General features: G+C 36.2%; 3 protein-coding genes across 6 annotated transcripts; 2 read left to right on the top strand and 1 right to left on the bottom strand.

The window, feature by feature from the left end:
- Window positions 1-19757: 19757 nt before the first annotated feature.
- LOC110894007 (homogentisate phytyltransferase 1, chloroplastic) lies at window positions 19758-24888 on the bottom strand. 2 transcript variants are annotated; one of them, XM_022141171.2, is made up of 12 exons: window positions 24661-24888; window positions 23506-23756; window positions 23330-23413; window positions 22533-22607; window positions 22374-22457; window positions 22131-22220; window positions 21396-21497; window positions 21216-21311; window positions 21059-21130; window positions 20839-20934; window positions 20123-20227; window positions 19758-19994 (listed from the first exon to the last, which is right to left on the bottom strand). In XM_022141171.2, the coding sequence occupies exons 1-12, from the start codon at window positions 24722-24724 to the stop codon at window positions 19953-19955; spliced, it is 1161 nt and encodes a 386-aa protein (XP_021996863.1). In that variant the 5' UTR covers window positions 24725-24888; the 3' UTR covers window positions 19758-19952. The 2 variants fall into 2 exon arrangements, with proteins under 2 accessions (XP_021996863.1, XP_035836649.1); XM_035980756.1 differs by having other exon boundaries at window positions 23506-23761; window positions 24660-24873.
- Window positions 24889-39884: 14996 nt separating this feature from the next.
- LOC110894006 lies at window positions 39885-41459 on the top strand. The gene is made up of 2 exons (XM_022141170.2): window positions 39885-40709; window positions 40860-41459. The coding sequence occupies exons 1-2, from the start codon at window positions 40344-40346 to the stop codon at window positions 41457-41459; spliced, it is 966 nt and encodes a 321-aa protein (XP_021996862.1). The 5' UTR covers window positions 39885-40343.
- Window positions 41460-45154: 3695 nt separating this feature from the next.
- LOC110894005 (3-hydroxyisobutyryl-CoA hydrolase 1) lies at window positions 45155-60358 on the top strand. 3 transcript variants are annotated; one of them, XM_022141167.2, is made up of 14 exons: window positions 45155-45288; window positions 45812-45892; window positions 45998-46066; window positions 56575-56638; window positions 57214-57377; window positions 57538-57622; window positions 58418-58503; window positions 58623-58756; window positions 58852-58912; window positions 58991-59089; window positions 59170-59271; window positions 59357-59398; window positions 59969-60114; window positions 60213-60358. In XM_022141167.2, exons 1-13 carry the CDS (start codon window positions 45262-45264, stop codon window positions 60110-60112), a joined length of 1158 nt encoding a protein of 385 aa, XP_021996859.1. In that variant the 5' UTR covers window positions 45155-45261; the 3' UTR covers window positions 60113-60114; window positions 60213-60358. The 3 variants fall into 3 exon arrangements, with proteins under 3 accessions (XP_021996859.1, XP_021996860.1, XP_021996861.1); XM_022141168.2 differs by having other exon boundaries at window positions 60196-60358; XM_022141169.2 differs by lacking the exons at window positions 56575-56638; window positions 57214-57377.
- The last annotated feature ends 11731 nt before the right edge of the window (window positions 60359-72089 follow it).

Genomic DNA, 72089 nt, shown 5'->3' with positions numbered 1-72089 from the left:
ATCTTACCCCTAAGATACCACTAGGCTATAAGGGTGAACGGGGCACCATGCGGGGAGTGGGGCGGTGACCCAAGTCCCCGAGCGGGAACACCGCCGCCATCCCCGCGGTGAGTGAATTCGGTGACCAAGATCGGGGAGGGTTCACCGCGTGAGAGAGGAGAGAGAGAGAGGGGGGGTGATTGGTTGTTAATGTGGGTCCACTCTTTTTCCACCAATCATATTTTTTTCTTCTTTTTTTATAAAAAAATAATTGTGTGAGTGGAGTGATGCCATCAAATTGAGGGTGTGAGGGGAGTTTAAGAGGGGAGTTAACGTGGCATAACCTGATTGGATGTGTGTAAGAGAGGGGACTCCCTTAAGAGGGGAGTGCCCCGGTCACCCTAAAGCCATGTACAACAAATAAAATAATTAATTCAGGGTTGTATAACAAAAGTTATCCCAAAAATATGTGACTCTTGACTCTTGACATCTAGCCAATGGTTGACAAAGTTACTTTTTTTATAATGAATTATTGTAGTTGACCTTTATGATGATTTGTTAGGATCGGAGGCTCTCATGATTGTGTTTGTTTGTATAAATTGAACAGTCAGATAATATTTAAACAGTGAAAAGTGCAGCGGAAATGGATACAAACTTTGTAGACACAATCAAAGAGGAAAATAGTTTGATAAACAAATGCTTTTCATTAAATTGAATGATTGAAATACAAAGCAAATGATTACAGCATGTTTACAGAACTAAGCTCCCCCTCAGCCTGATACCCCAAGGTTGGTTGCACAAGATGAAAGGATTGGACTGAAGAAGAAGAATCTACTCAGTCAATCAAATGTAACAGTACAGGGTACTGCTCCATTTATAGGCAAACCAAACCACTGACGCATCTCAACTGACGTCACCATGATAGTGACATCTAACAAACTAACAACCTATATACACTGTTCTAAACAAACTACTGACATGCAACATCTGATTAACAGTACAATACAAAACAAGAGATAACAACTGCTTCACGTTCCACTGTTGTAGCCTGAGCACTGATGTTGAACTTCAGTGCTTTCTTCAAAGGTGATCAGTCTTTGAGTGGGCAGTGCTTGTGTCTTTCAGCAGTACTTAGGGTTTCATTAGTGTTTGGTTCATCAGTTGTTGTAGTGAGCAGTACTTTAGATCCATCAGCTGTTAGATTACCACTGTCAAGGGGAAAGCAAAGTGTAAACTGCTGCTTATTGTAGTCCTCTGATGTGATCCGGTTTTGGCTTTACATTATCTGTTCCTCTGGTAGGGTTCAATCTTAAGAATCCCCCCTGGAACAGATAATGCCAAAACCCTTCATTATTCAGGACCTTTATTTCTCATCAAGAGTTCCTTAGCTTGTCTTTTAAATTCAGCTTCAAATTCCTTGGCACTCTGGTCATCTTAATCCCTACACAGTGTAAGTTCAAGGAGATCCTGCAAATCTTCAACACTCAGGCCAAGTGCTTATTTCCTTGATATGTACCTCACTTCACCATTGGTTCTGACAAGAGTCAATACGTGAGTCTTTTGATCAGACATCCACTTTAGTATTTTTAAACCAAATGGGTTTCTTGGGAGAGATTTATTCATTGATGAGTTAGGAGATGATGGCCTTGTGAACACTTGCAGACTTTCAGACATTCTTTTGAAGGCTTCTTCAATGACTTTGTTTGCTGCAGCTATGTCTTCTGCAGTTTCTTTTTCAATTTGCTCATGCCTTTTAATTTCTGTCATGTCTGTTGCAGTGTTTGGTGATGCAGGTTTGTTTAATACCTTCTTAACAAGGTTTTGAAGCTTTGTTGAGCTGTCTTCTTTTAGACCCATTTTCATGATGATGTCCTTGAAGTACTCTGCTTCCTTTTCTTTGACCTCTTCTTCAGTCAGCTGTTTACCTTCTTCTTGGTTTGACACAAGAATAGGTTTGTCTGCTGATTTGAACAATGTTCTGAGGTTTTCAATCTGCTGTTCAAGCTTCATCATCTGTTCATGTTTCTTTGAAGCACTTGAAACAGTTATCTTTCTTTTCTTTAGCCTTTCATAGGCATCATCAGTCTGCTGTTTTGACCATTTTGATATGGTTTCAGCAGTATCCATTTTTGCATCCACCAGCTCCTTTTTCTTTCTTTTGTACTCAGCAGTGAGGTCAGCAATGAGCTTTTTGAATTTGCTCCAGTTTGGAGCATTTTTCTTCTTTGTAGGATCATTCTTGATCATGTCAATCCTATCAGCCTCATGCTTTAGAGCGATTAGTGGCCATTCTTCAAACTGTTTTTCTTCAGCAGGATAGAATTTTTCTTTCATGATGTAGGCTAGGTATTGTTTTCTTAACTTTCTTCATTGTTCAGCCTTTTCTTTGTTCAGTTCTTGTGCAAACTCTTCTATATGCTTTACTTTAGTGAGGAAGAAATCCAGTCTTTTAGCAATGCCTTCTTCGCTTAGACCTTCACTTTCACTCTCAACTTTAGCTCTTAGTTTAGCTTGCCTTGCCTTGATCTTGAGGTAATCATCCATATCCTCTGGTGGCATGTAGCCTATGAGTGAGGAGAATCTTCTTTTTGAAGGATCTTCTTCTGTATAGAATTGCCTCATCTCATTTTTGATAGCTTCAAGTTCCAGTGGATATTGTGCAGCATTAGGATCATGTATACCCTCATTGGCAGAGATTGGCTTTCTTTTTCTACTGAAGAGCTTTGGTTGTGATATAGAAGAGGTGAGAGCAGTGGTGAATGGTTGACTAACAGCTGTTGAAACAACTAGTGTCTCAACCGCTGTTGTCATTACAACTACTGATGTATCAGCAGATGTCTTCTGCTTTTGAGCAGGGGTTATGATGGCAGTTGTTTGAGTGGTGATGAGTGGCTGACTAACAGTAGTTGAAACAACTGGTGTTTCAACCCCTGTTGCCATTACAACAGATGTTGTAACATCTGTTGTCTTCTGCTTTTTGGCAGGGGGTGATGAAGGTTTGGTTGTTTTTGATGGTGATGGCGGTTTTTGTGCTGTAGACACAGATGGTGGTGGAACAGTAGTTGTGGTGGTGTGTGGTGATGTGGTGTGTGTTGATACTGCAGTTTTGGTTTGGCTACTTTCTGGCTCAACATACATACCATCATCAATTCCCTTTTTCTTCCACTTGATCTTCTCCCCCTTTTTGGCATTATCCGAGAAGGGTTCGTTCATGAAGAGAACAGTGGAGGGAACCTTTCCAGAGGCACTTTGAATGTGAGCTTTTATAGCTTTTATATCCGCCTGAGTATCCTTGAATCTTGATTCCACCATATTGGTCAGCTTTTGAACATGTATGGCATGCTGCTGATCTCCCATCTGCTTTTGTCTTTCCAGCAGCGGTTGAAATAAGTTCCATAACTCATTTGCAGCAGGTGCTTGTTGAGCAGATGCTTGAGCAGGAGGAGCAGTGGATTGGGCTTTCTGAGCTTTTAATAGCTGCTGCACCATATCTTTTATTTCAGCAACTGAGGTTTCAAGGTTTTCGACCCTGCCCGTCAATTCCTAATATCTTGAATCATCACCTGAGTTAACAGGATCATCTGAATCCCCACCAGCAGTGGTTTTACCAATGAATGACTTAGGAACAGAGTCCCAAAAGTCAGCCATTGATGCCCCTTGTTCTTGGTACTGGGGACTTCTTTCTTCAGCACTTGATAACCTTTTGATGTTGCCAGTGGTTAAAACAATTTCACTGGTGGTTCTCAGTGGTGCTATTGAAGAAATTGCCTTCAAAGGAGTCTTATGAATGTAACCACTGTCCAAATGTAAACCAGTGGGTTCAACATTTGTAGTGGCTGCTCCACTTGAACTACTGACAGGAATTACTTGTAATTCCTGCAGTGTAACCTCCTCAGTTGTTGCTGGGATAACAGAAGTGTCCACATCAGACCCAGTCACTTGTTGAAGTATACTCTCAGTGATAGGTGGTTGAGAGGAACTGGTTTGTGTCTGAGTAACATCAGCTGCATGCAACAAAGGTATGGGGGATGGTGGTATTATGTGGGGTGAGGGTAAAGGAGTTGAAAGAGACATGTCCTTGGGATCAGGACTGTGGAAGATGTATCCGAGGGGGTCCAGAGCTTCATATTGTGGGGTCCCTGTGCTTACAACTTGATCCTTTTGTGAGGATGCAAGAGGAGTTTGAGGCTGGGGTTGAGATCTTTCTTCCACCTGCTGTGAGGAAGTAGCAGCAGTGGTTATTGGTGACTTTTGTGCTGTCACTGGCATTGTCTCTGGGATCTCATCTTCCAGAGATGCCTTTGTTTTGGGTATGGTGGGCTTTCTAGATATTTTCTTTTTGGTTCTTTTTGTGGTAGCAGGTGTGGGTTTCAAAGCAGTGGGTGTGCTGCGTTGATCACCTGGAGCAGTGGGCTCAGCAGCAGATACCTGAGGAGCAGTTTCATCTGCTAAATTCTGCTCAGGCACCTCTGCTTTTGTTTTTATTGGTGCCAACATTCTAGAGAATGTTTCAGGTGTTAAGCAGTTTATTTTAAAAGAGGCACCTTGTTTGGGCAAATCTGCTTCTTTCTCTACAAACTTTTGTTCAAAATAGTAGCTTAAAAATCTTGGAAAGAGCAGAAATGCCTTATTATCAACGTTTTTTGCCAAATCATCAAATATTTCCTGGGAGTAATTAAAGTTTTTATTATTTAAAATTGCATACTCCAGGCATTGAATTTTTGTTGGTATTTCATTAAAAGACGTTGTTTTATTAGAAACACACATTAACAGTGTGTGAAATAAAAATCTGGATGCAGAAGGAAAATAACCTTTTTGTAAGGTATCCCTTTTAGGTTGCTCTGCATAGCCCCTGTTTATGAAATCCTTTTTCAACTCGTCTTTAGAAAATGAAGTTTTTCCTTTCAAATCATCGAGTTTAAAGATTTCAGAAATGGATGGTGGTGTTATTTGAACCTTCTTACCCTGTATCGAGGAGTTGATGGCTGTGATGATGTCTCCTTGTTTTTCCAAGGGTCGCATTTTTCCAGAACTCTCTCTGGGTTTGAAGGTAAATGGGAGCGTCTGCTGTTATCAAAGTTTTGCACTTTGATGCAGATAAGATGTCAATGATGGAGTCGAAAGTGTTGTCAGTTGTGGGTTTTGTGAGTATACCCACATAGTTGTGTGGAGATTTGTAGCGAATCTCCGTAGTTTCAGCGGCCATTTGAGTGGCGTCTGATGGGGTAGAGGAAGAAGATGGTTTTGATTTTGACTTCGATTTTGGTTTCGTCATTTTTGATGAAGAAGATCGAAGAAGGTTTTTGTGAAGAAGAGTGGGAAACTGCTTTGAAGAGAATATTTGGAATTCAATTCGACAGTGTGAGCCCCTATTTGGGTTTTATCAGGGTTTTATTTTAGGAAAAAAGTGAATGCTGATGTGGCAGCGGTTATAATGATCTGACCACGTGCAACCCCTGATGAAATGGTAAACAATGGAGGACAATTGTTTTGACAACCACTGATGGATCAATCATCAGTAGTTACAACGGTAATGAAATGAAGCAGTGGGTGTATCAGTGGATAGAACAATGATTTTAAACATCAGTGTTTTTGAACGAGCAGGGGTTGACTATTTGCAGTGGACATTCCTTAGAGAACAGATGTTGAGGCACAACAGCATTTAAGGAACAGTAATGGTTGAAAACAATAATGAGGATCATTTATGTAACAACTGTTTGTGCAGCAGTGTTTTGACTTTTGACAAATAATTTTAGCATCTGCTTGTCCAGATGTAGGAATTGATTTTGTCTTGTGAAAGCACAATATCTTATCTAGCATCTGTTGAACACCAGAATTGCTATTCTTAACAAAATACATTTTAGATGTATATTATCAAGATTAAATTGCCAGCAGTTATCTACAGAAATTTTTGTTCAAGGTTTTGCCAAATGTCCATTATTCCAGACAGTGGTTTAGCATCCCAGATGATGAAAACTTTTCTACTAAAACAACTCATTTTGTGTCTAATTACTTGAACTAGAACATGAGTATCTCAGTACTTCAAAATCAATTTGCAATCAATTTTTGATCTGTGACAACCAAACTTGAGCTTAACATGACCTTGGTATGTGTGCCATTTCCTTTTGATCAGATTTAAGGATAGTAATTTCACACAAAAATAAGGAAATTGCATCCTGACCAGAGATGAACTTTTACTAACAAAAATGGGTAAAAGTACAAAATATATTTTACAAGAAGTAATATATATCTGGTTTTATTTGAGAAAAACCCTTAAAAAAATGAAAGGAGTTTTGAAAATTATCAAAAGGATCTGACAGCTTTTCAATAAGTCCATGATCATATCATTCTCAAGTTATTTTGACCATTGTTTGGGGTCATTTTCTTGTCAATCGATTGTAAATTCTTCTTTTAAGGTCAATCACTGGGAATGTCATTGTTACCTGAACAATTCCTGTGTTGATGAATGCACACAGTTGCATGATTCCATTGTTTAACCCAACTTTAACCTCAAGAGTGTTTTGTGCTTATACTCTTTTCTTTTGATTTCAAAAGTTTTGAGATAACCACACTTTGAGATTTGTTCATTTTCTTTTTCCCTTTTACCCTGTTTATTCACATGTTCAGAAATACTCACTGGGAGATTTTATTTTGAACACGCTTGGTCTAGAATCACTTTGAAGTAATGTTTTGAGAGATCTGGCCACATTTGTGCATGTTTTATTACCAGATCTCACATTACATATGATTAGGACTGTTTTGACACCTTATTTTCTTAATGTGTTTTGACAAAGTTGATTTGGTCCTTTTGAGGATTCTCAACCTGCCTTTGAACACATAAGAATTTTGACTAAAGCTTTATTTCCCTCTTTCTATGTCAGCAAAACACTAGTGTTTAGATGAACATAGGTTTTGCTGATCTGAGGTGCATACTTTAGTGTAAAATATGAAAACATCACAAATTTCATAACAACAGTTGAAATCAGTTTTGAATGAAGATGAACACACCATAGTTTTCAGATAAGTTTCCAGATCTGGAAACTATGAGTGATTTGTGCATGCCATCACCAGTTGTATGAGATTTGTGAATCTTATGACATCTTGGTTGTTTTACAGAGCTTTTGAGTCATCATTTTGAACATGATTTCTCGTTACTCTGTTTTTCAACTGAAATACGACCAACCTTAGTATCAATGAATTATGAGCTGAACTGTTATGTCAAATTGATTGTTAGATCGAATTTGACTGTCCAGGCTCTGATACCAATTGTTAGGATCGGAGGCTCTCATGATTGTGTTTGTTTGTATAAATTGAACAGTCAAAGAATATTTAAACAGTGAAAAGTGCAGCGGAAATGGATACAAACTTTGTAGACACAATCAAAGAGGAAAATAGTTTGATAAACAAATGCTTTTCATTAAATTGAATGATTGAAATACAAAGCAAATGATTACAGCATGTTTAAGAACTAAGCTCCCCCTCAGCCTGATACCCCAAGGTTGGTTGCACAAGATGAAAGGATTGGACTGAAGAAGAAGAATCTACTCAGTCAATCAAATGTAACAGTACAGGGTACTGCTCAATTTATAGGCAAACCAAACCACTGACGCATCTCAGCTGACGTCACCATGATAGTGACATCTAACAAACTAACAACCTATATACACTGTTCTAAACAAACTACTGACATGCAACATCTGATTAACAGTACAATACAAAACAAGAGATAACAACTGCTTCACGTTCCACTGTTGTAGCCTGAGCACTGATGTCGAACTTCAGTGCTTTCTTCAAAGGTGATCAGTATTTGAGTGGACAGTGCTTGTGTCTTTCAGCAGTACTTAGGGTTTCATCAGTGTTTGGTTCATCAGTTGTTGTAGTGAGCAGTACTTTAGATCCATCAGCTGTTAGATTACCACTGTCAAGGGGAAAGCAAAGTGTAAACTGCTGCTTATTGTAGTCCTCTGATGTGATCCGGTTTTGGCTTTACATTATCTGTTCCTCTGGTAGGGTTCAATCTCAACATGATTTCACGTATATCTGTTCCAGTTACTTGTATTTGGGTACGTTTGTCAGTTTCATTCAAAAGAATTCTTTTTGTATCATATTATCATTCACTTTTGGGCTAATTTGTCATTTTTATCCAAATGTCTAACTTTCTTTTGTCAAAATCTTCCCTGAGTTTTGAGATTTTTTTTTGCCATTTTCATCCAAATATATGCCAAAAAATAAACCAAATTAGAAGTTTGGATGAAAATGGTAAAAAATCTCAAAAGTGAAGGACGAAATGGTACAAAAATATTACTTTGAATGAAACAGGCATAAACCTCAGAGACGATTTTAGCAATTTACTCTAAAATGTATTTTAATGTCTTCACAAGTTATTTCTCTATCAAACCCAGTTGTTACGAAATACATTTGTAAAGTTTCTAGACCTCATATGTTCTATAGTTTATTTGATTTTTTAAACGGCTAACGCACGCACCCTTTATAATTTTACTCTAAAATCTATACCACTATCCACCATTCCACCACATGACTCGAACCTTCAACCTCAAAAAAGACACCATGATAACACTAGGCTAGAAACCCTTTGGTTGTAATTTATTTGATTGTAGATAATAAGTGATATTTTTTTATATATATAATGTACTCATATATTGAATGCGGTATAACCGCCAAACTTATCTCAACTTTTTAGGATGACCTCATAATTTAATGATTTTTCTCTCTTACTCTTATGACGACCCCTACCCACCCACCCCTCCTCAACATATGAAGTATGATACACGAGCCTACACACACATGCTCATATGCGAGCTCTATTGTGAATTCTTGTTGACTTGATTATCAAAGAGTGATCCGAGGTTATGGCATCGAGACCTTCGTAATGGATATCTATAATGTCTACAACTCAACCCCAAGCTCGAGATAACACGTAATGATTTAGACATCACCATCAGAATTACTTTAGGAGAACATTTTTTAAGCATTGTTACATAGCTATAACAACGTAATAGCCTTTTTAGAATGAGATGTATATCACATTTTATAACAACTTAAAATAATGACTATACAAAACTATATTAATGAATAAATACTTCATTAAATGCATATTTTCATGTGAAAGAAATAATAATGTTAACTAGTGGGATTCCTCCGCGCTACGCGACGGAAATTTGGTCGGTATCAGTTCAGTTCATTACGGTACCGGCACTCGTTATAACAACAAATAGAGAAAACTAAAAAATAAAGTCGTGAACACGTGTTTTGATTATATAGATATCGATGTTGTTGTGTTCGTCATGAAACCAGCACTCGCATAACCTACTCTACCAAAAAGAACAACTCTATTTTAAAAAGAAAAAAAAAACGTTGCTCGTTCTATATCATGAATCGAACCAAACAATTTGCTACAATTAGTTTTATAATCATCTTTGACATATTTTAACAGAATCTATTCACTTAATAGAAGTGAATTGTGGAGTGAATAATGTAAGTTAAAAATAAAAGTTTGTTGAAAATTAATATAGAGGAAGAATAAAAAAAGAAGTAATTTTTAGTTGAAGGGAGCGCAAATCTATAGCATACACTTAGGACTGAAAATGTTACAAAAAAAAAAAAGTGAAAAAGGTTAGTGGCTAAAATGTAAAACTCAAAATCAACACTATTACTCGTCATGTTGGAAATTAATATATAGGAAGAGTATATATGAAGGAGATTATTGTGTTCACTTGATCAAATATTATTATTATATATCTTAAATCAAAATGCTGGTACATTTTTCATAGCACCCCCAAGCTTTTCCTCATATTGCAATTTAAGTCCTTTGGCTTTACTAAAATTGAAGTTTCACAAATTTGCAATTTATATCCTTAGACTACTATCTCATATTACAAGTTTTACAAAACGTTTTAGCTTTACCCTTGTACCAGATATAATATATGTTTTTAACCTATGATTTTCTTCAATAATTTTTTTTCATTAATTTTTTTTAAAGAACAATTATGTCATTGACCTCCTTGAGTTTCTAAAGTTTCGAGATTACCCCTTTCGTTCATTTACTTTAAAAAACTTACTTTTTTCATACGTATTTTTATGTAGGCGTCGGTATAAATTCGAATAGGTTTACATTTAGACGTGAATTTTTTTTTGGAAACGAGTCAGCTCAAATATAATACATTTTCATGTTTATTATATGTATGTCTCCAGTTGGTCTATGTTTTGACCTTGCTTTTGTACCAAACCAAGTGTGGTTAAATATAATACATTTTCTTCGACGGTATAAATTCGCTTTACTCTACGTTTCGACCCTTAGCAATGCAAGATTAATAAAATTACAATTATATTATTATTATATACCTATACTAAAAACCATAGTCATTGATGTTTACACCTCCCGAGTTTGATCCTTTCACTTTGCAAAACACACATGGTTGCCCCTTGATGCGAATGTGTTTTTTTCCTTTTTTGATTTCTATTTTTTAAAGCTATGATAAGCCCATTTTGATTACACATGTCAATTATTTCTCTATACACGCTTTATGTTTTTAGTACGTTTTTTATAACTGAATGGTATAATTTCGATTCACTTTACGTTTTGACTCAACTGCATTGCTTATGTATGTTACATTGAGTTGAACCAAGTACATTGTAGTATGCATTCATATGGTTAACATGTGACATAATGCTTGGAAAGAAATATTACTAGTTAGGCTATAGGGTGTGGTCATGACCCTCATGGTCTTAATGATCCTTCACATCAGCACCATGTCACTCACTTTTAATCCATCATTCAAAACCACTACCCTAAGGGTGTGATCATGACCCAAGCCACTATTCTCTTATTTTAATTTATTTTTGTGAAAAAAGGAAAAGAAAATATTTAAAAAGGAAAGGAGGCCCATGGTTGTCATGGTTTAATCCATGCCAACCATGGTGGATGAGGCAAGGGGGTGATGTAGTAATTCTTTAATGGTCCTACATGGTGATTGATGACCCAACCATGTCCCCCACGGCCCACACCCTTTAGCCTTATAATTAGATTAATGATCCTAGGTGTGGCATGGTAACATTTCTTTCCTAGATCTCTTTCCTAATTTGTTTTAACTTAGAAAGAAATAAGCTTTGCTAAATTAAAGATGGAGTGAGATGGATTGAGCACTTGATTGTATGGTCTTGGAGTTGGAAACTAGAGCCTATAATTGAGAGGAAGATGCAGAAATGGGAAATACTCATAGGGTTATTTGTTACGGTCAGGGGAGTGGTAAAGGTATTTTCTCGTGGAGCTGGCTTGTATGTCCAAAAGGTATTTTCTCGGTAGCTTCAGTTAAGGAACACTTATATGTTGAGCTTGATGTTAGCAACAAGTATGTGATGGAGTGGATCAGCTCGGTCCCTGCTAAATGTAACATCTTTATGTGGCGTGCGGAAATGAATAGGATCCCTACACTAGAAGCTTTGGCGAGTAGAAGTGTGCAAGTTGACTCGAGGGACTGTTTGTTATGCGGGGATGCGACTGAATCATCTAAGCACCTTTTCCTAGTTTGTGGGGGTGTCTTCGGTTGTTTGGCAAGCGATAAGTAGATGGTTTTATATTTTTGAGTTCTCGTGTTGGAAAATCAGGTCTTTGAATGAACACACTAACACGATTTGAACAAACTTGCTCGACTATTTTATTATTTATCTGTAACCGTACCAATTACAATAGTCATAACCATTTATTTATACAAAACTCATTCTAATCTTAACACAACTCAAACTTTATTTTACATAATAAAAATAACTAACTAGATAAACCAATCTATCAAACAAACATTTATCCTTAATTTACATATAAAAGACTCAATAAATAATTCATCAAGAATTATCTATAACACGTCTTGATCTATATCATTCCAATTCAAGATTAACGCCTTTATCCCCCCTAATCTTGAATTGGACTCGTTTCTTTTACATCTGCGTTGTTATTGGCAACTCCAATTCCTTGACCAAGTTTAACATCCCTATTCCTGGGTGATCAGAACAACCCCGTTCTTGACCACCAATCAAAGAAAAAAACAAGCTCCCCGTTTCTACCGGTTTTTTTCTTTCCTTGCTAGACACGACAAGATTCAAAGCCTCCCGCTTTGACGAATCTTCTTCCGTCCGCCTATCCGCAAGTCCGACCAAATATTTTTGCCAAAAAGAACAACCTACAATGGTTACTCCGTTCTTATGCTTGGTCGGAAAGACCGGGTCTTGATCTTATCTGGATTGAAAGTTGTTAATGCGTGAAGCTCATCACCATTAAACCGAAATGAACTGATCACTGGTTTCCCCCGCCTTCCCAACGGACTCCCAATGATACCCGCCGACCCTAACAACCGTTCACTTTAGTTTAGGTACAACAGATTGAACCCTTACCACCTTGTCAGACTCCTCCTTGATACACCCTCGCTAATATCAACCACCAACAAAGACAAAAACCACCTGTTGATCCGTCCTTCAGTCGCCAACAGATTCCTTAACTCCTCACAACTGCAAAGCTCTAGTATAAATTGTTTGAAAATCAGGCTCTGAATGAACACACAAACACGATCTAAACAAACTCATTCAGTTTAGACTCATTCAAATCATAACCCACTTTCTTTTAAATAATAAAATAACTTTTTTTTGAACGGTAAGGAACAACGTGCTAACCACCGTGACACCGAGTGCTGTGACCAAGGTCGAATACTCGACCGCCGCCAGCCCCTTGGCTCTCCCAGATGCGCGGAAACCCGACCTCCACCTGCCCGAAAGCACAACAGTGGAATAATGGGTAAAACCTCGCCTCCCATCCAAGACGAACCGGCGCAACCCGTATTCGTCTTTCACATGGACGCCGCATAAAATAATGGTGAGAGTGGGAGTCGAACCTGGGTCACAAGGAACACCAAGTTTTTCCTCAACCATTCCACCACTACCTCATTGGCAAATAATAAAATAACTAACTAGATAAACCAATCTATCAAACCAACTATTATCCTTAATTTAAACATAAAATACTCAATAAATAATTCACCAAGAATTATCTATAACTTGTCTTGATTCGTATCTATTTAATTCAAAATTAACGTCTTCATCTCGATCAAGGATCAGCTGGAGTTGCATAACCATGTTAGACTTTGGAAGATGGAAAAGAAAGTGTTCCATTGTCATTATTACGTATTGGCGTATCTGAAAGTCTAGGAACAAGAGGAACTTTTCGGATAAAGCGATCAAAGTGGAAGAGATTTTTGGAGACATTAAGTCGTTCGGATACTTGTGGTTAATAGATCTAAATATAACTTGATCTCTTGGTCGGATTGGATTTCGTTTAAGGTGATATAGTCTTGTTGTGTGGCCTGCTCCTGGCTTGTGGGAGGAGCCGGTGGTTTGGTTTGTGAATAATACATACAGTTAAAAAAGTAGTTATAATCATGCAAACCAAGAAAGTCCACCGGTTTCTTACATCGATTTGGCTTTAACAATTAAATGATTTGAAACGTGAAACCAGGTATTTAACATTAATTATTAAAACTTTTCATTTATAGAGTATAACGTCAATATATGTGTATATATTATTACACTAGGTTATAACCCCGTGTATTACACGGGTTGAATAAATAAATTTTATATACTAAATAACAAAACAATATATTTTTAAAAACCTCCTTTATTTTATATATATTAAATAATAAAAAGTTATATCTATAAGAACCATATGTATTGTACGGGCTGAATAAATGTAATTTTATATACCAAATAAAAAAAATATATATCTTTAAAACCATGTGTATTACACGGGTTGAATAAATGTAATATTGTTTACCAAATAATCAAAAAGTTATATCTTAAAAAACCCTCTTGTATTACACGAGTTGAATAAATATTATTTTATATACCAAATAATAAGAAAATTATATTTAAAAAAAACTAATGGATATACTCGGTACGCCATAGATATGATGATTACATAGATGATTATTGAAAAGAATATATAGTGGTCAAACATGTTATTCAAGAAGCAAATAAGCGGCTATTTGAGTGATAAAATATAAAATACATTATATTTTAAAAAACCCCGTAATAAATCTAATTTTATATATAAAGTAATATTAAAAGTTATATACAATTTGTTTAAAAATTATGTAATAAAATCAATATAATAATATTTTTAATAATGAAAAAAAATAATATATTATCACAAAGTTTGGTTTTGTTGGTTAAACTAAATAATATTTAGTAGAGGAGTTATCTATAATTAATTAGGATATATTAAACTAAATAATAATTATCTATAAGAGATTAAACTAAATAATAATTATCCATAAGAGATTAAACTAAATAATAATTATCTATAAGACATGACCTAATATGATGACAAGTGTCCCGAAAATAGTTTATTTTATTATATAGTATAGATTATATTATATGGGTGAAGATATAATAGGAAGTTTATTTGGCTAGGAAGGATAGGAAGTGATCTTGACCATCCATTATGTTAATCAAGGGCTAAAATTAAATCAGAGAAATTGAAAGGAAGAAAAAGAGGCGCGTGAGTTTGTTCAAGGGTATTCTAGTCAATCCAAGCCAATAGTTTCTCTCTCCTCCAATTCCCCCCATTTTTTAAACGTTAATAACTCTTTCATACGACATTATTTTTTTATAAAAATTGCACCAAAAAAACGAGCGTTTTTTTATCTTTAAAACGAGTATACTATTGCTATATTTTAAAAAAAATTTAAAACCCAGTTGCGTAAAACGCAATAGAAAACCACCAGTTACGTAAAACGCAATGAAAAAAAAACCCTAAAAAATGACATTTTTCTAAAACGCAATGCACAAAAAACACAAAGAAATGACTTATTTGTAAAACGCAATGGCCAGAAAACACACAAAAATGTCTTATTTGTAAAACGCAATGGCCAGAAAACACATAAAAAATGTTTTACCTAAAACGCAATGCACCAAAAACACAAAGAAATAACTTATTTGTAAAACGCAATGGCCAGAAAACACTTAAAATGTCTGTTTTCTAAAACGCAATGGACTGAAAACACATAAAAAAGTGTTTTACCTAAAACGCAATGCACCAAAAACACAAACAAATGTCTTATATGTAAAACGCAATGGCCAGAAAACACTTAAAAATGACTCATTCTAAAACGCAATGGACTGAAAACACCTAAAAAATGTGTTTTACCTAAAACGCAATGACTAAAAACACTTAAAAATGTGTTTTTTTTCTAAAACGCAATAGCCAGAAACCACATAAAACTCTCTCATTTCTAAAACGCAATGGACACATAAAACTGTCTGAATTGTCTACGAATTATTGTCTTCGAAATGAGCCAATTTTTGGAAAATTAATTTTTCTGATGCGTTTTTAGTACAGCAATTTAATCGAAAAAAAAAATTTAGTACAGCCAGGGGTTCTGCCCCTTGGACCCCGCCAGGGGCTGCCGCCCCCGGACCCCCGCAAAGATCGTAAAACGCAATGACTAAATCAAAATCCCAGATCGTGAAAATGAAATTAAAGAATTTCTTACATGGATCGAAGCCGATTTCTTCATCAATTGACGAAATTTGAATGATAGAAACACTTATCAACGCTCGAATCGAACGAATCGAGTGATTATCTCCAAAATCACAGGAAAAAACGAGATTTTTTTATGAAATTAAACTGGGTTTTCTTCAAAAAAAAGCTGAAGAACACGTTGATCGGGTTCTTAATCATTGATTGATGATGAAAATCGCACTATAATGTAGTGATTATTGAGATAGAAAGTGAAGAAATAGTTGAAGATGGTGGGTTTTGAAAATGGTGGGTTTTTGAATTTACTGGGTTTTGAAAAAGGAAGAAGAAGGAGTTGGATTGACTAAAATACCCTTTCTCTTTATTTTAAAATTTGCCACATGTCATAATCCTATGGGTCTATGGCTTCCTATCCTTCCTAGCGAAAATTAACTTCCTATTTGATCTTTTCCCTATATTATATTTATGAATAATCTTTATCAGTATTTATTTATTTATTTATTTATGTATTTTCGTCAAAATCGACCAAGCACCATAACCAAATCTATCTTAAACACATGAAGTGGAGGGCATAAAAATGACTGAAACATTTTAAATAAATAATACGTAATGGAATCATCTTGAAATTTACAAAAGTGTCAATAATTGGAACGCATGCGGCGGTGCATGAACCATGCATTCCCCCTTACGCACTCACCCACGCTCTATGGAACAAAACTTTAAAATAATAACTCCATTTCATTGTTATCGATTATATTTTAATTGAAAGAACACAAATTTCTTTTTCTGAAGTGTGAGCAGATTTAATTTATATTAAGTTTTACTCATTAGTCAACATGATCACATAAGAAAATTTAAATGAGACAAACTGATGAGATGGTTAAAAAACAGAAATTTTAGATGAAAAATAGGGTTCAAATAAATGAGTCGGCTATCAAATTATATTTAATCACTATACTCGTTGGCTTCTTTGATGAGGGCGTTAGAGAACGTTCTATCATGTTTATTTGTTTGTTCAAGTCCACAGTCCAGTTTTAACGACTTTAAGCCTAATGCTTGACGGTTTTTAGGCAAATCGTGTGCGAAACCGTTAGTAATGATTTTTTATTATCAAGAATTGAAACTGAAACGTTGAAAATTAAAACCAAACTAAACCGTACCATTACAAACGATTTGATTCCGATTTGCTTTCATGGTTTAAGGTTTAGTCATGTTGTGCCCTTACCTAAAATGAACAAAACAATAAAAAAAATTGTTCAAAAATACATAACATATCTTTTCATATGATTCAATATGAGGCCCAATTTTATGTTTATTAAACATAGTACTATAACCTATAAAATACAAAATAATCAAATATATGCAACATAAAGTTACAAAAAATGATAAACACTTAAATATTACGAGCTAGTCCAGTTTTATACGGTTGGTTTTGGGTATAATCGTAAACCAAACCGTTCACTACGGTTTAACATTTTGAAAACGACCGAGTGAAGGTTTTGAAGAAAAAAATCAACCGCAAAACCAAACTCATGACCAGTTTGGACGGATTTACAGTTTTAAACCGAATCATGTTTCCCTACAATAATCCAAGAACTTAATTTATAACATCATGAATCACACACTAAGTCTATAAAATTAGTATCTAAAAAGCTATAACAAATCATGAAGCACACACTAAGGGTTATATATTTTATTATATCACCTAAAATAATCCTAAAAACATGAAAGTTCCTTACCATAGATCTCACCATACGCAAAAATCCTTTTAGTACCGATTTAAATTTGAACTATAAGAAAAATATTACATAACTAAAATTTAGTTTATAATATTCTTGTGAGAAGAGAGGTGATTAATTTATATACCACTAAATTCTTTCTTCATGCAATTTAACTCGCACCTCTATAACAAAAGCAATAAAATTTGCGCAATGAACACAAACCGCAAAAAGCCCAAAACCTATTTCCAAATTTGGCCCAATCAAATATCAGGTTCAGGACTACAAATGAGTTACTTTGGGTTTGTGTTTATGTGTATGTGTCCAAATGATAACACTTTAGTGCAATTAATTAGCAAAAGTTGGATATTATGGTTACTTATGCTGTGTTCCCGAGTTTTATAAACGAAAGAAAAGAAGAGAAAATAGATTAAGGAGAGAAAAGAAAGAGAGTGGAAGAAAAAAGATTTAATTAACTACCGTGTTCCCGTATTCGAAGAAAATGAAAAAAAAGTTTAAGGTTTTATGTGTTAAAAATCTTTTACTTCCAAAGCCGCTCTAATTTGGAAGGATTTAAAATGAAGGAAATAAACATAAGTTTTCGTTCCTTCAAAAAAATTCTGGAACACTATTTGTTTTTGACATCCCTCAAAATCCTTTCTTTTCCTTCGTTAAATGAAACTCGGAAACACAGCGTAAAGGTTGTCGACAAACTTCAACTTTAAAACCAATCTAGTGTATAGAAGTTTTCTAGCTCAGTGGGCCGGGCCCTCGTTTCTTTTTTCCCTTTTTGCGTAAAAATACCCCGGTAAAAAACGAACACTGAAACAAAAACCAACGACGGCCCAAGGTCCAATTGCAAAACCATAGGTCCAAAAGTCTAGGTAAATTAACGGGCATGAGGGCATAGAGTGAGAGAGTGAAAATTTTCTTTTCGTTTTTAAGCCAATCACATCAAGCCACATCACCTATTTTTTAGTTAAACCAGTTCGTCCAGGGATGAGCATTTTGTACCAGTACTTGTACCGAACCAGTATGGTATGATACTGTTTAGGGACCAGTATTTGTATTTTAGTTGATTTACCTTCGAATACCGGTAAAAACCGGTACAGGTACTGTACCAATTATTTCGGTGCCGGTTCTCATTATTGTCGTTTTTCGGTACCGGTCCGATACTGAGCTCATCCCTGCTACACACTTGTAAAGAGTAGTTTAGTTAAAGCCTCTATGCCTATGTAACAGAAGCTTTTACACTTTTTTGTTAACCCCTTATATATAATCTTAGGATAACCACTAATTCGAAGGGTCATAAGAAGGAATATAAAATTTTTAGTTTAGTTGTATATTTTGGAAATTTGGTTGCCTTATTTTAAGAAAAGTTTACCACTTTCTTTGACCGGCAATGTGGAAAGAAGAAACATGGCCTACATATATTCTCTTTGCCAGCAATTTCTTCTACCAATAATCACAATCACACCATCTTTTTCATTTTCATGGAAAACGGGCTGTCATATCCCGTTAAAAGCTATCATGACTTTTAAGATCCATTATGATTCACTAAAAGATATATGGCCCATTAAAATTCATACCGAGAAGGCGATAATGTTTTAAAGTCACACTTGATCACTCATGATCACTCATGTTCATGTACATAGTTGAAAATCGAACACATTAAGACTAAGACCTAGTAAGTCATATTTATTATAAACCATAAGAGCTACCATAACTCTTTAAGATTTAATGACTTATTAAGATATGTATGACGCATTAGAACTCGTTTCAAGCTATCCTGGTCAATCAAAGTCACTCTTTAGTTAATAAAAGCCAAACTTCGCCAGTCATTTTACATTTTACATAATTTAATTTAGCTTGTTAACACCTAACATGACTTAACAAGGCCCATGTCTCCAGTGGCGAAGCTTGACCCTGGTGGTTCAGGCCTTACTCTTTTCTCACTCAACAAACTCACACTTCCATTCAATAAAAATAAACCATATATATAGATACAGACTCACGTAGACCTCCTAAAAAAATGAGAATAAATCAAATAAAACACATGCAAAATAAACCCCACTACTTCCTTATTTTTAGCAAAACTCCAACGTTCAATTCTTCTGCATGTTCAACTACTAAAAACTCGGTCAAACTTGGACAGGTTCTCACCCATAACCCATTAGCTGATGGATGACCCGTTTACCCGCTGGCCCGTGACCTGTTAAACCAACCGATTAACCCAACAGACCCGAATGACGGGGGGTCGAAAACGTATATATACCAATGACCCGGGGGGGGGGGGGGTTGTTTAGCATTTTGAGGTCTCAATCATAGTATTCACATGTGAAATAAGTCTATAAAGTTGCAACTGATATATAACTGCTGCAGTAACTCCCACAAATGACAACCCGAGCACATTTGACCAACCCCCCTTTGACCAGTTACACGACCTGCCGCGCTTGTTTTGCTAGGCTCACGTACTTGTAACCGAATAATGAATACAACGAAACCAGAGAACACGATGGTTACTGTTTAAAAGAATCCATACTTTATTATCTTTGTTTCAAGAGTTTGAAACCAACAATATGTTGCAAATATTATGTGTCTCCACTATCTAGTACTAAACCCCTAACAACTGTCCTTCGGACCATTGAGCCAGAACGATGGCAAAACCAGAACAACAAACGCGTAGGCGGGCCCTACGTCAATATTGTTTCAAGTCACCTCACAAGCGGTATGAGCAGGTACTCAGCATAGAACAACTGCAAAAACAGCAACCACTTCTGTTTTATTACATATGAATGTAATACATTGTTACAAGTGGTAATCATGCATATGAATGAAATGACATATTTACCCTTGGAGCATTAGAGTTTTGTGAAACTGTTACCTGCCATATGAACATGTAAAATGAGGTTATTGCTGATTTGTTCTCCAGATCAGTCGACTTGGCACGCCTCCAGAGTATTAGACCGAGAATCACATGGCCAAATATCTACATCGATAAGAAAATACATTTATATTATAGTAAAATGCCATTTTCGTCCCTAGGGTTTGGCAAGTTTTGCGACTTTCGTCCAAAGGTTTGTTTTTCCGCATCTGAATCCAAAAGGTTTGAAATCTTGCCATTTTCATCTGGCTTGCTAACTCCATCCATTTTTCTCTGTTAAGTCAGGGGTATTTTCGTCTTTTTTTGTTAACTTAAAGGTCAATTTGGTCTTTTTCACTTTATCTCTTTACGTACAAGCATGTAGCATTATGTGAAAAACACCGATTTGCCCTTTAAGTTAACAAAAAAAAAAAAAAAAAAAAAAAAAACAGAAATTGACTTAACGAAGAAAATGGATGGAGCTAACGAGCCAGATGAAAATGGCAAGATTTCAAACCTTTTGGATCCAAATGCCGAAAAACAAACCGTTGGACGAAAATCGCAAAACTGGCCAAACCTCAAGGACAAAAAAGGTATTTTACTCTTTATATCAGATAGCACAAACACAAAGTTTTTGAATTAGATTTATAACAAGAAAATACATGTAGCTTTAAACTCAAAAAGTAAAAAATCTACATATAACTTCACTATAAAAAGAGCGATGAATTATTATTTACCGTTATGCATCGGCTCCAAAGAAAGGGAGACGACGCCCCAACTAAAATAGCAGCACCGTAAGCCACTTCAAGTAACAAAATACAAATCCAGAACACCTGTAAAAAGGTCAAAAATATCACTTTCACAGTTTCACTTAACTTCTTGCATTTTTTTTTATTTTCACTATCTATATTATTAAGGCGTATTTGGTAGGTAAAACCGTAAAACTGTAAAACGAACCCGCTTTTGACCCAAACGGACTGTAAATGATTGAATGCCAAATATCTTGTCTCCAACAATGTCGGGTATGTCCTGTCGGCAACATAGTGATTTGTACTTATCAAGATTACGTTAGCGAAAGTATCTTATAATTATTAACGGGCTAAAGGAGTTTTACCTTAAACAATGCTATAACAACAGAGAAGAAACTCATGAACCCGGTTGCAAATATCACGGGTTTAGGGAACACAGCGAGTCTTCTGTAAACGAAAGTCTAGAATTTTGATAAATTAGTGATCATATTAATGCAAATAATTACATGTACTAGATTAATATAAGTGAAAAGAGAGAAAAATACCTGAATGTGTAGGTAAAATGCAATTTGGACTATTACCGCTCTTACGGCTAGAATACACATTGCTGCTACGAGAGCAAATCGCTTCCATCTCAGCATCGGTATCTGAAATTCGTACATATATTAAATTCTAAAAAAATGCATAGTAATTTTATAAAATCGGAACAAACAAAAAAATCAGATTGAACATTTTAGGTGACACTAGTACCTAACTACCTATGATCCAAAATGTATACAAATATATTTGGTTATGAGTGAATTTCAAGTATTGTCCTTTATCTTTATACTCATTTTCAGGCGATGTCCTTTATGTTCAAAATTGACGAGTTTTGTCCTTTATGTTTTCATATCATACACGTTTTGTCCTTTAGGCCTAACCCAGTTAGTTTTTTCAGTTAAATTTGGTCATGTGCTTTGCACATGAGGGTATTTTTGTCAATTCAAAGGTTGCAGAAGCTTTGAGCTGTCTGCTGTTGAACTTACCTTTGAACTGACAAAAATGCCCTCATGTGCAAAGCATATGACCAAATTTAACTGAAAAAACTAACCGGGTTAGGCCTAAAGGACAAAACGTGTATCATATGAAAACATAAAGGACAAAACTCGTCAATTTTGAACATAAAGGATAGCGCCTGAAAATGGGTATATAGATAAAGGACAATCCTTGAAATTCACTCGCAGAACAATGAAAATTTTGGATTTGAAGAATGATTTATTTGACCACAAAGTCAAACTCACGTTGATTGAATATGCTGTTCCAAGAACAAAGCTTACGAAAAGTGCCCAAAATAAAGGCCACGAACCGACGATCCACCCAAGCCAGAAACTCTGCGATTTTGAATAGTAAACAATCGCGTAAGTTGAAGATATTGTGTATCTATTAGTAAATGATGATACAAATTATATAATTTTTTTATAAATGTTGAAACAAATATTAGGATATAGATAATAGTGAAGAAGTTCGGTTTTAAGCGTATTTACCATCAATGCAAATGAGGACACAATTAGTACACCGGTTTTAACAGAATATTCTCCCGACGCCAATGGAAGATACGGCTTGTTAACCTGAGGATTACGAAAATTTAATAAATAAAAAGAATTAATCTTCCAAACATATATCAACCGAAAAAGGATACATACCTTGTCTATTTCTATATCAGACAACTGATTCAAGCCAACGATATATATGTTCATAAAGAAGGAAGCAACAATAGCCTGAAAATTCAATGTAAGAAGAACGGAAATTAGCTCATTGCTTAGCAGGGTATTGGTGGGTCCCGTGAGTTTTTCGGTAACAGGTTCTCACAACTACCAAAAAATTAAATTCGTCGAAAATCCATCATCCTGACAAATTGTGATGGTTTTTTTTTTTTTTTTTTTTTTTTTTTTTTTTTTTTTTTTGCACTTTTGAAACAATGGTTTGTATGTAAAACGAATAGGGGTGCAAACGAGCCGAGCTACTCGAGCTCGGCTCGAAAAAAAGCTCGAACGAGCCGACCTTAAACGAGCTCGAGCCTAAAAACAAGCTCGTTTAGTAAACGAGCCCGAGCTTTGCTTATCGAGCTCGAGCCGGCTCGCGAGCCTAATCGAGCTTTCTATTTATATATTTTTTTATTAATATATTAAACATTTATTTATATAATGATAATTACCATTTATATAAATATAAAAAATAACTAAATTATATGTATAATAATAATTATAATTAATATAAATTAATTAAAAAATACTAAACGAGTCGAGCCCGAGCCGAGCTCGAGCTTGAAAAATTACCTTCGAGCCGAGCTCGAGCTTCAGAAATAAAGCTCGAATCGAGCCGAACTCAAGCTCGAGCTTTCATATGTTAAACCGAGCTCGAGCCTAGTCGAGCTCGGGCTCGACTCGGCTCGTTTGCACCCCTAAAAATGAACTGGAGCACATATCAAAAGTTCAAGAACCTCCATAACACCAATGAAGAATAGTGGAGAAAAATCCGAAAGCTTCTGAACTGCAAGGAGTGAAACCGAAACTATGCTCAACGCCTGCTCAAGAAGATGGAAATATTTTACATTTTTGCAATACATAGATAATGAAGTTCATAGATGCATAAAAAACAAATAAGTAAGAATCTTACAGTTCCGATAACTGTATGCGGTCTTGAAAACCTATAGAAAGCATTTAAAGCATTTGGTAAGGAACTTTGAGGACTTGTATCACCAGGGCCAACGGGTTGTTCAGAAACCGCACTTGCAACAATACTTGTGTTGTGTTTGCGAGAAAGTAGAAAAGTTCTTTTAAATCTGCCAATATTGTGTATCGCATAACTTGATTGCGATCGAATGACTTTGTTTTGCTTTAATGCTCTTAATGATGCATGATAACATCCTAGAAGTAGACAATTTCAAGAACAATAAGATGTGAATCCAAGAAATATTAGGATTTAAAATTATGTTATATCAGCCTGCCCCCCCCCCCCCCCCTCCCCCTCTCCGCTCTCACAATCCTTCGCGGACAGACGGGCTTCTCCCCTCCCTGGCGACACCCTCTCTCCTCCATATCAGACCAGCACTCTCTCGGCTGTTATTTTCTCTAACTGGTTCGGTTAACCGAACCGCCGGTTATTTTCTCATTTTTGCTTTAACAGGTTATTATTTTAACTGGTTCGGTTATTCAATTTAACAGGTTATTTTCATTTTTTAAATTTCTTTTCGGTTTTTTAGGTTAACCGGTACATCAACCGTTGATAACGATAACCGGTTATTTCTAAAAAAAATCCCTAACCGGTCTCTAACCTACGGTTAAAAAACCCACTAATCGGTTATTCCTCAATCAGTTATCAACCGGTTACAACAGATGGGGTCATATCACTGCAATGGATCAACGCAAGCTCTTACTTTTTTTAACGGCTAACTTACACACCCTCTAATTTTACTCCTACATCTACCGTATGTCCACGACTAGAACTGTCATCTACACGCAGGGGCGGATCCAACCCTGTTTTATGGGTACTCGGTTTGGGAAAAAATAGTGAGTACCGTCTATGATTTGGAAAAAAAAATAGTAAGAATCTACCAAAAGAACCCACACGCGGGCAGAAGTAAAAAATCATATATACCCAAAATGCCCACAAAGGTAAAAAAATTTACGAACATGAACAGACAGTTAAAACACAACACGTAGATAAAAAGTAATATAATAACATATTGTTTGAATTATCTCACAAGAATAATGAGAAACCACTAAAAAATTCCAAAACAAATGCAAATTAATTGAGATTATTTATTATTACCTTTTGAAGAAGATGAATATGGTAACTGTGGAGAAACAAAAGAAGCAATAATCAAAGACTTCATGATTTGATTCTTCTATTCTAGTCAAAACCAAATCAGCTTGTACTTCATATGAAACAAATCAATTGAAATATTTGAACAAATTATTAACAACGCAATCAGCAGAAAACAAATTGTGGTCAGTTGTCTGAAGCTTTCTTACACGTTTGTTATACACATGTGACGACAGAACCACATGTTTAACTATTTATGAATTATAGAGTTGATTAGTCCCTATGTTCTACCCATATTACAACTTTAGTCTCTAACTCCAAACAAATATATTTTTGGTTCTAAACTGTTGGGTATCTATCGGGTAACTGACGTTTCACGAGTTTTGTAGTAGAAAAATCGTTCAAATTTGAATATCGGATTCGAAAATAACCCTTGACTTTTTAGTCAATACTTAGTCAAAATGGGTCATACATCTTCGTCTCTTCTTCGAGGATGCTAAGAGCCCACGGGGTGGGTACGTGATAATATCACGGAAACAACTATAACGCGTGGAACTATGATCTCCCCCACCCCGCCTCCTTGCTATAACGCGTTATAGCATTACGCAATTCCATTTTCGTTATTTTTTCAACACGTGAAGGTTTTGTTTTGTGAGTGTAATTGTTGGTTGGGGGGAAATTGTTGGGTGTGGTGGTGAGTGATGACCACCCCCACTAAAAAAGGTTGTGAGTGATGGAAAATGGTCGATGACATGGCGGAACTTGATTGGTGCTTGTGAGTGATAAATTCTATCACTAGTGAACCACCCCCTCCCCTAACTATGGGTTACTGTAGATTAGATTATTCATATATCTTCGTGCTATCATCATGCAAGCTTTTTGGGTGCTTGTTTTTTTCTTTTTTTTTTGAAACGGCTGCATTAATTTATAAAATACTAGCTAAGCTAGCAAAAGAGACAACGTTACATTACAAGGAGGGGATTTTGAATCCATGACACCCAAGATATGACTAGCTTTCTATTCCTACTAGCGTACCACCAATACGAATAATTTATAATATAGTCAAAAAGAAAATCTTTGAGCCGATTATCTTGGGAGAAAACAATGTTATTCCTAAATCTCCAAATAACCTAGCACGTCGTCATTAAAATACCATGAATGAGGTTCCTTTTCTTTATATCCATTCGGAGGGAATCAATCCACACAAGCATACGCGGAGGGCTTATATCTCCACTAGGTGAGACTTCTAACCATTTGAAATAACAACCCAAATCCTTCCCGCAACGTTGCTACTCCCAAACATATGCGCAATAGATTCCTCCTCTTTATTGTATATCGGACACAACACCGAAGGCACGTCTAGACCTCGATAGCTTCACTCGAATAGGAATTCGATTTAGTAAAATACGCCATGCTAAAATATTTACTTTTATGGGAACATACTGATTCCATCTTGTAGGAGAAAAATTACCCAGGAGAAGCATATCATCAATGTGCTTCCGAATAGATTTGACTATAAAAATGTTATCAACATCAAACTCCCATAACCAAGTATCTCGTTCAACTTATAAAGTTACCTGATGGATCTCCATCAACAACAAGTTAAATTACTCTAGCTCGATCCCTCCTCTGACTGGGCACGGCCAATCCCAGACCCCCCATGTACGATCGAATAAAAGCCTCGGGATTTACGTCTAACCGAAACAATCTCGGAAACCGAGAACAAAGAGATAATTCCCCATTCCAAATATCCAACCAAAACTTAGTTTCTTCACCATTTCCCACTTTCTTCTTTAACGTATTCCACTGAAAAATAAGCCGTTCATGTAGAAAAGAACTAGATCTAATAATACGTTGCCAAATATCATTACCGGAACCAATGCGTTGCCCATCGATAACGCCTGCCCAATCTCCATTAATAGTCTTTATAACATAAACCTATAGATCATTTGGGCTAGAAAAAATTTCCATCTCCACTTTTTTAAAAGAGCGAGGTTAAAACTTTTAAAAGAACCAATACCCAAACCACCTTTTTGTTTATCGACAAGTATATTACCCCATTTTACCCATCCAATCTTTCTCTCGTGTCCTGTCGATCCCCAAAAGAATCTAGATCGAATGGACTCTAACTTTTTAACAACAATATGAGGCTTGAGATATAATGTTGTATAATATATACCCAACGCTCCTAAAATAGATTTCAAAAGCGTATACATGCAGCCAACCGACAGCAAGTTAGCCTTCCATTTAGACAAATGGTTGTGAAACTTCTCAATAATGGATCCCAACTCTGAAATGTAGACATATTGCTACCCACTAGAAGACCCAAATAAATTAAAGGATCTTACCCAGTTTGCAGCGTGTAATAGAAGCATACGCTTTGAACTCACCAAAAGAAACCCCCACTCCATATAGGTTCGATTTATGTAAATTGAGCTTAAGACTAGACGCTAAGTAAAAATAATTTAGCATACGAATAATAACCCGAATATTTTCTTCATTAGACTTGTCACTCAACAAACTTAACAACCTATTAATTTGATCACTAGTTAGTGTGTTAACAGCCGCCTCACAATTATCAACAATATTGTTACTACTTGCAGTTGCCTGTTTTCCTTGACTACCTCTTGGTTTCATCCGCGAAGGATATCCAATGATTTCAAAACACTTATCAATGGAATGTCCTGTCTTGTTACAATGAGTACACTTATGGTTTTGATTAATTTGAAACTTTATTTGTTTTCTTAAACTCAGGAGGCTGACTAACTTTAGACACAAAAGCCAAACTTTGATTCTTTTTACTGCCACTGCTATAATTTCTGTGAGATTCCTATCTAGAAACTATAGCAAATGCCTCTCTTACTCTAGGTAAAGTCTCTTTCATTAACAAATTAGTTCTAACCCCTTGATACATACAATCTAAACCCATTAAGAACTGCATTAACTTGATCATATGATTAAGCCCATTAAAATCTTTGGCAGCATCACAAGTACAGGCAGGCAACTGCAATATTTTATCTAATTGTCTCCACATTACATTCAACTTTTGATAATACTCAGAAACAATAGACCTATTTTGACTAAAGGAATTATCTTTTGATACAAATCAAAGACAACAGACCCATCAATCTTATTATATGTTTCTTTCAAATCAGTCTAGAGATCACGAGCAAGTTTAGAAAAAAACATGTCCCATGTATAAATCCTCACTAATGGAATTCAAAATCTAAGTTAACACTATTGAATTGCATCTATCCCATTGCCTTGACAGAATATCATTGTTTTCAGATTTAACACAACTTTTATTTATAAAACCCTATTTATTTTAACTTGTAAAGCAAGTTGCATAGCATTAGACCAAACTGTGTAGTTTTGAGACCCTTTTAGTTTAATAGAAACAGTTGTCATATCACGAACATTCTAGTTGGAGTAAAATGCTAAAATCCTCCCAAAAGGTTTAGTCATATTTGCGTGTTCCATTCAAACTGATTTTTTTGTGTATTTGAGTCCTCCAGGTTTGCTTTTTATTGTCATTTTATCGAAATCACTCAAATGCACCAAAGTCACTTTAGATGCAACAAGCAAATACAACTAAACCTCAGAGACAATTAATTCCTTGATGGGTCTGTTGTCTTTGATTTGTATCAAAAGATTAATTCCTTTAGTCAAAATGGGTCTAGTGCTTTAGCATTTTACTCTTCTAGTTGCTCTAATATATAGGGCTGTAAACGAACCGAACGAACACGAGCAAGACCTTGTTCATGTTCGTTTGTTAAGAAATATATGTGTTCGCGAACCGTTCACGAAGACTTATCGATCAAGATTTTGTGTTCGTGTTCGTTTGTTAAGGAAATGAACTTGTTTGTGTTCGTTTGTATTTGTTTGTTAATTTTAGGCAACGAACGTTGACGAACACAAATGAGCACAAACTAATGTTCATGTCAACAAATGGAAACAAACAAACACAAACAATCATTCCTGAACATAATATATAATACACCGCCACTTATTAGATATTTAATTTGTCGGAATTTTGAAGTATTTAAATAAATATAAAAACTAAAAACACTAATGAAGTATCGAACACAAACGAACACGTTAGCGAATGTTCACGAACATAAACGAACGAACACAACCTCTGATCATGTTTGTTCATTTAACTAAATGAACGAAATTTCTTGTTAATGTTCGTTTGTTTAATAAACGAACGAACACAAACGAACTTACCGCCGAACAGTTCATGAACTGTTCGCCGAACGTTTGGTTCATTTGCAGCCCTACTAATATATGTATTAGGAATATTAGATTTTAATAATCCCAATTATTGGTTGTTGGCTGCTAACAATCCCAATTTAAAAAATAACCACTGACGGTCCCAAATATTAACATATTGGCCTCCAATGGACCCTGACTAAAAGAACCTTAACGTCGTTAGTCTCTGGTCGCCGGAAAAACTTTTTTGCTAGAAAAGGGGTTCTAAAGGTCTAATCTAAAGTTACAAAGAGGTTTGGGACAAAATGTTGAGTTTTACGGCCAAAAAATTGAGTTTTCCGGCCAAAAAGAAGTGTTCCGGCGAAAAATAAATAGGTTTTATTGTTAATTAAGAGATATAATAAATAGATGAAAATAAAAAAATAGATTTTGTAAAATTGATTTAAACTTAAATAAAATTAGGTGTTAGTACCCAAAGGTATTACATTGATAAAATTAAAAAGAATGGAAGGGTATTTTAGTCATTATATTGATAATTTTGGTGTTAGTACCCAAAGATGTTACAAAATTGAAACCATAAAACCTAAACCTGTTAAAAAAAAGTTAGTACCTAAAGGCGAAACTAGGTATAAACCACATGACACATTTGTGTAATTAACTCTTAATTTAAAAAAAATTACATAACATCCTAAAAATTTAAAAAAAAACTACTTATTATATTCTAAAAAATAAAAAAAAAGTAGTTAATAATTTCTAAAAAAAATTATAGAGTTTGATAAATGTTAAAGTGGGGAACCTACTTAAATTCCGGATTCCCGTCGTGCCTCCACTCGATCTTCGTGTTCTCTATTCGATCGTCGTGCTCAGGTCCCCCGCAGGGACGCGGTCGAAACAAGCTTTAAACCGATCCAGCTTCGGTTTTAGGTCATGCCACTTGTGCTGGTAGGCGTTTAGATTGTGACGAGCATTCCCAACGTGTTGTTGGTATTGCTGGAACGCTTGTCCCCAATACACGGCTTGATCGCGTTGTAACGTATGTTGTGCATCAACGATCGACGTGACAAGTGCGATCTCCTCCTCCTCCTCCTCCATCCAATGCACCATGTTCGGTTTTTTGATGTTTGTTTGGTTGAAAAAGATTTGTTGTTTGGTGTGAGATTGGTTGAAGAAGATTTGTAAATAATTCTGGAAAAATAAAGTTTGAGATGGGTATTAATAGGAAAAATTTGTATGTTTTTTTTTGAAATTTGACTTTTTACATTGAAACCGCCATGTTCAATGGCTATGGCTAACGGCTATGGCTAACGGCTACCCCAAACGGTCCAATTTCAACAACCAATCCTAGCTAGCCAGCTCACACCACCCCCCGCCTAACGTCGGGCTTCAAAACCACACGCTAGCGGAGCAATGCCGTGACCAACGCTGGCACGTTGTGGGTTAACCAGCATTGTCTGGTATCCCCGCCCCATAAAATGCTGCACAGCCTAAGAATCATAACATTTTTTTTGTAGTATTTATGAAATAAAGAGTTGATTAGAGTCCCTATGTTCTACCCATATTACAACTTTAGTCTCTAACTCCAAACAAATATATTTTTGGTTCTAAACCTTGCCCAAAACCCGTTAGATATCTAACGGGTAACTATTAATCAATTACGTTTCACGAGTTATGTGTTAGAAAAATTGTTCAAAATTCAACAATGATTCGAAAATAACCCTTGACTTTAGTCAAAATTTAATCAAATTGGGTCATACATGTTTGTCGCACCTATTGAAGGCTTGGGGCAACACATGTCGGCTGTGGAATATCGTGCTATTCTTAGATACCGACTGATGATTCCTTTGTTCCCAGTTGACGAGCCGTGTCAGGTATGCCGCAAAGTGTGTTTGGATTCTTTCGACGAGCACGCGATCCACTGTAAAGAGCTACCAGGGTTTAAATATCGGCATGATTGGGTGAGAGATGTGTTATGTGATGTTCTTAAGCGGACCGGGATCTCTGCCAAAAAAAAGGCTCTAGTAAATTTCCTGACTGACCCCTTAGAGGGGAGGTCCACTTTACGCCCGGCGGACATCCTTGTGTTTGGATGGGAAGGGGGGAAACACGCTTATGTAGATCTAACTGGAGTCTCCCCCCTTGTCGGGCTCAAGGACAAGGGCTTTGTCGTAGGGCAAGCGGTGCTCAAGGCAGAGGCAAGCAAAGTGGCAAAACATGAGAAAGCCTGCCTGGAGAATCAACATGTGTTTGTCCCATTTGCGATTGATACCTTTGGTGGTCTCGCTCCTGACGCTGTGCGGCTTTTGAATCGGGTTCAAAAAGTCGTTAATAGTAATTCTTCGTCGCTAAAGGTTTCAAACTTTATATTTAGTAGAATTGGTTTTTCTATTCAAAAGGGGGTGGCGACGCAACTTGTTGCCCGACTACCTGCCATTGCTTTGTAATTGTTCTTTTCGTTTGAGTTTATAGCCTTATTTTGTATGAAAAAAAAAAATTTAGGTTTGAGCAAAAAAAAAAAAAAAATTATTCATACGTCTTCGTGCTATCATCATACAAGTTTTTTGAGTGCTTGTTTTTTTGGGAACTGGTGCATTAATTTATAAAATACTAGCTAAGCTAGTAAAAGAGACACAAACGTTACATTTATATTACAAGGAGGAGATTTTGAACCCGACACCCAAGTCCCAACCGTGTCTAGTAGGTGTATCTTTACCGTCGTTAAAAAAATTGTACGATTTTAAATAGCACGTGGTCTTGTACTGCAATTTAATAATTCTTTTTCAAAGTTTTCTTTCACCCGTAATCATTTTTGGTTTATTATAGACCTGTTCTTACTCGTAGCATAAGTAACTTTTTTATTTAACTATTCATTTTTTAAATGGTGTACGGTTAGAATATCGCCAACCGAGTTAGTAGTTAGTATATTAGTATCAACAAGTTAGTATTAAAATTACCCTTACCTGGATTTAAGGCAGGCAATAGATATCTGTATAAGACACGATTATACATATTTACTGAAAAAGTATACTATTTGGTTTTTTTACTTTTCTAAAAATAAATAAAATTAGGCGGCTACGATCTATCATTTCTTCTCATTGGTACATAAAAATAAAACTGTGTTATTAACATTAGATATAAATTAGTTAAACAAGTTGTATTCATGTTTAATACTTGTGTTATTCGCGTCGTCAGAGAACTGTTAAACTCGATAAGATACGATTTGTCCGCCCTACCTGGATTTGAACACAAGACCTCCAAGAAAACAAAATGCTTCTCACCTCCCCCTTGACCACTAGACCAAAAGATCATTGATAACTTTTTATTTAATTGCATATTATAATAATAAATAGAGTTAAATGCTTGGTTGGTCCTTGTGGTTTTCAAAAATTGCAGACTTGGTCCTAGTGGTTTACTAATTACACGTGTGGTCCCAAAACTTGTCAAAAATGTACTCGGTTGGTCCCCAGCCCTAACATCAGTTAAATTTCTCAGTTAAGTCCATGTTAAATGACCAAAATACCCTTGCTTATTAACAAAACCCACTGCATCATTTTCATCACCATCATCATCTTCATCACCATCATCATTTGCATCTGCATCACCCTCAGCTGCTCCCACTCAAACAACCATCGTCGCCGCCACTCAAACGGAACCACCACGCCGTTGATTCAGGTCCGAATCTCTGTGACCATCCATGAACACCCATGTACCAGACATCAACGAGTATCCCCCGCCGTCGATCACCGAGCTCCGTCTGTCTTTCTCTTTCTCTCACTTCAGTCTCTCTCTCTCTCCGTCCCTTTCCGTCTCTCTGATCCGTCCCCGCCGTACGCCACCACCAAATGGTGGTGGCCGGCCGTCAAAAATCGAGGGAGAATAGGGTTGGTGTGGTGAATTTAAGATGAACGAGGTGGGGGTGTCTCACCGGAGAAACCCGTCGACCGATCAGCTGGAAATATGTCGGAGTCGGGCTCGTGACTGCCGTAGAGACAGATGGAAATAGAGGTGTGTTATAGGGAGGAGGAGGGTGCTTGTCGGAGTTAAAGGGGTGTGCGACGGCTCGCCGGAATACGGCCAGTGCCGGAGAAGCTCATTAGAGAGAGTGGGGTGTCTGGTTTGTGTGTGTGCGGCTGGTCTGTTGCCTGCCTTAGGGTTATAAAATGAATTTATAGTAGGTGATGAAGATGATGATAGTGATGAAGATGTAGTGGGTTTGTTAATAAGGAAGGATATTTTGGTTATTTAATATGAACTTAACTGAGAAATTTAACTGATGTTAGGACTGGGAACCAACCGAGTGCATTTTTGACAAGTTTTGGGACCACACGTGTAATTAGTAAACCACTAGGATCAAGTCTGCAATTTTTGAAAACCACAGGGACCAACCAAGCATTTAACTCTAATAAATAGTATTAAATTAAATTAAAATATAACTCAAAATTCACTGTAGTGTACAAATATTGTTCTTACAATCATATAGTTTACTGCTATAATCGACCTACACATACGTTTTAGCAGTGGGACCAAACATCTTTTGTCAATTGTCAATACCAAGTACGATTGAAAATACTTTTTTTAGGGTATACGGTGTGGTGCGGCAAAGAGAAGTGGCAAACTGGTTTGCCGCGCGGCAACACCGCCGCCAACCTCTTTGCCGCGTCGGTTTCTTTGTAAATCGGTAACATATTGCCGATCGGGAAAATAATAGAGAGAGGGTAGTGAGAGAGAGAGAGGGAGTATTGTGGGTGGGGTCCATTCCTATCTCAACCAATCACAACTTTTTCCTTTTTTTTAAAAAAAATAGTTTACCACTTTACCAAGTGTTTAAACCATTGCCAACACTTTTCACCAAAGTTTAAACACTTTTAACTGATTGACATGGCGCGCTCTAATTGGTCGGTTTTTTGGTTTGCCACTTCAAAGTTTAGAATGAAATACATTAACGTAGGGTTACACGCACATGTGTAGTTCATGTAGGGGCGGATCCATTGGGTTTTTTTGGTTCTCTAGAACCCATGTTTGGAAAAAATTGGAAAGAGTAAACTGTCATTTTGGTCCTTGTGGTTTGCTCAATTTTGCCACTTTCGTCCAAAACTCAAACTTTTTGCATCTGAGTCCTTGTGGTTTCAGTTTTATTGCCATTTTGGTCCAAAAAAGAAATCACGTCATATTTGTCTTATAAAATCCTGTTATTTTGTCATTTTCCACAGAGGCAAAATGATCATTTCATTTTTATAAATAAATACCATATTTTATAAGAAAAATATGACCTGATTTGCCCCTGAGGAAAATGACAAAATTGCATGATTTTATAAGACAAATATGACCTGATTTCATTTTTGTATCAAAATGGCAATAAAACTGAAACCACAGAGACCCAGATGCTTTGGACTAAAGTGGCAAAAATAACCAAATCTCAGGGACCAAAATGGCAGTTTACTCAATTGGAAAAGAATAGTAAAAATCTTGTATGATTTGAAAAAAAATAATAATGATCTATCAAAAAGAATACATTAGAAAAAGTTTCTGAATCTGTAAAAAAGTCAGGTATATAAATGATAAAAAAAAAATGCATGTGTAGTTTGTTATCGATGTGAACAACAGACCCTTTAAAATCTTCAACAATCATGACAAAACCAATGTCATGTTCTACTTTCAAAAGTTTTTTCTGGAAAAAAAAAATGCAAACTCTACACGGAACCTACACCAATCTTTCATTTTTCTCGCCTTTCTTAAAACAACATATTTCGTTGTTTTCTCACTATTGAATAAGATATATGAATGCAAACTAGTTATTTTCCGCTCACGCACGTTGCGGCGGGATCCAATGACTACAAAAGGCGTGTTAGCAACGGCAAACAGATACCGAATATCAAAACATAAATAAAATGACATGGTAAGGATAGTCACTCTGTCATTAAAAAACGATTTTAAATAACCTAATATATAATAATAGGACTCACACGTCCTACACGTTGGAAATTCGGTTGTTTTCAGTTCAGTTATTACGGTGCTAACACGTTAAAATATGGATGAGCTCGGTACTGGTAACGGCAGTGAAAGTACTGATCCAGAAAATCATCTAAATTAGGTACCGACATCGAAAATGTTCGGTACAATACGGTATGGTATTTGAAGGTAAAAATCAATAAATACAGGTATGGTGCTAAACCGGTGTCGAACCGAAAGTAACGATTCTGAAAACGCCAAAAGGTGGGTACCAAATTGGTACCGAAAATGATTTGGTATAGTAAATTTGGTACCGATACGATACCGGTTCGTTTACAGGATTTGATACGATTTGCTCATCAATATTCTAAATACCCAAGTTAATTTTACATGCTACAATTCATTCATTACAGAAAAAGACACAAAAGAAAGCAAAATAAGTTGTTGTGTATATAAAACCTCATTCAAACGAAATACAGTTTACTTACTGTGTGTATGAAAAGTAATCTAACCGGTGCAATTACTTGCATTGCTGCGTTGCTACAGGATTTGATGAGCTCGTTACCAACCGGTACCGAAAATACTGGTACCGAAATCCCCAAAAGTGGGTACCGGTACCGAATATACCTAGTATGGCACGGTTCGGTACCGGTCGGTATTGGTACGGCACCGGTATTTGAGGGTAAAAACCGGTGAATACCTGTGCGGAACCGGTACCAAAAAAATACCAGTTTGGTAAATTTGAGACCGGTACCTATACCCGATACCATTTGCTCATCTCTTAATCATGATTTAAATAATAAATCCACTGTTCATTCTGTTTCTTTTTTATCATATAGTAATGTAGGACTAACCCATTTGACGGGGCACATGTTTGTTGTTTTTTAAATGAAAGGTTTCAGGTTTAAACTATACAAAGAGAGTTATTTAATCAATTGGTGTAATGTAAGGTAGAAGCAAGTTTTGCCGTTAATAAAAGAATAAGATATTGAATAAATATTTAATAAACTATATGTATGTATACTATATGTGTTTAAATATAATGTTAATAAATATAATAATTTATCTTTAAATATGGTAAAGTTATCCTACAAAGTCTCTTAAATCTAAGAAGTGTATAAAGACACAATGAATCGCAAAATATGACATAATGCTGAGAAATATGACACAATGTCGAGGAAAAAAAAACAGAATTAGTCGCAAAAAAGACACAATGACGCAAATATAGAAAACACACAATGCTAAATAAAGACACAATAATCCAAACAAAAATTCTTAAATCTAAAAGCGTTAACATAAAATCTCGTATCGTAGAGTTTGATAAGACGATTTGAATGCCGGTTAAATCGAAGTCATATGAGACCCTTACTACATAGCTTAAGTGTAAAGTGTTACCTGTAGACTATAGATTAATGTTTTTGAATAAGCTGTATTTGTTTATTTATGATTAATTATTATTTTAGCATAAAAAGAGTTTATATTAATATATTATAAAGCCTTTATTTTACCCATATATACAATAGTGCATGTCTTCCATTTCCATCTTAACAAGCTAAAACAGGCTCAGATGAAACGGATCAGGTTACACTTCCTGCACTTCTTTTTCTTAAAGACAACACATTTTCTACTTGGTTACACATGTTACGTTTGTAACATTAACATCATTAGTCATTAAACATATTAAAAAAAGTATGTCTCGGATGTTGAGGTGTAAAGTCGTTAAAGTGATTTAGACAGTGACGTAAAGGAATAAAACTAATTAAGACACTAACATGGTCAAGTACATATGAAAAAAGCATAATAACGTGTCGCACGTTGTGGTGTAAAGTTATAAAAGTAACCAAAACAAAAGGAGGTGTTAAGTTATTAAGTAGAAAAGGTTAAAAGGTCAAAGTTGTCATTTACCAAAAGTTAGAATAGAAGAGGGTCGTAGAAGTAATTTAAACAAAAGGAATTGTCAAGTTATTAAATAGAATATGTTAGATGGTCAAAGTTGTCAATTACCAAATGTTAGAATAGAAGAGGGTCATAGAAGTAACTTAAACAAAAGGAGGTGTCAAGTTATTAAGTAGAAAAGGTTAGAGGGATAAAGTTAATTACCAAAAGTTAGAATAGAAGAGGGACGTAGAAGTAATTTAAACAAAAGGATATGTCAAGTTATTAAATAGAAAAGGTTAGAGGGTCAAAGTTGATAATTACCAAAAGTTAGAATAAAAGAGGGTCATAGAAGTAATTTAAACAAAAGGAGGTATCAAGTTATTAAATAGAAAAGGTTGGAGGGTCAAGTTTGTCAATTACCAAAAGTTAGAATAAAAGACGGTCGCATAAGTAATTTAAACAAAAGGAGGTGTCAAATTATTAAGTAAAAAGGGTTGGATGATCAAAGTTGTAAATTACCAAAAGTTAGAAGTGAATGTGTAACTTACTAAAATATGAGGGTTTACAGTGTTTCATGTCAAAAGTTTGAGGGTTAATAGTGAATATTGTCAAAAGTTTGAGTGTTAATGAATGTCGCCAAAAGTTGAGATTTAATTGAGGGTCAAAAGGGAAGGGTTGTCAAAAGTTGGGGGTTAAAATGTGAATATACCGGTTCTGTGCCGGTATTTACCGATGTTTTACCCGTAAATACCGGTACCATATCGGTACCGAAAAACGGAGAAAGTGGATATCAGTACCGAATATACCCGGTACGGTTCGGTACCGGTACCGGTACCTGGTACTAAATGCTCATCCATACTAGTGATGTCTACATGGACATCCTTAATGTTATAGTTTTTAGACGGATGTATCTCTCATTCACAGCTTGTTTTTTTACACGTGATTAAAAACTATGACATTAAAGATGCCCATGCAGATATCACCAGTGGCTGACCTAGGAGCGAAATTTTTTATGTATCGTTTGTCTATCGCTATGTAATAATATTTTTTGTTTGGTTCAAGTAGGGTCGGGTCGTGTGGGGTCGGGTGTAATGGGCATTTCAATGGTTTTAATGGATTTTAATCAATAATATAATCTTGTTGCAGCCCCCGACCCTTCCCCGGAAGTGGGCGGCGCGAACCCGAGCCGGTGGTATCGGTGTTTATTAAATTTGAAGCGGAATTAAAACATCAGGATCGTAGTTAGGAAATAAATTCAGAGTTTGCAAAACACCAAACTTTTTATATTAAACAAATGGGCTAAAACCCATAATTCATTTATAATGTATTTATAGGGTTATTGCTGAAAACATAAATTTCTTCTTTTATTTAGGTAACTTATAGCCACTTTCTTTAAGCCTTCAGTGCTCCATAGCTGGCTTCTAATAGCTTCACATCAAGTTACCTGAAACGCGTTTTTAAAAATATTTTATCAGCAAGAAATACTGGCGAGTTTATTCCATTTTATAAAAAGACACATTGTTATAACTTTACAGCATCAAGAGCTTTTACATTTGTTTATATCTTAATAATTTCTCAAACAGTATTGCCAGTGGGGCATAATTCCCCCGTGCTTGTGGTCATGCTAATATTCGCTAACTCTTTGTCCAATATTTACGAGTGTCAAGTAATGTATACAAAACCCCACACACCGATAGTAATTGCAGAATACAAAAACTTAATCACTGTAAGTATAACCGATAAACATTTAGGTTTTGTAAAGCATTTTAAATAATGTCTCACAAACTGTGAGAAAAAGAAAATGACTCACTTTGTAAACTTAGGTTTATTACAGGCTTCCTGGTGATATTTTCTGATAATTTTCTTGAGTTCCTATTAAAAATACACAATGCACGCGTGTTAGTATAATAACCTAATTCAACTTTATCAATACGTCACGAGACAGAACCCCAACTTAGTTTACAAAGCATAGCCTTTATCAGGCAGCGCTTTGGCATTAGTTGCTGGGTTCAAGATCGATCGGACAGAGAATCGAATAAGTGATCAGGTGTTAAAACACTTACAACAAGGCAAAGCTTAGTGATTTTAGGGGTAGAATTTCGAGCTATAGAGCTTTGAGAGAGAAAAGAATTGAACGAGTTGGGACCGTGGCTTGTCTGCTCTATTTATAGTTGTTTTCGGAGTCCCTCGCGCCCCGCGACACACATAGGTGTCATCCGTCGTGGGCCGCCACACCCTATAGCTAGAGTTTCGGGCTAACTAGTCACACCTGTAGGCTTGACACGTTACACGACACGTGTCCCAAAGAGTGTCCGGCAAGTATAGGTCCGTCACGCCCCGCGGAGGAGTTCTCCTTCGTCTGTCGCGGGGCCGCGACAGGCACTTAAATATAATTTTATTCCTTTTTCAATTAAAATAACAATATGCGGGTTCGGTTTTTCGATTACGGAACGTTTTAAGCCATTTTTGAGGGTTGTTATAAATCTTATTTTTATTAGTTTATGATAATGTCTTTAGTGATATATATATATATATATATATATATATATATATATATATTAAAGAAGTTATTACAAATAATAAATATTAAGTTATATAATGGGAAACAAGTAACAAAAAAATATAGAGTAAATTACAAGTTTTGTCTTTTATATTTACAGCAAATTACAAGCGGTGTCTTTTACCTTTAAAATTGACGAGTTTTGTACTTTATGTTACAAAATCTTGTATGTTACGTCCTTTAGCCTTAACCTAGTTAAATTTTTCTGTTAAATCTAGTTACATATATTTTGAATTAAACTCTATATGGATATATTAATGAATGGTACGGATTAATTTTTCTCATATATAGCCTCACTTGGTAGTGTTTCAATTAAGCACCCCCCAAAGATGGTGCATGATGTGTTTAATTTATAAATAAAAAAATAAATTTTCTTTTAGGTTGAACGGTTGATGGTTGGGTGGTCCCCACACACACACCGCTTCCTTCACGCAATTTGCTCCCCAACGCTCATTCCACTTTCACCGTAATCACGCCTCAAAGAATGGTGTATAATGCGTATTTAGGGTATACGGTGTGGGACGCGGGGAAGGTCGGCAAACCTATTTGCCGATCGGCAAACACCGCCGCCGACTATGTCGGTACGCGGCAAAGCCACAAAATCGGTAAAGGTTTGCCGATTGTAATTGCATGCGTGTTGCCTTTTTTTCACCCCATTCCAACGGTAATATTACCGTTAAATGTAAAAAAAAATGTTTTTTAAATATTACCCTATAAATACTACTCACACATTTTAAAAAAATACACCATACTCTCTCAATCTACTCTACATATTGTTAAACATTTTGAAAAATATGGAAGGCTCAAAGAAGGGTGAAGGCAAGAAGAAAATGGTAGGGTCCGGTTCAAAGTCGAGGCCTCAAGATAAACGTGGTTCAGGTGGTACTAGTGTCCCGTTTAATCCGCAACTTGGGTTTGCGAATCAAACCCAACCTCCATTTTATTTTAACCAACCCATGCATCAACCTTTCGGTTATGATACCCAACCCACCCAAAATTGGATGCAATACGGTCCGAGGATGACTCAAGCCGGTTATTATGATTACTCCCAAGAAGCGCAAAATGCTTTTGACCCGTTTGCTTTTCAAAACCAATGTCACAATCACCGAGAGACGAACAAGATGACGCCGATGAGGAGTTCGTGCTGGAAACCCAAGAACAAGAGTTAGATGATGATGATGATGATGAAGATGTTGCGGATGAACCGGAAAGAAAAGGAAAAGCCAAACGGGAAAGTTGGTCGCCTAGACAAGAAGAGGCGTTGGCAAAGGCTTTTGTTCATTGCACTTTGAATAAAAGGAAATGCAATCAACAAAAGAAGGATGGCTTTTGGAAGAAAGTTCTAAACCACTTTAACGAAACGGTCGGAGGAAGTAATCGAACCCACCACCAAGTTCGCTCAAAATGGATGACGATGCAAACAAAAATTAACACATTCAACGGTCTATATCATCAAGCGGTAATTTTTTTATACGGTTTATTTTTTAACGAAATATTTGGATTTAGTTGATGATAATATATTTTTATACGGTTTATTTTTTTAACGAAATATTTGGATTTAGTTGATGATAATATATTTTTATACGGTTTATTTTTTAACGAAATATAGGATCGTTTACGTCCTAGCGGGAGTGACGACGCATATGTAATGAAACAAGCGTTAAAGGATTACAAAAGCAAAGAAAAAATTGAGTTCGCTCATGTTGCGGCTTGGGAGGTTGTTAGAACAAATCAAAAGTGGTCGCCGGTACCTTTGTTGAATGAAGAAAGCTCCGGTTCGGGTCTAAAAAGAAAGTCTTCGGATTCGGGAAATTATACTCGAGGATCACCGAATGTCGAAATCTCAAGCGGATTCGATATTCCCGACATAAACGAGGATCCTTCACCACCACCACCAAGACGACAAACGAGAAAGGAGAAAAAGGACAAAGGGCCGTCTTCAAAAAACGAAGATCCAAGAGATATAACACACAAATTCGAAGAGTACAAGGCCATGAAAAAAGAGATAATGGAAATTAAACGTGTACGAGAAGAAAAATATTTGACCTTGGCGGATGAGCAACGAGAGGCGTTGCGACAAACAATGTTCGACAAGGACTTTGAGACGTATAATCGGCCTACCGACAATGTTCACCCGAAGATGTTGGAAATCGCACTCGCTAGAAAACGTGAGATCGCAAAAAAATATGGATGGCCTTGTGATTTTTAGTTTTTTTTTTTAAGTTAGATTTTATTAAAAATGTAATGTTTTATTTTTATTTAAGATGTAACTAGATTTTGCCATAGGCCGCGCGTTGCGGCGGCAATGACTTAGTTGTTTATAGTTTGGTAGCACGTTATGTAATGCGTTAACTATATAAAAACACGTGTTTTGACTTATCCAATCTAAAGCGTTGCTGTTACAAAATAAACAAATCGAACCGGAGTTACCGGAGTTGCTTTGTTTACTTGAGGGGTCCACCTAACAACCACACCACCCTTATCTTTGTATCAAGACTTAGCGGCGTCAAAACGTAAAATAACTCTAATTTATAACGTCGAATGAAAACATATTATATTTAACCCGACATGTTTCCAAATACAGTTTACGTTAAAATGTAGACCAAAAAAATGTACGCCAAAATGAGAATGAAAACGTATTATATTTTACCAGACTCAGTTACAAATAATTTTTATGTCGAAACGTGAATTTCTAAAGTTTACGTTGAAACGTTAATTTATACTGACACGTACATTAAAAAACTCAAAACGCGGACCGACTGAAGCACACATAATAATAAGTATGAAAACACATCATATTTTACCCAACTTGTTCCCAAGAAAATTTACGTTAAAACGTGAATTTATACCGACACCTACATAAAAATAATCACGTGAGAAAATAATTTATTTCTTTTAAGTTAAAGAATGAAAATATATGAGGTAAATTTGAAAAGTTAGAACTCAATATATTAAAAATTACATTTTATGATGTTTTAGAAAGTCTAGGAGGCTTAAATGTCAAATTTTAAAAGTTTAGAAGCTGTTGTTATCAAGTTCAAAAGTTTTTATCTTTTTTTGTCAAAGATCTTTCATTTTAAATATGTTAAATGAAATCGATCTAAATGATAAGTGAGGGGTTGTTTTGGCAACTTCTGAATGGTTAAGTGTTGAAACAGTAAGATGTCTGAATTATTAAGTGTTGAATCAGTAAGAGGTTTGAACCATTAAGAGCTAGTATAATGCTTAACCGTTCATAGACAAATGTCTAACCACTTCAGGTTATAAATCTTAACCATTCAGACTCAGTATAATACTTAACCATTCAGAGGCAAATGTCTAAATGATTCAGACATTTGCTCGCGAAACAAACGGTCTAAACCATTAAGTGTTGAACCAATAAAAAGTCTAAATCATTAAGAGCCTTATTAAGAGGTAAACAAACAGCCCTGAGTTTTTTTTAAAAGGATTATAACAGTCAAAGTATTTTTGTTTTATTATATGAATAACCTAAAGTAAAAAAATTAATACGCTAGTGTAATGAAAAAATACTGATTATCACATATATCGATAAGGGAATCAAAACGTCAAAATCAACTATCTCTACTATGAAAGTCTTGTTCCAATACAAAGAGATCACCGACCTTTTTCTTTAAGTTATATAATAATGCTTTATTTTTAATTAAAATGTAATGCTTTATTTTTATTTTTAAAAAGTTTATGTTTTTTCCATTTTATCTTAAATATAAAAAAACATAAAATAAAAAAAAAGTTTGCCACTCAGCAAGTGTTTAAACCACTGCCAACAATTTTCAGCAAAGTTTAAACACTTTTGCCTAATTGACATAGCGCGCTCTGATTGGTCGGTTTTTTGGTTTGCCACTTTAAAGTGTTTAACCACTCTTTATACCCTTAGGGGATACGGAGTGGCATGCGGTGACGAGCGGCAAAGAGGTTTGCCGATCGGCAAACACCGCCGCCAACCATATGGCGATGCGGCAAACGTTGTCAATCGGTAACCCTTTGCCGACTCGGGAACATGATTGGAAAAAGGGGGGGCCACCTCCAACGGTAATATTACCGTTTAAAAAAAAAAAATTTTTTTAAAATTAAACTATATATATATCACAATAAACCATTTAACCATATACCTTCAAATTTATACTCAAACAAACCAAAAAATACCACCAATTCCTTCTAAAAGTTTACCATACAAAATGGCGGATGAACTCCCGTTATGGTTCCCACCCATGAGTAGCGACGATTCATCCGATAGTAGCATTCTTTTTTTTCAAAATCTCCTCGAAGAAGCCGAACTTCAAGATACCGGCACATCTAACCGAAGGAGATATATTGAACGTCAACGTGAGGAGGGGCATGAGACACTCATGGCGGATTATTTTGTCGAAGACCCGAAGTACAACGAAGATATCTTTTGGCCGATTCCGACGAAGACTAGTTTAAATTGTTTCATGTTAATGTAATTTTATTGTTTTTTAATTTAGTGTAACTTTGATGTTTTTAATTTAATTTATGAAACTTTATTGTTTTTTAATTTAATGTATATATCCTAAATTTATTTATATTAAATAAATTATTGCAAAAAAAAAATAATAATAAAAGTTTACCACTTCAGCAAGTGTTTAAACCATTGCCAACACTTTTCAGCAAAGTTTAAACACTTTTGCCTAATTGACATGGCACGCTCTGATTGGTCGGTTTTTTGGTTTGCCACTTTAAAGTGTTTAACCACTCCTTATACCCTTACACAAAAGAGGGTTTCATGTAGGGGTGTTCAAGATCGGATAATCCGGTTTTCGGATATCCGAAAATCGGATATCCGAAATTTCGGATAGTGAAATATTGACATCCAAACCCGAATCCGAAATTTCGGATATCCGATTTTCGGATATCCGAAATTTCGGATCCGAAATTTCGGATTCGGGTTCGGATATCTAATCGGATATCCGAATATCCAATTTTTTATTTAATTTTTTTATTATGTTTTAATATTTGGAACCAGATTTTTCGGATAGTTTCGGATATCCGAATATAAATTTCGGATATTTCGGATATTTTTTTCGGATACTTCGGATATTTTTTCAGATATTTCGGATATTTTTTTGGATATTTCGGATATTTTTCGGATACTTCGGATATTTTTCGGATATTTCAGATATTTTCGGATATTCTGATATCCGAAAAAAAATAAAAATTAAATTTTCGGATATTTTCGGATAATCCAATTATCCGAAAATTCTCAATCCGAAAATTCTCAATCCGAAAATTCTCAAAATCACTATCCGAATCCGAATCCGAATTTTCGGATTATCCGATTTTCGGATATCCGAAAATTCGGATATTTCGGATACGGGTTTTCGGATATTTCGGATTCGGTTTCGAATTCGGATTTTTTTGAACAACCTTAGTTTCATGTGACCGGGGCATTATTCCGTAACAAAAAGCCTTTGATCTAAGATATTATTAGAAAAAAAAAACAAAAGTTAATAAGTAGTAAGTACGAGATTTGATTTATAATAGTCTCTAAATCATTATTACAAAAACTCAAAAAAATCAAGATAGGTGTTCTGTCTTGTCAATTTTCTCAATAAATTTAAAGACTTTCGATATGACTCGAGTGATATAAAAATAAATTATAAATAAATGGAAGTCCATTTTTGGAATTATGTTCATGTCCACCACTAAAAGGTAAAAGGGTAGCTGCCTCTATTAATATTTTGTCCTTTTGGTCCCAACTTATTGTCGTTGAACTTTAATACACTAATCAAAGAAACAAGTAAAATTCAAGGACGGTTTGTTACACATTGTGTTTGTGATATTTAATACGCATCATTTATCGTAACATCTTTTAAGAGTAATTTTCTAAAATATTATTTTTATACTAAAAATCTTTGATATCCTTATATAACTTTGTAGAAAAAAAGACTACATATTATATCACTTCCATTGTGTACATCTATTCACTTTCCAACAATTCTCGAGACCTGGCTTTGTAGTTGCAGGACTCACTCATGGCACTCAAGGACGAGGCACGCGAGGTACATCACTCGGCTCTTTTGATACATAGAGATCGTTCGGGTTCAGTTCTATGTCTTTAGTCATCTTTGGTTTGAAAAAAATGTTCTAACAAACTAAACCAGACCAAACCGAATCTAATAATCTACAAACTTAATTAATGTAATAAACGAAATCATGGTTTTACATTTTCATTATAAGTTTTAATATATGACCGGATAAATATATATATGCGGTTGTCACTGGTATCAGAAGAAACTGGTAATTTATAATTTATGTATGCGAAAGGTTATATTTTTGTATATATGTCTAGCAAATTCTGTCCGTTATTTTTCTTTTGTTGATCATTTGAAATTTTTTTATAAATTTTCTTGATCATTTGAATCATTTGTTAGTGATAACTTAATGGTGGTTTGGGCTTAGAACGCGCATTTACAAGATTTAATATACATTTGATTATTACCATCATAATTTATAATATATATAGGATATCAATGGTTTTATGTGTTTGGGACTTCTTTGAACCATAATTATACATTTTTGTAGGTGATATTTGAAGAGATTGGGGGAGCACGAAAAGTGATACTAAACAGATCAAAGAAGCTAAATACCCTCAACTATGAGATGGTATATATAACAAAATTAAAATATGATTCTCGTATATGTTACTTGTATTATACCTTAAAATATGATTCTCGTATATGTTACTTACTTGTATTATACCATTTGCAGTTGAGAAAAATGTACGAGAAGTTAAAAGCTTATGAGAACGATCCAATCGTTAAACTTGTTATACTAAAGGTACAAAACATAAATAGAAGCTTTAGATTTGAACATCTAAAATTCCACACGATTTACGTACTATATGGTAAAAAAAAAATGATAGTTGGAAATTTTTAATGTTTACTCTAGGGGCTGATAGCACATTTCACTATTTGAAATCGAAACTATAATAGGAACTCAGTTCCTATTTTTATAGGTGCAATCTAGTCGAGTTGTGAATTTGGTATGCAATAATTAGTACAAAATAATACTTTTGAAAAAACTTTAAAAACTGGTATAAACAAAATAATACTTTTTTTTTTTACTATTGTTTACTTGCTCAATGTATTGTTTCTGAAAAGTTTTGCGGTTTAAGAACAATGATATTTGTTTTGTTGTTATCGTATGTTAATTTCGATATTACCTAGAACACCATAACCAACAAGTTGTTACATCTTAAAGAGTCGTTACGCAAATCTCATATTGTTAAAAGATGGCTTGAATTCATATTGGGTTGCTTTCTTTCGAAGTAATCGCTTTTCAATTTCAACTTCTGCTGAAACTGTTTTTTTTAGTTAAATGCTTGGTTGGTCCCTGTGGTTTGCAAAAATTTCAGACTTGGTCCTAGTGGTTTACTAATTATATGCGTGATCCCAAAAGTTGTCAAAAATGCACTCGGTTGGTCCCCTGACCTAACCTCTGTTAAATTTCTCAGTTAACTATGTGTGAAATGACTATATTACCCCTGAAAGCCCAATCATCTTCTTCAACCTCTTACACCCACCTCCTCCTTCTCTTTTAATAGATTCATGTTTTCAAGACTGTATGAGCCAATTTACAAAAGTCAAAGGAGTACAAATTATAACCCCTCTTCATGTTGAACAGACTGTATTGACCATAACCGTTTAAACTCCGACGAACACACACACACACACTCGCCGGAGATATGGATTACTCACCGTCATCTCGCCGGAATACCAAAAAACCGACAAAATCAGACCTCTACTCAACGTTTGTAGTCCACAGTGACGACGACGAATACGAATACGAAAACAACAACAATCAACCACAAAAAAACCCTGAAAACTCAGATGCAGGAGATATTTACGCCACAATGCTCTGTAAAGACGATGACGATCCAAACGACGACAAATCACTACCTGCGCTCCTCAAACACCTTCCGAAGGACTTCGGAGCCGCTGTAGATTCCGACGACGACGACGAAAGCATCTTCGGCACGATGATTGTGAAAACTGACCGGAGAAGAGTTCAATCGACGTATCGGCGAGATGAAGAGGAAGATGAGGATGATGAAGATGATGATGGTGCTGGATTTGGAACGTTTGTGGTGAGATCGGAGGAGAGATTGGGCTTCAACAGAGAAGGAGGGGGTGGGTGTTAGAGGTTGAAGAAGATGATTGGGCTTTCAGGGGTAATATAGTCATTTCACACATAGTTAACTGAGAAATTTAATAGAGGTTAGGTCAGGGGACCAACCGAGTGCATTTTTGACAACTTTTGGGACCACGCGTGTAATTAGTAAACCACTAGGACCAAGTCTGCAATTTTTGCAAACCACAGGGACCAACCAAGCATTTAACTCTTTTTTTTCTTTTTCTGCTCTTTTGCCGTTGAATAGTACAATTTACTAGTTGATTGGAGCTCGAATTAGACAAGATATTTTCAGGGTTTTTGTGGGTATGGATTTCCGCTCTTTCTTATGCTGCACAAGGGGCCCCGATCGGGTTGATCTATGGAGCTGCTGATTTGACTGCACAGTTTTATGTTTTTCTTCTTCACACGCAAGGTGTTCGACGAAATGCCTAGGTGATTTTTTCGGGGGTTTTTAGCGTAGCGGATCAATTACCTTTTGACCCATCAGCTGCGTTTCCTTTTGGGTTGGGTTTTCTTTATTGGTGGTGGCGTACGCGACATTATCTAAGTGTCGACTCCGCTTACTTAGTTTTGTTATGGTTGGTTCTAATGGTAGCGGTTTCTGGCCTTTCCTTTCCGACGGTTTCATTGTTGCCCCGATGGCTTGGTGGGGGCTAAGGGATTCCCAAGGTTAATGGCACATATCAAGAGTCACCATTTGGGCTCAGACGAGAGGAAAGATTCTTTGAGATGTGCAATTGCTGACGATCTTAATCTTTTATTTGTGAAGCTTTGAGGGTGTCCGAACAATGGTTATGTGGTGAGTGTATGTGCCCTCATGCTTTCAGTCGGGCGTGCCACCATGAGGATAAGGTTATTCGGTTTGTGCCAGGTGAGAGAGATGAACAGGGTTTTATTGTTGGCATCACTAGACCCGGTGTTGAAAATGTTGATACCTCGTTGGAAGAGTTGGGTGTAGATATTGCTTTGCTTGACCGTGTTTTCTCTCTCCTCATCAAGATTGTTAAGAGTATCCCCCTTAGTTGTCGTATGGCTTTTGCCCAAGTCTTAACTGCAGCTTTGGACAAGGTGGTTGCGATGCCTGATTCTGTTGAGGCATGGGTTAGACTTTTGATATTACCAAGTTGCACCTTGCGGGTGTTCAAGCCTGCTGGTCGTCAGGACAAGAGGTCGGGCAATAGGAAGACGGGCCAATGCCTTAGCATCCAGCGGTCTTTGGCTTAGTGGGGTGATCGTGAGGGTTTTGCCACTCTTGTCCAGTCGTTGTTTAATCAACCCGCGAGGAGGGTTACGGATGGAATAAAAAAGGGCACTAAGATTGATAATGAGTGTGGGGGGGGACCAATGTGAAACAATGTTTACGTAAGGTTGCTGATGGTCATTTCACTGCAACGGTTAAGGTTTTATGCTCCTCGGGGGTCGCCCCTCTCAATATGAATACTCTGGAGGCTTTAGTGGCTAAGCACCCATGTATGCCCCCTCCTTCCATGCCTGCCTCCTTGCCTTCTGAGTCTCCTCTTGTGGTGGAGCCCGATTGTGTGCTCGGGTGTATTAAATCTTTCCCCAAAGGTACGTCGTGCGGAAGAGACGGCTTAAGGGCCCAACATCTTTTAGATGCTTTTTGTGGGGAGGGGTCTGTGATTGCTGATAGCCTGCTTAGGGCTACTTCAGCTGTGGTTAATTTGTGCTTGGGGGAGGTGCCCGAGGAGTCTGGCGGAGTTTGTTGCTTCTGCTCCTCTTACACCTCTTCTCAAACCGCATAATGGGATTAGGCCTATCGTTGTTGGGTCGATTTGGAGGAGGGTGATCTCCAAGGTGGCCATGAAAGGTGTTTGGAAGGAGATGGCCAAATACCTTGGCGATTTCCAATTTGGGGTAGGGAATCCGTGTGGGGCAGAGGCCGTTCTTCATAGTGCGAACAAGTTCCTTAATGAGTACCACCAAGATGGGTCTCTTGCTATGCTTACTGATGATTTTTCAAACGCTTTTAATTTGGTTGATAGGACAGCCCTACTGTACGAGGTAAGGACAAGGTGTCCTTCTATTTCTACGTGGGTTGATTTTTTATATGGTCAACCAGCTAGATTATATGTGGGGGGTGCGTTTATTTGGTCTACTGCTGAACGGGGGACCCCTTGGGGCCCCTCCTTTTTGCCTTGTTCTACACCCCCTTGTTCACCGAATAAGGGATCGCTGCAAACTTCTATTTCACGCCTGGTACCTAAATGACGGAACGCTTATTGGAGATGCCACCCAAGTGGCTAATGCTTTAGATATCATCAGAGCTGAGGGTCCTTCCTTAGGGCTTCAACTTAATATAAAGAAAACTGAAGTTTTCTGGCCAACCTGCAATGGTGTAATGGTTTAGGAGGGCTTATTCCCTCGGGGGATTGGGAGGCCGGTGCTGGGTGTGAAACTCCTGGGGGGTGCCGTTAGTCGTGATGCAGAGTTTATTAGTAGTATGGCTCTTAAAAGAGCGAACTGTGCAGTTGAGCTGATGAGGTGCCTTAAACGCCTACGGGACCCTCGGAGCGAGCTCCTCTTGCTTCGTTCTTGTATGGGTGTTGCTAAATTACTGTTTGGTCTTCGAACGTGTCAACCTTCTTTGGTCAGGGGAGCTTTCTCTGTTTTTTATGAAGGCCTCCGGGGAGCATTAGAGGATATTGTTGTTTGTGGGGGTGCCATTTTTGGAGATCTCCAGTGGAGGTTGGCTTCTCTCCCGACCCGGTTCGGAGGCTTAGGGATTTGTACGGCCGAGGATGCCTCTTCATATGCTTTCATGGCTTCAAGGGCCCAATCTTGGGGTTTACAAGACCACATACTCCGAGAATGTGGTGGGGATGTTTTAGACTCCGATTACAGGAGTGCGTTGGACCTTTTGCATAGTTCTCTTCCCGACCTTGATATTGGCGGTTTCTACATTAAAGACAGCGCTCCTCCTAAATCCCAGAAAATTTTGGCGAATGCCTTATATGGCGAAATTGTCAAGAGGTTTGAGGAGAAGTTTGTTTTATCCCCTCGGCAAAGAGTTGTGTTTGAATGTCTACGTGCCCCACATGCTCAGGATTTTCTGTCTGTCTCACCTATTGAAGGCTTGGGGTAACACATATCGGCTGTGGAATACCGTGCCATCCTTAGATACCAACTGATGATTCCTTTGTTCCCAGTTTACGAGCCATGTCCGGTATGCCGCAAAGCGTGTTTGGATTCTTTCGGCGAGCACGCGATCCACTGTAAAGAGCTTCCAGGGTTTAAATATCGGCATGATTAGGTGAGAGATGTGTTATGTGATGTTCTTAAGCGGGCCGGGATCTCTTCCAAAAAGGAGGCTCCAGTAAATTTCCTGACTGACCCCTTAGAGGGGAGGCCCACTTTACGCCCGACGGACATCCTTGTGTTTGGATGGGAAGGGGGAAACACGCTTGTGTAGATCTAATTGGAGTCTCCCCCCTTGTCGGGCTCAAGGACAAGGGCTTTTTCGTAGGATAAGCGGTGCTCAAGGTAGAGGCGAGCAAAGTGGCAAAACATGAGAAAGTCTGCCTGGAGAATCAACATGTGTTTGTCCCGTTTGTGTATGATACCTTTGGTGGTCTCGCTCCTGACGCTGTGCCACTTTTGAATCGGGTTCAAAAAGTCGTTAATAGTAATTCTTCGACGCTAAAGGTTTCAAACTTTGTATTTAGTAGAATTGGTTTTTCTATTCAAAAGGGGGTGGCGGCGCAACTTGTTGCCCGACTACCTGCCATTGCTTTGTAATTGCCTTTTTTCGTGTGGAATGATATTGTTGTGGTTTTTGTTAAAAAAAAAGTACAAAACAAAAGAAATATAATTATACTAAAATAAAATTGCAGTCAAAGTTTAAGTCATTCTAGAACGGTCCAGTTAATAATAACATGTTCAAGTTCACAATAGTAGGATGTGATGCAAAGAATGATACCTAATTTAACGTATAGTAAATGTTTATATTCTTAATGGGAATGGAAGAAAGAACAAATGAATAAGGCTATGTGTTATACCCATCTCAGATCCTTTACTGCTATATTAAATGTATATCAAATCTTGTCTATAACAAACTATGACACGTCAGCATAACGATCTTGGGTTCCGACATTTCTTTGACCTGCTATGCCTATAAATAGCTGGCCCCAAGACAGAGATTACATCATACCTTTCTTCGTTGGGATTCCCCAGGTTATCTCTCGGCTTCACTCCCCCTCATCTCCGGACCTTTGTCTCTTTCTTTGCCCTCCGCTTGACCCAAGGGTGATCGTACGACCATCATTCGGTTTAGGCGACCTCCTGAGCCACCTCACCACTCCAAGACATCAGCCTCATTCTCTACGTAATACTTAGCCGTATCCACCTTCTACATTTGGCGACTCCAGTGGGTAGGTGACTACACAAGTAAATGGCAAAGAGAAAATAGCCAACGGACCGAGTGAACCCAGGAAACGAAGTTGACGAGCAAGAACGTACTGACGACGAACTTTCTGAGCACGAGATGCCATCTCCACCCCGGGCACCTGGCGGCCCGAGTAAGAAGTCGCAGAACTGCTCAGTCGTGCGTTTGCACAGAACAATGAAAAGATGATGCAATTCTTCCAACAATTTAGTTCAAATCGAGCCTGACGAAAACGACGCCAGAGGCCTCTGCAGCCGAAGTCCACCAAGAGCCCCAACCCCAATCACCTCTGGCGCCAACAGTACCACCAGCCGTTGTACAGAAAAACCCAATGCCTCTGCTGTTACAACCCAGGAATTCGTCACAGTAGCAGAACTTACACGCCTACTCGAACAAGAACGCTCAAAGAAGCAACCTGATGACCTCACCTATGAACATTACCCGCCATACCAAATGAGCTGCAACACATGCCCTACCCAAAAGGACACCCCACTTTGACTCTCTACAACGGCCGTGGCAATGCCAGAGAGCATATCTCCCGCTTCCTCGAAGCACTTGGCAAACATGAAGAAAATGCAAACCTGCGACTACGATAATTCTCTAAGTCCTTAACAGGCCGAGCCTACACATGGTATAATAAAATACCAGCCGGAAGCATTCACCCATGGAGATAGATGGTGAAAAATTCATCCAGAAAGAGCACACAAAGGCTTAATCTCTCCGCAGGCATTGAGAAAAAGTGTTTTGCATCTATTTCAAATAAGTAAGATTCAAGTACTGTTTGTTAGTTAGAGTTAGTTTTGACTTTTTGACTTTCTTGTTTTCTTGTTCTTTTTTTTTACCATACTAAATTCCCTCTGTTGTCAGTGGGCCGCCACTTCCCATTCTTCGGAGTAAGGACATATCCTAATGAATTAGACAACCTCGGAAGGAACCAAGGTCGGTGAGGATGGTTACTGGCCCACAAGAAACCTAGAAAGCGGATCTAGACTGAATTGAATCGCGAACTCTTTGGTTGTAGTTAACATAATTACTAGTGAATTCTCCATGTCGTGAAGGCGAAAGTCATTATTTCCATTCCCAGCTGAACATATCTGAAGACTGGTAGATCACTCTTAACCCTAACTGAGCCCTTCTTTCGCTTTCCTATATCTGTCTCTCGACTATCCGATTAGTAGGTCAATCAATATCGGTTCGATGGTTGGTGGCTTGACTTTCGCTTCGATAGTGAATGGCTAAACCAAGATCCCCTCCTCGCTTCGGTCTCGGTGACTGTGATAAAGAAACCTTCCCTCTTATCTTTAAGTCTGGGTGTTAAACGACTCTAAAGAGAGTGAGTGACCAACGAACGAATCAAGGAGGAAGAACTCGCGGGCTTTCTATAGGCCTTTTCAAAAGAAAGATCGATAAGACGGTCTTTCACAGTAATGACCTTCAGTAGTGCTTCTTCCCCGCTCTGGACAGTAATAATAGAAGGCAAGTTAACTTGAAGCAATAACTCTTAAGGGCGGGAGTGAATGCACCATTGGAGGATAGGGCATGAATGAAAACAACGAAAAAAATATCCCACACCTTTTTTTGATTTGATTTGGTTTTGTTCGTTCAGGCGCGTAATGCAAGAACGAGTAGCATATCTGCTCTCTAGCTTAGCTGATCGGGGGGCTGTTGTTTGCTCACCACTGGGAGATGGAACCATATCCAATCAATGAGGCTTCTTTGTTCAATCTCTTGAGGTCGAAGAAAGGATTGACGGCCTGTTGATCAAGGAAAACCAAAATGAAGTTTTACTTCTCTAGCTTGGGTTGTCTTCCTGGATAGAAGAAGTAAGGCAAATACGTATGGGACTTAACCCAGAACAAATTGGAGTTCGGGCGAATCAATCATCTGAACCTGCGAAAGTTAGACGAAACTAATATAAAGAAAGTGCCTGAAAGAAGTGGAAATCCGACCCCTGAGTTTATGAGTAGAAAAACCCTTTGAACCCTATGCCGTGTGAGCTTATGCCAAAACCTTTCTTCTCTTATTTCATTATTCGTTTTTGCTGCGGGGGATATTCCCCGGTCAAAGGCATTAAGACATGCCGATTTTTTGAATACCGTAGAATAGAAGTTGGACAAGGATACCAAACCTTTTGATCGGTATTCGCCTTCTCTTAATCAATTTTTAGTTTTACGAACGGGCGAAAATGCTTTAAATCGGTCTCAAAGCGCCCTCTCGCCTCAGCCCGAAAGAAATGACGTAAGTAGTAGTGCAGGCAGAAAAGGCTTCTTTTTTCGGCTCCCATCCCCCGAACTGTCTGACAAAGAGACGAATTCGTCGTTCATTGCTTAGGAAGCCAGCATTTACAGTGACAGAGATCGGGCTTTGATGGAAAACTTCAATCAAGAAGAAATTCCATTTAGTCGTGTGTAGGTCTGGGATCGCCCCCGTTCGAGTACAAGAATAAAGCCCTTCAAAATCCTTAGGGCACTCCTATCACAAGCCATTCAATGAGACCAGCCAGCAAGTGCATACCTAAGTTTAGGTTCTATTGATCTTCCTAGTCGTACTCGTTCCAGGCCTTGGCAGCTATTCAGTGGAGTTGACTAAGGGGTGGCATGTCTCCTCACAGGCCAATGGGTAGCTTCGAACAGAAAGATCCTGGGCCAATCCACATTCCCATAATGAGACATCTGAAGCCTAGGAAACAAGTACGAATGTTAGCTAGTTACTCGTAGTAGTTAGAGCGATAAGCGAGCCAGATACAACAACAAGAAGTTATGTGACAAACTTTCTCGCAAACAAGTACTTGTTTAGATAATTCAACGGCAACAAACAAAAGTACTTCTCTTAGCCCAGAAATAAGTAGATTTTTAGAAAGACTTGTGTCAGGTACAAGAATGAGTGGATTGCCCGAAAGAGGTGGGTCAGAGGAAGGCTTCCCCTTAGTGAACTTACTATTACGATCCCAACATGGAAGCTGATTCCAACGTAGTGGAGATTGTGAGAAAGCGACCACTAATGTGTCCTGCTTTACAGAGGAAAGAGGACCAGCAATACCAGAGAAATTGGTGCCCAAGAGAGGACAATTTGACGAATCGAGAATTGGATATTACGCGATCGTGGCAAAATGTCAGTAAATCAAAACCGCTAACCAAAGGATAAATCGGTAAGAAGGAATACAGCAAGTGGCACAATTTCACAAACCACTCCGCGGTCAACTGTTTGGCGTTCCGGAACGTCATTCTGGATCACATCGACAAGGGTCTCCTCCGAGAGAGGTAGACAGGCCTCAAAGGACAAGATGCTCATCTTCAGGATCTGGAGAAGAAACATACGTATCCGTTTTCGATGTCTCCCTGGACTCTAGAGTGAAGCCAAGAAAGCTCACCCCTAGGATAGGAGGAATCTCCAAAGGAACCTCAAGTGGAAGATGATGGAAGAATGGGGCTACGAAGCTAAGAAAGGGCTAGGGGCAGAGCAGCAAGGCATGACGGAGCTAATCACTCTAAAAGAATGTGGATTTGGTCTTGGCTAAGCCGATTTGGTGATCGGTGGATGAAGGATGAATGGTTTAGCCCAACAACAGCAACCGCAACAGTAATTGGAAGAATAAATAAACTAGTATTTACTCTGTTGCCCTGCACTTGATCACAGTGATTCTCGTACCTTGTGCTGCAAGGCAATGTTAATTGACACTGTTACCATCAAAGCCAGCGTCTGATCTACAAGTCACTTTGTTCACGGGGAATGAATGTAAACCAATTATTGATAGAGATGATTTGATTAGCTTGGGAAGGTGGCTTACTTCTCTTCTCTTCTCCTCTACCCTTGGTACAGAGCTTCCATTTCGAGAACCTTTCATCCGAATCTCCCGGCTAATTCAACACGAGCAATTAAAATTACCGACTCTAGAACAGCGAAAACATAGCTAATACCGATTCCTGGACCCGGTGAAAGCTTTTTCCCTGCCTTTATTCAACAGTCCGAGAGGAACTTGGACAAAGGATTATTGGCCTCCCTAAAATGGTCCAGTTAATAATAACATGTTCAAGTTCACCATAATAGGATGTGATGCAAAGAATGATACCCAATTTAAGGTATAGTAAATGTTTATATTCTTAATGGGAATGGAAGAAAGAACGAATAAGGCTATGTGTTATACCCATCTGAGATCCTTTACTGCTATATCAACGTCACATCATAACCTCCTCCCATTAATCACCTCCACCACTCAATCTATGTTATACACATCCCTCATCGCTCACTCATTTTTCTATATTTTATAAAATCAAACAATGATGGATAAAAAAAGAGAAAGAAGATAGGGGGAGGGAGAGTGATAGGGAGAAAGGAAAAGATTGTGGTGAGCCAGAGATGGAGACCGCGCTCACCCTGAAAATCCGGGACCAGGGGACAGCGTAGTATTCTCTGCTTCCTACTCTCTCCGAATCACCTCCCCGCTCCCTTCCCATTCCCTGGAGTTTACCGGATAGCCTAATAATTTGACTATATATATGTGTGCGCTATTCACTTTGGATAATTAACATTTTTAGTTGACCCGGTTTCTTAAAAGTTTTCAAGTTTTAGAATTAACGGTTTAGGATAAAGTTTTTTTTTTCTGTATTTTTAACACCCCTAGACATCATGAAGCCCTATTTAGGTTTGCCTTTTAGTTATAATAAAAATTCTAACTTAGGATAATGTAGTCATTATTTTTCCAAACATGTATTCAAGCTACTTCAATCATGTTGTCTTGATCTATCTACAGGCAAATGGAAAAGTATTTTGTGCTGGTGGTGATCTCACATCTGCTTATACATTTGTAGCTCTTGGTAAGTGCAAGATTTACCAGCAAAACCTATTTACACAAAAACAAATCTATTAAAAAGGTAAATCACATAAAGTTGTCTGTAATCCTTCGTTTTCCAAAAAAAAAGTAACATTTTCTTTATTTTGAAAATATCAAGTGTTATTTATTTTAAAACTTAATATAACTACCGATGGATTGTCCAATGCCATTTCTTCGAATATATTTAAAGAATTCATCGGTAAAATTCATAAGTATAGGACCACCTTGGTCAATCTTTCATAAGTTGTTGGTAAAGTTGTCCATAGGTGATCCGTCCGTAATCCGCCCAATACTTTAAGTTCTCGTCTGTAAATCCGTCGGCATTCTGTCAAAAAAGAACACCACAAAGAAACCATCACTTGTGATTCTAGATGGGATCATTATGGTATATATGTATGCAATCCGTCACAAATGAGATTACCCGACCATGGTCATTATTCCAATGGACGCTTACCAACAGATAGATGAGCCATTGGATATAGTGATACTCCTATGTTTTGTAGTGGAAAATAAATGCAAAGAAAACCAAACCAAACCATGACATTTTGTTTTGGTCAGGACATTGGAGTTTCGGGGCTAGCTACTACAGGAAAGAGTTTTGTTTGAACTACTTACTTGCAACATATAAGAAGCCATCACTTGCCATTCTTGATGGGCATGTTATGGGAGGAGGTGTTGGAATATCGATACATTCAACATTTAGAATTGTTACCGAGAATACGGTATATTATTATACTCAGTTGTACACCCTAACTGTTTGTCATAGCCTTTCAATAAAAGTCATTATAACCGCTAAAAACATAAAACCAATTTGTATTCTAGTACGTTTACTTTTAATATTCATTTTTTTTCTTATTATCATGCCTTTTGGTGTTCGTATAGGTTTTTGCGATGCCTGAAGTGTTAATCGGACTCTTTCCTGATGTTGGTGCATCTTATTTCTTGTCACGACTTCCAGGGTTCTTTGGTAAATTATCTTAATTAATACTATGTACTACATATAATCTACAAACCTTACACATATCAAAATTTCCTACATATACCCTACACTTTATAGAATTTTATCATACACACCTCGAAATATATCCTACACACCTCATAATTTATTTTACACACATTTTAATTTATTCTACACTTTAAATTAGTTGTTTTTTTTTAATTTGAAAAAATATATATGTTTTGAAAAAGAGTTACAAATTTAATTTACTTAGTTTATTAAAGAGGAAGAATACAAATTAATGATCTATGTAAGTTTACCAATATACCCTTAAAGTAAAACCAAATACAAATATTAAATGAAGTAAAATGGAACATTCTTCTTATTTTTTTTTGAACGACGGAACATTCTTATTAGTTGAAACTTCTTATTACAAAGAATTTTTCTCATTTGAACCTTCCACTTTTACATAACTATATACATGTGTTAGCATAGGTTGCATAGTTATACACATATACGTGTGTAATTCAAATTTGTGTTCTCTATGTATGCGTTCCTATTTTTTATGCATTTGAATTTTAAAATCAAAAGGTTTGAAAGAAAATTAACAAGTAAAGAAGATAACTAAATTTTGTTCATTTTACTTGGAGGGAGACAAAACATGCTAGACCATAATGATAAGTGTATCAATGATGGACAATATCTATTATACTCTACAGGTTGCATGGATTGTATATAATTTACTAAATCTATTATTTTCAACATGGTGCATGGATCGTATGAAATTTACTCTATTTTAATCATGAATTAAACATATGTACATAGGAGAATATGTAGGATTAACGGGTGCTCGGTTAAATGGAGTCGACATGCTTGCATTTGGTCTTGGAACTCATTTTATCCCATCCAAGGTGCTTGCCTCTTTTCAACTTGTTCCACACAATTTGGTTACATGATTCATTGCATCCATATGAGTATGTTTAACCAGAACATGGAATTGATTATTATTAGTACATATCAACTCTTATAGAGCATAATATCCATGGAGAATTCTCTGGAAAAGATGATTGCTTCATCGGATTCACCAAGTGTAGCTACAATGTCCATGATTATTAACGAGTTTGCACAAGAAGTAAACGTCAAGCGAGATAGTGCATACTCTAGGTACATATTACTCATGATTACATAGTTAATTTCGACATGTATATAAACACACGCCATTACATCCTTCTTACTTCGATTTAAAATTGTATGACCAGGCTCGACATGGTCAACCAATGCTTTTGTGGAGAATCATGTGAAGAAATATTACGCTCATTGGTAACTTCATATACAAATTTACGCATCGTTATGTTGGATATGATACATTTGCATACAATATTATAATTTTCATCTTAGGAATGCTTGGCTCTACAAACTCAAGATAAATGGGTCCATGAGGCTATAACATCAATGAAATCCGCTAATCCAATTGGTCTCAAGATATTCTTGAAAACCGTACGTGTATTTTAAAGATTTTGAGCAACTAAATTAGGGATTTTCTAAACGTATGAATGTTTGATTTACTCATATGATAGATTAGAGAAGGCCGGTCTAAGAATATCAAGCAATGTCTCGAGACTGAATACGTTGGTATCTCTCATCTTCTAGGCAGAACGATTAGCAATAACTTCTACGAGGTTTCCCCATATTTTGCACATGTTTTTGAATGATCACAAGTAAATAGCACTTAAACTCATGTGTTTAGAATCATTGTTTTTGCAGGGATCTAGAGCTATGTTGATTGATAAAGATAAGAAACCACAGGTAACTAAACTAACTGATACATGGTGTTTGATCAAACTGGTGTATAACTAAATATAGCGGTTGTGAATTTAAAATCAATAAAGGTAAGCGATTTTTTATTTCTAGTTGGTCTAGAGCTTTTATAAGCGTTTCTATAAGTTTTTTGAAACATGTTTGACAAATAGGCGGTTCGTGGGTACTGAACTCTTGGAGTCATGGAAGCCAGTAGATGTGGCAAGCAAACTCCTCGAGTTTGTTAGTGTGACAAGAAAACTTGCCTTGAGATCTCTGGTCATAGGAGTAAACTTCATCCATCATTCTATACAGATTCATGAGAGTTATTGTTGGCTTGAGTTTGTCGGTTTTCTTCTTATCCAAGTTCTCTGGTCATGGTAGCAAACTAAAAAATACATAGTCAGATTCCCTTGAGTTTGACTGCCTATTTTGTCAAAGTAATTTTAAAAACCTTCTAAAACACTTATGATATCTCTAGACCACCTAAAAATTAAAAAACAAAAAAATCTGGTAAGCATGTTGAAGTTCATATGAGTTTTAAAATTTCATTCCAAACATTTTTGTTTATGTGCATAGTGGTTACCATCGAAACTAGAGGACGTTAGTGATGAAATGGTGGCCAAGTGTCTATCAAGATCTTTCAGCGATGACGATGATTGGTTGCCTTTGCAACTCCCCTCAAGATCTAGTAGAACCGAGGTTCTTACATCAAAACTTTAGAGGTTTGTACGAAAGGTTCCTTTCATAGAAAATAAGTTTAAACCCTAATATAATTAATGGAACTATATGTTTGTGTTTTACAGTTTAATATGTTATGCAGGTAAAAGTTGAAAATGAATCTATCTCGTCAATGATAATAGTTCTACAAATGTGGTGATTTTAAGTTATTGGAAGTGTTATCAAAGTGAATGAGAATGACTAAACTTGATACTTATTATTATTGAATGTATTCAACTTTCAAAATTATATTTTGATGAACAATGCTACAAAAAGGCGTAAAAGTAACAGTCAAAACCATTGCAATTTATGCTTTTGCCGACGCTTTTTGGGCGAGACAAATACCTTGGTTGCGAATCATTTTTGCAATGGACTATATATGCTGGTTGTCTTAACGACAAAAGATAACGTGCCACGATTTTTTGACGGAAACAATGGCAATGAACTCAAAGAACATTTAGCAAAGGATTCCATAACCATTTAAAGGCGGAATTAGCTACAATGCCAGGACCATCTAGCAAGCTACGTATTTTGTGACAGTTTCCACAACGCGATGGATTCTAGGATCAATTGGCGATTGTTGTTACCACTTTTTAATTAAAAAAGAGCCACAGAAACTTATTCGAATTTTGCGATGGAATTTCGTTCCAAAACGTTCTGATTTTTTAAAACAGATACCTATTTTTTAAGTTTTTTTTATAATATTCAAATACCTATGGACATAAATGAAATCATCTTATACTATATAATAAAAGAAACCAATGAGAGTACCATATCATTCATATCATTCATTGGAGCCATCTATTTTTTAGTTTTCTCATCTCTATCTCCTACTTAATTATAGATAATTAATATTAATTAAAAGATAATTATAAAATTAAATTAAAGTTAATATAAATTTAAACAATTCGTATAGGAGATAATATAATATTTTGAAATATTTATTAGATTTTAAAATTATTTATCTTGAAATTAATATAAGACGTAGACTAAATATAAATTAATATAATGTAAAGAGTTAAATGTCATTTTAGTCCCTGTGGTTTGGGCCATTTTATCAATTTAGTCAAAGGTTTTATAATATACAGGGTTTATAAAGATATAACAAGATATAACTTGTAACGCCCCAATATCCGAAACTTTATATTCGCTAGCATGTTTTACATATTATAGCATGAAATAAAATAACTAGGCTATAATTAGATAAGATTTTAGAATACCAAGAAAGTTTATAAAACTTGGAAAAAAAAAAGTTATTAAGTGACAACAATAGATAACATGGGGGTTGAATGTGTAAGATTTGATAACTAACATAATAAAATTAAAAACCCAGTAGTTGGGTGCGTGTGGTATCGCGACCAGAAGGGGGAAAGAAAGGGTGAAACCCTACTTGTTCAATCAAGGTCAAAATTCAGCAAATTGATGGTGGTTCTTGACACAAATCGAATGCATGTGCTTGATTTCTCACTAACCTAAGTGTTCTGATCATAAGGTAAGAAAAAATTTCATGTTTTGATGTATTTTGATAAAGTGGGTTTTACCAATCCGTGAATCGCTATGAAATTGAGTTATATATGAGTTAGAATCACTAGTTAGAAGGTATATTATGCTTCAATTTGAATTGCTAAAGATTTGAGAGAAAACCCACTTGTTCTAGTAAGATGATGTTTATGTCATTTGAATAAGTAGAGCAATTTTATGAATAATTGTGTGAACACTAGAACATTGGTAGATTACTATATGTAGGATGAAAGGTTTGTGCAAGAATGTTTGATTATGTGAATTATGATGATATTTAGTGAAATTATGCATAAGGTACATGTACATGATGTTTCATATGTTGTACGCACACTAGATGTTTGATGAAATGCCTCAATGACAATCTAAGTAGCTTTGAATGGGATATGAACAAATGGTGGTAAGCATATTTGCATTGCGAATAAGAAATGTATAAAGTGTCATTGATATAGCATAAATGATGATACGGATATATGGGAATAAGCCGAAAGTTTGTATGATGAACCGTTGACTTTTGAAGGTCAACTACGAATAAGAAGCATGATTTGGTCTGTGGTCTTAGAGGTAGGATTATAGGAAGTTGTATGGTACATGTTATGTTAGTATGTGTTAATTTTGATTACATGATGAATTTCATGAGTTTTAAAGGATATGAATTGAATTATATGACATAAGCTTGTTAGTTGTCACTAATGAAAGTCAAAAATGTGAAGTATACAATTGGTATGACCTTTAACAAGGACAATTGTGAAGGCTAATGAGAATGTGATTTTGGTGACTTGAAAGTATAGGAACCATATCAACATGGACACGAGCATGGAAAGACAATGGGCCAAGGGCAATCATAGAAGCTATGCACGAACTCGGACGCACAAGGTAAGTGATTTCATTAATCGCTTCTTAGTTGTTTATGTAAAGTTATGTGCTAGTTAGTTAAGTATATTAATTGAGGACCAATAAGGATGTGTTGTATCGTCAAGTAGATGTAACGGGTCAAATGTAGTCTTGATGTTATAACGGAAGGGAGAGTAAGAAAGGGCTACGGTATGATAACCGGGTAACGGGTAGAATTGCGCATAAGTACGCTAATGATAAGCGGGAGTATGGATAAGTAGTCGAAGGACTTGATTATGATTTATGACTAATGGGTAAACGATCTCATGAATAGAACTTGGGCTAGCGAAGATTAATTTAGTATAATCGTTTAGAATGAATGAATTAACATACAACGGGTATCGGGCGCGTAAACCCGGGTACGAAACTCCGGATAGTGTAGAAAGTATTATGCTATAATGATCATGTAAGTTTTGGGATAAAACGAAAATGTTGTTTGATGAATTCATGAACGGGTCGAATGACCGTAAATGAATAATAAGCCGATAGCGTATAAGTTAAGAATTTCCTTAACCCGGATGTTGGATTTTAGGTTCATATGATAGAATGTTAATTTACAATCAGGTAGGAAGAAACGGGAGGTTAAACGGGTAAACGGTTTAAAAGTTATGCGAGTTTTAGTACGTTCGAATGACGAAATCAACACAGCAGGAAAATCCATTTTTGAGAGGCCGTCGCCGACGCCCTTAGGGGCCGTCGCCGACGCCTCATGGAAAGTCAGTTTTTGCCGACGCCTTATCTCACTGCCTACGGAGGTTTTTGGCTACGCGCAATTCCAAGGGCCGTCGCCGACGCCCACTAGGGCCGTCGCCGACGCCCTCCCCATGTCCAAAAAGCTGAAATTTGGTTATTTATGTTATTTATGCATTATAGGCTTCGGTATGTTATCCGTGGCCTATGACGAGCCTTCTAAACATGATTTCGGGTGTTCCCTTGACGCTTATGAGTTGTAAACCCAAGTCTAAGTACCATGTAATTAATGTATGGATATATGTGAGTGTATGTAAGTAAGTAGAAACATAGTAACGCATGTAAATACGTAGATGTGTGTTATTGTATGGGTGAAAGTACGCATGAGTATATGTAGGTACGTAGAGATATAGGAAGGTATGTACGTATGTAGACGTGTATGTATACATGTATGAATGTTCGTGTGCATGGTTTAGATACGTCGAATAATACGTTATTAATAGTGTGCCTTGAGAATGAAAAAGTAATGCAGGTACATTATTGAAGCCTCACCAGAACATGGATGCGCGGATGAAATGCTTAAAGTTAGAAAGATAACGCAATGGGAAGTGTACGAGATTGAATCTTGTTTATGTATTATGTACTAATGTGATGAATGTATGTGGTGAGTGCAGGTTGTACGAATCACGGGCGGTTATCGCGAGGAGTAGAGATCGAAGACCGAGTCATAGGATAGATTGTACGGGAATAGTTGAGTATGTATTTTAGTAAGTAGGATTTATACTTTATTTTGTAAAAGATACATATTAAAATGAACTTTTAAGTATGTCAAGATGTTTGTAATGAAAGAAATTTTGTGGCACGAATTTCCGCTGCGACTTTTTGTCAAACACATATTAGGGTCTTACAAGTTGGTATCAGAGCCCTGGTTCGAGAGAATCAAGTACAAGAGAATATGTACTTGAGCTCGAACCCGTGTGCTCTTATGACCAGAAAGCCCGTACAATCTGAGACTCGATCATGATCTAAAGGTAGAAATAAAGGTAAGTATGTGCTTAAGTATGTATGTTTGAAGAAAACTAACAATATGATATGTGTAAGGTCAGCATGATTGCTTGGAAGGGATGATCTGTAAATGCGGTCTAGCGCTGGTACCAAGGTATGTAATATGACATATTGACCAAGGTACGTAGATTTAGCTTATGGGTGCATGATATGGTATATAATTAAGCAAGTGAAAGAAAATTTTAAACGAAAGGTAATAATGGTATGTTAAGGAAGTTTTAGAAATGTTACACATGCCGAAACTAAATTCTTCGGGCATAAGGTGCTGATTACGCGAAGACACGAAACTAGTACGTGGAATGTGTACCTGGCCAGTACACAAGAAACGTATATGTTCGTGAGACCGTGATAATTGTTACAGGTATGTCCGATAGAGTTTGGTAGCAGCTAGGCGTGTGGGTGAAATGGGTAGTAAGACGCTCGGGAGACTGAGAGTACTACGTAGGAGTAAAAAGTATAAGCGATAAGGATGGAGAATGTTGAATCCGTAAGAAAGTACGGATCAACAAGAGATGAATGCAAAGTTTGAATCCGCGAGACGGATTCAAGGAATGAAAGATATGAATTCAAAGTTTGAATCCGCGAGACGGATTCAAAGGATGAAGGATACGAATGCAATGCTTGAATCCGCGAGACGGATTCAAGGAATGAAAGATATGCATGAAATGTTTGAATCCGCGGGACGGATTCAAGGAATGAAAGATGTGAATGCAATGTTTGAATACGTGAGACGGATTCAAAACATAGAAGGTACTGAAGGTATGAATAATGTGTTCAAATCCGCGAGACAAATTTAAGATATAAAAGACGAAGCTAGTCTACATAAGAAGAAGTCAATAGCTTGACCATGTTTGCGTCAAACAAGTCATATAAGTAAATGTAAAGCAAATGAATAAAGGAATGATAAGAATGAAAGTATTCGAATGTGTAAGTAATTACAGACCAAATAAGTAAGTATTCCCTAAGTGATGTGATTCAAATTATGTTCAAACTTTGATATATATATATATATATATATGAATATATTTATGCGAATGCGTTGTATGCAAGAATGGTAGAAAGGATAAATGGGGCATATGGGTCAGATGGTGATTGCCATTTGAACTCGGTAGTTAATGATTTGATTTGTTAAGTTTTATACTCGTAGGTGAGCTTGAAGAATGGACGCGCAATGTCACTAATCGGAAAGGAATGATCCTCGTAAGGTATGGATAACGAATCAATGGAATTTACTTTCGTCAGGTATGTATAAAAAGAGTTATAACTTAAATAGGAGGGTATGACTCGACTAGAGATGGAGGTGTCAGAATAGAATGTATATATACAAACCGTAATACAAAAATGTAGAATGAATTTCAAAATGTTCGTAATGATCGTCGAGTGGTATAGAACTTGAATGCTCGTAACTGTGGAAATTCTGATAGAACGTAAGAGACGGAAAGTATAGTTAAGAAATGCTAACTTTGATGCTCGGCTTGTTGGCCATGTTCATTTGAACAAGACATTGTAGGAAAGATACGCATGGCATAAATAACAATAGTAACCATGGAAATAATGCTTAGTTTTCCTGTTAAGTACGGATAAGTAAGTTTAAGAAGGGTGATTTTGGTTGTAATGATAAGTCTTTGAATGATTATAATATGCGTATGATAATATATCGACCCTTCTATGAGCTTAAGGGTAATCAGAAGTAATGATAGTAATGGAATGTTTAAGATGGCTCATAGTGAACAAAATGAAAGACAGCGTGTGATGTATGAGTAGAATGAAATAAATCGATTTATTCGATTAGTAAATATAGGAATGTAATATGCTTAAATAGGATGTTAGAAACTAGCCATATACTTAGGTCTGTACGATTAATAATTGTATACAATTGGAATGAATTCGATGAATGAAACGCTAGTGATGGTATGTGCTAGGAGCTAGCATTATAAAGTAAAAGACACTAATAAGAGCTCTGGAACCGACTCTGACCCTTATGTGATTATGTAAGTGAATTATTAATTTAATAAGATAGGGGCAATGCGTGCGATTATGTTTATCCATGAATAAGACTTTTGCAAAGATCTCGAATGTAATCATGTTGTATTGAGCATCGTGAATGGATAAATGAGAAAGTGAGAGTAATGTTGGCCTACTGAGAATGAGCAAGGTTTCGGGGACGAAACCTCTTTTAAGGAGGGTAGACTTGTAACGCCCCAATATCCGAAACTTTATATTCGCTAGCATGTTTTACATATTATAGCATGAAATAAAATAACTAGGCTATAATTAGATAAGATTTTAGAATACCAAGAAAGTTTATAAAACTTGGAAAAAAAAAGTTATTAAGTGACAACAATAGATAACATGGGGGTTGAATGTGTAAGATTTGATAACTAACATAATAAAATTAAAAACCCAGTAGTTGGGTGCGTGTGGTATCGCGACCAGAAGGGGGAAAGAAAGGGTGAAACCCTACTTGTTCAATCAAGGTCAAAATTCAGCAAATTGATGGTGGTTCTTGACACAAATCGAATGCATGTGCTTGATTTCTCACTAACCTAAGTGTTCTGATCATAAGGTAAGAAAGAATTTCATGTTTTGATGTATTTTGATGAAGTGGGTTTTACCAATCCGTGAATCGCTATGAAATTGAGTTATATATGAGTTAGAATCACTAGTTAGAAGGTATATTATGCTTCAATTTGAATTGCTAAAGATTTGAGAGAAAACCCACTTGTTCTAGTAAGATGATGTTTATGTCATTTGAATAAGTAGAGCAATTTTATGAATAATTGTGTGAACACTAGAACATTGGTAGATTACTATATGTAGGATGAAAGGTTTGTGCAAGAATGTTTGATTATGTGAATTATGATGATATTTAGTGAAATTATGCATAAGGTACATGTACATGATGTTTCATATGTTGTACGCACACTAGATGTTTGATGAAATGCCTCAATGACAATCTAAGTAGCTTTGAATGGGATATGAACAAATGGTGGTAAGCATATTTGCATTGCGAATAAGAAATGTATAAAGTGTCATTGATATAGCATAAATGATGATACGGATACATGGGAATAAGCCGAAAGTTTGTATGATGAACCGTTGACTTTTGAAGGTCAACTACGAATAAGAAGCATGATTTGGTCTGTGGTCTTAGAGGTAGGATTATAGGAAGTTGTATGGTACATGTTATGTTAGTATGTGTTAATTTTGATTACATGATGAATTTCATGAGTTTTAAAGGATATGAATTGAATTATATGACATAAGCTTGTTAGTTGTCACTAATGAAAGTCAAAAATGTGAAGTATACAATTGGTATGACCTTTAACAAGGACAATTGTGAAGGCTAATGAGAATGTGATTTTGGTGACTTGAAAGTATAGGAACCATATCAACATGGACACGAGCATGGAAAGACAATGGGCCAAGGGCAATCATAGAAGCTATGCACGAACTCGGACGCACGAGGTAAGTGATTTCATTAATCGCTTCTTAGTTGTTTATGTAAAGTTATGTGCTAGTTAGTTAAGTATGTTAATTGAGGACCAATAAGGATGTGTTGTATCGTCAAGTAGATGTAACGGGTCAAATGTAGTCTTGATGTTATAACGGAAGGGAGAGTAAGAAAGGGCTACGGTATGATAACCGGGTAACGGGTAGAATTGCGCATAAGTACGCTAATGATAAGCGGGAGTATGGATAAGTAGTCGAAGGACTTGATTATGATTTATGACTAATGGGTAAACGATCTCATGAATAGAACTTGGGCTAGCGAAGATTAATTTAGTATAATCGTTTAGAATGAATGAATTAACATACAACGGGTATCGGGCGCGTAAACCCGGGTACGAAACTCCGGATAGTGTAGAAAGTATTATGCTATAATGATCATGTAAGTTTTGGGATAAAACGAAAATGTTGTTTGATGAATTCATGAACGGGTCGAATGACCGTAAATGAATAATAAGCCGATAGCGTATAAGTTAAGAATTTCCTTAACCCGGATGTTGGATTTTAGGTTCATATGATAGAATGTTAATTTACAATCAGGTAGGAAGAAACGGGAGGTTAAACGGGTAAACGGTTTAAAAGTTATGCGAGTTTTAGTACGTTCGAATGACGAAATCAACACAGCAGGAAAATCCATTTTTGAGAGGCCGTCGCCGACGCCCTTAGGGGCCGTCGCCGACGCCTCATGGAAAGTCAGTTTTTGCCGACGCCTTATCTCACTGCCTACGGAGGTTTTTGGCTACGCGCAATTCCAAGGGCCGTCGCCGACGCCCACTAGGGTCGTCGCCGACGCCCTCCCCATGTCCAAAAAGCTGAAATTTGGTTATTTATGTTATTTATGCATTATAGGCTTCGGTATGTTATCCGTGGCCTATGACGAGCCTTCTAAACATGATTTCGGGTGTTCCCTTGACGCTTATGAGTTGTAAACCCAAGTCTAAGTACCATGTAATTAATGTATGGATATATGTGAGTGTATGTAAGTAAGTAGAAACATAGTAACGCATGTAAATACGTAGATGTGTGTTATTGTATGGGTGAAAGTACGCATGAGTATATGTAGGTACGTAGAGATATAGGAAGGTATGTACGTATGTAGACGTGTATGTATACATGTATGAATGTTCGTGTGCATGGTTTAGATACGTCGAATAATACGTTATTAATAGTGTGCCTTGAGAATGAAAAAGTAATGCAGGTACATTATTGAAGCCTCACCAGAACATGGATGCGCGGATGAAATGCTTAAAGTTAGAAAGATAACGCAATGGGAAGTGTACGAGATTGAATCTTGTTTATGTATTATGTACTAATGTGATGAATGTATGTGGTGAGTGCAGGTTGTACGAATCACGGGCGGTTATCGCGAGGAGTAGAGATCGAAGACCGAGTCATAGGATAGATTGTACGGGAATAGTTGAGTATGTATTTTAGTAAGTAGGATTTATACTTTATTTTGTAAAAGATACATATTAAAATGAACTTTTAAGTATGTCAAGATGTTTGTAATGAAAGAAATTTTGTGGCACGAATTTCCGCTGCGACTTTTTGTCAAACACATATTAGGGTCTTACATAACTTTTTATTGATTGGTATAAAAAATTACATGTGCTCAACCCATACAATACATGAGGTTTTTAAAAATGTAACTTTTTCATTATTTAATATATAAAATTAAATTTACTCAACCCGTACAATACACGGGGTTCTTAAAGATATAACTTTTTTTATTGTTTGATATATAAAATTACATTTATTAAACCCATGTAATAAAAGAAATTTGTAAAGATATATTGTTTTATTGTTTAGTATATAAAATTAAATTTATTCAACCCATGTAATAAACGAAGTTTTTAAAGATGTATTTTTTTTATTATTTGGTACATAAAATTACATTTATTCAACCTGTGTATTACACGGGGTTCTAACCTAGTAACTTTATATAAATGATCATAATTATACAAATTAAACCAAAATTTAAATGATACAACAAATATCCATATGATTTCCCAAATAATTCTAGTGTTAATGTTAATAAAACGTTTGTAAGTGGCCATTCATCGCAACATGTGTCCCCTCCCCCCTCACTTGTCGAAAATCTCTCATCATTGGCCTTCACTTGTTTCCCTATCTCGCTCAACCCTAACTTTGTGACTGAGTTAGGGGCGATTTTTGCCGTCATAAAACAACGGACATAAATTATTATATAAGCCGTGTTAAACAAATCGAATAACGAATTTTCAAATAATCAAATCAAATTTTTCAAAATTTTATTTTCTTTACTGGAATTCGTGTTAGTTTTGAATTCAATTAAGATTAGGTTTATTTGATTCGAATTTGTATTTCAAGTATGTGCCCAATTTGAAATTCAATTCGTATTTGAAACTCGAATTCGAATAAATTTGATTTAATTCAAATTCACCTTAAATAATAAATTATTTTTACTTTTAAATTTAAAACAACTACAATTAATTAGAATGGTTTTTAGAGTTTAACCCAAATTCAGAAGGTTTTTTCATGTATGTGTGTGTATTTTCAGTTAAGTCATGTAAAAATGACCGAACTGTTATAAATATATTATTAATATTATGGTTATCAATCCCAAAAATAGATTAGCTTCTTCTCCAAGTTTTCTTCTCCTATATATATTTCCCATTGCATCTCTTGTATGATATCTCTATCAATGAAATATCTCTTTCTCTCTATATCTCTTTATTCTATTGTTTGCTATTAGGCTAGTTTCGCAACACGTTATCAGCACAAGTTGCTTTTGAAGTTGGATCATATTCATGGGTGTCATCAATTTTAATTCTCTAAACATGTCATCATACCATAGGTGGTGAAGGTTCAAAGTTATCTATGACTTTCAGTATCTTCTACGGCTAAACCCTTCAAGCCATTCAGGCGGCATTCTCTATCTCTCTACAGGTATCCATTCGTTGCTTGATTTGGATCGTTTTTGCGTTCGTTACGACTTCCGTCGTAATTAAGCGAATAACGCGACCGTACGACCAAACGAACCGACATCCGAGATATTTTTGAGCATGTTTTGAGTTCCCTATACTTTAACTTTATTTTAGAGCTTTGAAATGGGGTTAACGGGGCTTAAAAGTGCAAAAAAAATCAAGTTTTACAAGTGCATTTTTTTTGATCTATTTAGTTAAGAGACATGAAATATTTCATGAATTCATATTCTTTTATTCTTTCTGTGCGATATTCAAGAAATACGAAACAAAGATGCTTAATGGATTTTTATTTAATGAAATCACATTAAAAGTCAAAACCAAATGGCATGAAATCAATTCGTTTGTCATATGGATATTCATTCATTGTTAATGGAATTATATTAAAAGTCATGAAATCAATTTAAAACAACAATTTTTGTCAACAATACGTTTGTCGTTTGTTTTTGAATATTGTTACATAATATTTTTTGGTTGTTTTTTTATGATTTTTTGGTACCATAATTGATTAAGGTTTTGGTATTTGTTTAGATGATTGTCACTCGTATTTTATATTTTTTATGATTGTTACTCTTTTGTGTAAGGAAAAATAATGAAAAAAAAATAACTTAGTAAAAGACGCAAGTAGCGAAAAAAGACAAAAACTAGTAAAAGAATGGGGAAATATGCAATATTATTTTAGGCTTGGGTAAATACGCAATTTAAAAGTTCTTTAAGGGGAAATATACAAAAAACCCCTACAAGAATTATATCATCTAAATCTAAAAGATTTTGAGTTCAAAAATAATATATAAGGAATTATCTCTTTTAAATTATTTACACCTTAGTAGTCTATGATTTAACAAGTCAAAGATTGTAAATAAAAATATAGTAATAATAATGTCAACGATGTGGAAATATTTTCTAAGAAATAGCGGAAAATTTGAATTTATCAATTAAAAACTTAGATTTGGGTGTTTGAAATTTTGATGTTTATGAGAAACTGGAAATAAATGGGCAAAAGAGTTAAGAGTTTTGATATTAAATGGGTATGAATTTTGTGTAATATATGATATACACATATATTGTGTATATTTATTTATGAACAGAATAATGTTTCTTAATATACACAGTCTTTTAATATTTAAAAATTTTTATTTCTTAAATGAGTAAAATGTTTATTTTATTGTAATTTTAGATTATTTATGGAAAATATAACTTTATATTTCTAATTATGATAATTGAAAAAGGTAGGAATATGATCCATACCAAAATATATCTTTGTATTTTAAGAATCTACATTATATGAAAAGAATATAATGAATATATATATATATATATATATATATATATTAGAAATA

The sequence above is a fragment of the Helianthus annuus genome, chromosome 12 (genome assembly GCF_002127325.2).
Source record: "Helianthus annuus cultivar XRQ/B chromosome 12, HanXRQr2.0-SUNRISE, whole genome shotgun sequence".
In the NCBI taxonomy this organism is placed as follows: Eukaryota; Viridiplantae; Streptophyta; class Magnoliopsida; order Asterales; family Asteraceae; genus Helianthus; species Helianthus annuus.
Note: the sequence above shows the minus strand (reverse complement) of the source record. Positions and strands in the feature narration are given on the sequence as shown.

What these genes read in the sequence shown, in the direction of transcription:
- LOC110894005 (XM_022141167.2), top strand. Translation starts at nt 45,262, where the DNA reads ATGGCACTCAAGGACGAGGCACGCGAG. An exon ending in AAGAAATATTACGCTCATTG is followed by an intron (nt 58,913 to 58,990) that starts GTAACTTCATAT and finishes TTTTCATCTTAG; the next exon opens with GAATGCTTGGCTCTACAAAC. An exon ending in TTAGCAATAACTTCTACGAG is followed by an intron (nt 59,272 to 59,356) that starts GTTTCCCCATAT and finishes TTGTTTTTGCAG; the next exon opens with GGATCTAGAGCTATGTTGAT.
- LOC110894006 (XM_022141170.2), top strand. Translation starts at nt 40,344, where the DNA reads ATGTCACAATCACCGAGAGACGAACAAGATGACGCCGATGAGGAGTTC. An exon ending in ACGGTCTATATCATCAAGCG is followed by an intron (nt 40,710 to 40,859) that starts GTAATTTTTTTA and finishes AACGAAATATAG; the next exon opens with GATCGTTTACGTCCTAGCGG.
- LOC110894007 (XM_035980756.1), bottom strand. Translation starts at nt 24,724, where the DNA reads ATGAAGTCTTTGATTATTGCTTCTTTTGTTTCTCCACAGTTACCATAT. An exon ending in TGTCCTCATTTGCATTGATG is followed by an intron (nt 22,221 to 22,373) that starts GTAAATACGCTT and finishes TCAAAATCGCAG; the next exon opens with AGTTTCTGGCTTGGGTGGAT. An exon ending in GAACAGCATATTCAATCAAC is followed by an intron (nt 21,498 to 22,130) that starts GTGAGTTTGACT and finishes TACGAATTTCAG; the next exon opens with ATACCGATGCTGAGATGGAA.